The sequence below is a fragment of the Hibiscus syriacus genome, unplaced genomic scaffold (assembly GCF_006381635.1).
Source record: "Hibiscus syriacus cultivar Baekdansim isolate YM2019G1 unplaced genomic scaffold, ASM638163v2 tig00110209_pilon, whole genome shotgun sequence".
NCBI lineage: Eukaryota > Viridiplantae > Streptophyta > Magnoliopsida > Malvales > Malvaceae > Hibiscus > Hibiscus syriacus.
Window position 1 is genome coordinate 262,491 of NW_024062628.1, and position 72,089 is coordinate 334,579.

Here is a 72,089-nt window from a genome sequence, read left to right on the forward strand (position 1 = left end):
CCAAGAATGCCCAAATATTCATATTATTGTGAGCCTTCAAAATGCCCCAATTTTCTATTTCTGGTTGAAATGGGCCCTCAAGATGTCCCTCTAGATCTGTCTGATTCACTCTCAATGTCTGTTTGACTGAAATGTCATGATCCCCACAAGGTCCAATTTTGACAATGAACTGTTGTATGTACTTGTAGCTTATTCATACCTCGAATCTGTTTATCTTGAATACTCTCATTATGGTGTCACTAAACAGCAGTATTGTCAAGTAACTGGAGGAATTCTCTTCACGTTGTCACAGACTTAAGAAGTACTCAATCATTCTGACAGAAACGTCTGAGATATATGTCTTCTGAATGAGGTGACCATTTTCTGTATCTGGAGGGATTTAGTCAGACAGAGCAGTAAAAATAGCTTGGTAATCCATTCCAGGCTGACACAGTGGCTTATCATCTTCAGTGAAGGCCATCTCTGAAATATACTTTTCTGTGGGAGAGAAACCAATTTATATAAACAGTAATCTGATGCACTGGCAAGACTACATATACAATGGTACATGCTCTTGAAAAATCCACACCCATGCAACATGTTGATTCTGATAACAACTCATCTGATTATGAAGCGATCTTTCAGGATGATTTCACATATATTGATAGTTCTTTCTGATACCGAGGAAATCCTGAATTCTGATTCCGTTGAGGAGAATAAACTGTAATACTTGACGAAAATGGGGTACTCAGAGGCTGAGGCTTCAATAACCATGGAGAGATGTGGTCCAGATTCATCAATTGCAGAATTGACAGATTTTATATGTGTTGATCAAATGGCTAAAGTTGTTGACGCATTTCTTCCAGTAGAAGGTAGGAATTCATTATGCAATGACCCCAATTACAAGCAAAGGCGAAACTTGGGCTATGATTTTTGAAAAGGAAGAAACAGAGAGGAAGCTTGAAAAGAAGCTTCTTAATGAAGACGATCATGCAGTTCATATTTCAATTCCAATGATTGGTTATGGGGTTCCTACCGAACCAGATCAGATAACTCAAAGAACACTTCCAGAAGATGCTATTGGGCCTCCTTATTTCTACTATGAGAACGTGGCGCTTGATCCAGTTGGTGTTTGGACCAAAATGTCACGGTACTTATACGATGTAGAGCCAGACTTTGTAGGTTCGAAGTATTTTCATGCTGCTACACTGAAAAGGGGCTATGTTGATAATCTGTCAATTGAGAACAGATTTCCTTTTATTCTGCTTTCTCATTGCGCCATACATGATGCTTTTTTATTGACACAAAATGGTGGCCTTCCTGGGCTCCAAGAACAAATTTGAACTGTTTACAAACATGTACAGGAAGTGTCAAATTGACAGAAATGATCTGTAAGGCTCTTGAAGCTTATGAAGATGAGTCACCTTCGAGTGTTCAAAAGTATGTTCTTGATGAGTGACGAACATGGAATCTGGTATGGATTGGAAGGAATAAAGTTGTTCCACTTGAACCTGATGAGGTGGAAATGCTTCTAGGTTTCCCTAGAAACCATATACGAGGAGCTGCTAGAGACATGTTCTCCGGTGATATCCATGTCCTGTCTTTTTTCTAGGATCAGTGATGCAAAGGTCGCCTTCTACTGTCTTGGCATATCTTTGAAAACAGATGTGCAAGAACTGAATGATGATCGGTTGGAGCAATTGATGAGTAGATTTGTCGAATTCGACCTTGTTGTCAGTGGCATCCAGCGTAACAATCTTACTGGAAGAAATAAACATCATCATGATGAACTAAAAGATTTTTGTTGGTGCATTTTCTTGCAATGACTGCTACGACAGTTGTCTCTTCTGCTGCTCCAATATATCCCACTCTTTTCAAATCATGGAACGGTTTAGTTGACAGTAAAACTGGTCATCTTCAACTTTTGGAATCCTGTAACCAATGTTACCCTATATAAAAGGCATATAAGGGTAGATTCTGTTCCAATGTCTTATTCTGTGCCATAAGTCCTCAAATTCAAATTCAGCAATCTTCTTAAGGACATAATGGATATCATCTTGACAAAGAAAATGATCGGTATAGAAGAAGTAGCAATGATGTATCAAGACTTGAGCCAACATCACGGTATAACCAGAGTGCAGGTAGTGACTTGTTCATGGCTCTATGATGTAATCTTCTAGAGAACATGAATTGATGGTTGGGGAAAATAATCTGTCTGGTGATGCTTATCGACCTCAGCATGAGATAAACGATAATCTTTCTTGATGAGCTACTAATAATATCATAGGAGAGTGTCACAAGTTCAATTCTCCAGACTTTCTGGCTTCTTGGACCACTTGCTTTCAAGGAAGTGAAATGCTTTATCATTCTGGTCTCGTTCATTCTTTTTCTACAACAGAGGTAGAATAAGCAATAATTTCTTCAAGGACCTTCCTCATTTGAGACTGTCCTATTTGAAAATGTTTTTTCTCCTCTTTTTTTATTGAAGAATGAAAGAATTTTGTAAAGTATTATCCTTTACAGGTTCACAATAGAATGAAATCATAAGACATGAAATTAATAAATATCAAATAAATCAACTACTTTTTTAACTCATTCAAAAATCATAGTCCTATGGCAAGTGTCAAAACTATTGACTGATTTAAGGTGTAGGTGGATTCTGGTAAAGTAGGTTCTTTTAAGTTGGTTCAGTATGTCGCTTCGGGCTTCCACTAACTTGAAGAAATGGTTGTTATGCTCATCTTATAGAGATACTTCTTGATTCTAGAATCTTAGGAACGTTTTTTGGGATGTGCAGTTCTTCATTTAAGAGCTTAAAATCATCTCTTATGTCGTTTGTTGCACCATTCAATATTCGAGCCACCTTTTTAGGTTTTCAACTCGAATCCTCCTTTGGTTTCAAGATGTTATTTAAAAATTTACATCTTAAACCCTCTTTATCATTTTTCATATCATGCATTAAAGATTTTAAAAACCAATTTTTGAAAATAAGAATCAATCTTGAGAGGCGGAATGAAATATGAAGATATTCTCTTTAGATGCCTTCAATCTTGCTTTCTTGACTTGGATCTGCCTTGCTGGGGATTTTTCCATCATCTGGATCCCTCTAGACTGCCAAATTTTGGATTCATTTCCATTTTTTCATATCTTCATCATTTCTTGCTCTTCTTGTTGAATATGAATATCTGAATTAATTGTACTTGATCCATCTTGTAACTTGAGGCTCCCTGGAGTCACCCATCTTGATTCAATTTCTCCCCTTTTTCTTTTTCCCTTTTTTTCCTTTTTTCTCATTTTTCTTTTTTTCATCTTTTTTCTTTTTTCCTTTTTTCTCATTTTTCTTTTTTCATCTTTTTTCTTTTTTCTTTCTTTGCTGGATGAGTATAAGACTTTAATTGCTTTGAATACCTCTTTTTCCTTTTTGTCCTTTTTTCTTCTTCAAGTATAATATTTCTTGACAGAATCTGAGTTTATTTGGTTTCTCAGAACTTTCCCTTCCGTTTTTGCCAAGATCGACGCTTCTCGGGAAAAGGCCTCTTTTTTTACAACATAGGTCCCTTCTCAATTAGACCTTCATTTCCTACAGAAATCTTTATGTATAAGCAATATTAGATCACACTCTTAGAACTCTCTCGGATGTACTTTCTGTTCGTGACCTTTCATCATCCATTTCTGATACATCTGCCCATGGAAAATAGCTTTCAATTGGTTCTCATCAATAAGGTTGATCAAATCGAAATTGGATACATTCAGTCTTCTCCAATTTTTCCTCCTTTAGGATACAAAATAATGGGATCTCAACTTCAATTGATAATATTGCTTCCATCCCATAGACTAAACAATAAGGTGTTTCCCCAGTAAATGTTCGCACGGTAATTCAATATGCATATAAGGCAAAAGGTAGCTTCTCGTGCCAATCTTTGTAAGCTTCAGTGGTCTTTGTAATGATCCTCTTAAGGTTTTTATTTGCTACTACAAATGCCCCATTCATCTTTGGGTGATATGACACTGAGTTGGCGTGCTTGATCTGTGCGCGAAGTTTAGTCATCTCATACATAGAAGTCCTTGTAAAAAGAGATATCTCCAGGGGGTGAATATTCAAGATTAATTTTACTTACATGAAAAATGTAATTAATGCATGATATATTTATTTCAATTAATCACTTTTTCCTTCTTCTTTGAGTATGCCCTAATCACTCGAAATCATCTTCAATAAGTTGGTCCATGATGCCTTATCTCGTCTCTTCTTGCAGTAAGATTCCCGGATAATTGAAAGTTTGGTTCTTTTAAGGTTTTTTTGGTTTATGATGGTTTTGTGTTTGGAATGACAAATGTATGACTTATGAAGTCATGTATATGGTGGAATGTAGTGTCATCAATCAATTCTACCCGAGAAGATAAACATCTAGAGTGAGTGTCTCAAAAACAGGTAGAGACATTTCTTCAGAGTCTCAGATAATTGTAATGTTAGAATTTGGTTTTAGTAAGGATCAAGTAATTGGCATTTGATGGAAGGTATAGTTTTATCACTTGCCAAAGATATATAATTCTTGAAAAATTAAAAGAATATTTAATCTACTTGATACTCAATAATCTCAAGATTAAAATTTTATTCCTTGCTCATAACCATAAAAGCAACACACATTTATTTATTGCACAAAAGGTGGAGAAAGGAACAAAAAAAAACAAGTTCAAACAAGATGCTGAAAATAGAAAGTACTACAGTGGTATATAACACTTCCACTTGTTTATGCATCATGCCTCATTATTCCTATAATGTTGGGTATGTAATAGGATCAGGGTTCTTTTCTTTATTTTCCCCCCATTTCTTGATCATTTCTTGTGTCAAAACCCCTTTGTCAACAAGCATCTCAATTTCTTTTAACAGTGGCCTACAATTGCCTGTAGAATGCCCCTTTACCCCCAAGTGGAAATTACAAACATTATCTTGATCATAGCTATGAGCAGAAGGGTTTGATGTCACTTTAGTTGGTCTTGGTGTAATGTATTAATCTTTAACCAAATGAGGATACAAGTCTAAAATGGAAGTTTGGAATACTTCCAAAGTTTTTCTTGATCGCATGACTTTCTTTGGTCGATCCGAACAACTATTTGCTCTTTTTCTTTTGCAGTTGCGGGGATTTTGGATGCGACATACATTCACATCACCAGATTTTGTTTTCTGATCAGTCGGGCTCTTGGATGTGACTTTTGAATTTTCTTCACTGATTACATTCTCAATTAAATCTCCACTTGTCACAAGATTCTCGAATTCCTTTATCGGATTTGCCTGCATTAACTCGAAGAAAGGCGCTGGAAGGGAATCACGAAACATACGTGATATTTCTTCTTCTAATATGAGAGGTTGAACTTGTGCTGCCACTCCTCTCCATCTTAAGGAATATTCTTGAAATCTTTCATTGGTTTTCTTCTTTACTCTTCGAAGATCCATATGTGTTGGAGCTAAGCCTTTAACATACAAATATTGTCCCAAAAATGCTTTAGCTAAATCAACCCATCTCTTGATCTGTTATTGGGTCAACTGATTATACCAGACTACTGATGGGCCAACAAGGCTATCATGGAAAGAGTGAATTAACAGATCATCAGAACTTAAATATCCTTCCATTTTTCTGCAAAACATTCTCAAATGGATTAAGGGACAACTGATGCCATCATATTTCTCAAAATCAGGCATTTTGAAATCATGGGGAATAACCAAATCTGGAACCAAGCTGAGCTCTCGTGCTTCTAATTCTTTGTGGTGGGCACTAACATCTTTCATGTTTCTGATTGCTTTCTCCATCTTCTTGAATCTCTCCTCTCATATTGTGAATAATTAATGAGGCTATTCTTTGGGTCCAATTGGGATGCCCCATAGGGTTTTACCATTTTTGACTCTTCAATATGACAGCATGGTTGCTTTTTATCAATTATCTCTTCTTTATCAGATGCCATACACTGAATAATTTGATTTGATCTATCTGGTACTGAATATGATGTTTCTTTCCTTATATCCTGATGTAACCCTGTCAATTATTCTGGCCATTGATCTTGTAGTCCCTCATAAGATTGCTCCATTATTTTCATGATGATGGTAAAGTAATATGAATGAATGATCTTGGTTTTACTGTTACAAAACCTTTTATAGATTATTAACATGTTTTTATAATTAATGTATACAACAATACTAAAAAATGTAATGTAAATGCGAAAATGCATAAATGCAAAAATAAGAATGCAAACTGTGTAATGCAAAGATGTAAAAAGTAAGAATACAAAATGGAAATGCACAGATACAAAATGTAAATGCATGTATGAAAAGGTGTTACTTAAGAGTGATCATCTTAGAACAGATTTCATTGAACACAAAAGTTTCGGTACATCAAACAAAACTTTTACATGTAAGGGACAGCTTTTACTCCTAACTTCTCTATTTCCCTTAAAAGCCAAACTAACTTCCACTCATACTCAAGTGTGGAGTTATCAATCTACCTTAACTCTCTCGTGAAACCAGCTAAGTCCACCAGGTTATGAGCCACATTGTTTGCTTGAGCAGTGGCTTCCTTCATGATATTGTCTTTTTCCTTCATCTTTTGCATTAACTCTCGAAGTTGTAAACAATATTGTTCATTTTTTTTGTGAGAGAATCTTTATGTTCAAGAAGTTCTCGTACAAGATCTCCATAATCATCTACACATTTCTTCAATGTTTTGTTCTTGGCCATAGTGGCTTTTAATTCAGTATCGATCTCAAGCTGATGAATCTGATATAAAACTTCCATGTTGGTCATAGCACTATTCAAAATTTGATTTTTGACTTGACATCTTTTCAATTCACTAACAGACGTATTGCATCTTTCTTCTGCAACTCGTGAATTATGATAAAACTTCTTGGCTCGTCCTTCATGTATATTGCAATTCTTTTTCAGTTTGGTGACCCCTGTTATCCACTCTTTTGGGGTGTTTCCTATGCCAACATTTTGAAAGGCTTGATTGGGCTTCTGGAAATCTTCATATATGGTTTCCATTTTGGTGCTCAATTTATCGTTTTCAATCTTCAAATGACGTATTTGAGCTTCAAACCTCAGCAAATCTTCTTCTCTCTGGGCACCCCTACTGATACTCTTACCTTTGAAGACTTTTGGTATTAATCTAGCAGGACCTTCGTTACTAAACTAGGTCGATCGTTTACCATAAATTGTAAGGTTCCATGATCCAAAAGACTTTGGACTCGACGTTTGAAGGCAAGACAATTCTCGATGGTATGTCCTTGAGCTCCGGCATGATATTCACAATGAACGTTGATGTCATACCAATTTGGATACGGAGGTTGGAATGGTTTTATGTAATATGGAGATACTTCTCGTGCTTCAAGTAACTTTCATACAACTCTTTATGATATAGGTAGTAAACATGAGAACCACCTTTTGTCTTGGATTGAACCTGAGTTTTAGACGTCGGGAGTAGACTAAACTTTGACGATTTCAAATTGCATGATTTCTTCTCATCTCTAGAAGCTTTTACAGTGGTCATCATTTCTTCGGTATCTCCAGAAGATTTGTGAATACGAATGATGATTGTTTGTAATTTCTTAAACTGGTTAAGATCAGAAGTCCCTTGTGTATCTGACATTGCAGAGTTAGGTTCATTGAGCTCTCTCTCTTTCTGTGCAGGGGTTTCTTTTTCTTTGTCCAAAACATATATTCTATCCATCATCTTGGTCATATGCTCTCTTATTTCTCGTATCTCCTCTTGCTCCTTAATGGACACATGATCTCTAGGTGCATAGCTCTCTTCTATCCTCGGAGTTCCCTCGGGATACGATTCCTTGGCCGCGTCATCTTTTGTTTAATCATAAAACTTTTTGTCTATTTACGATTTCTTTCCAATTTGATGAACAGTCTTTCAAGTCAACACCTTTTGATTATGCCATGATCGTGCAATGCAAACAAAAGAAATTATAAACAAGTTTAGAGCAATGTAACATGCATGAAAAAATAAAAAAACTAATGAAAAATATATATATATATATATATATATATATATATATATCAAGGTATAAATCTTAACCTCATGCTTTCTAGTTCCATGCTTTGTTTAGAAAATTTAACCTAACCGCATGATTTCTAGTTCGCATGCATTTATTAAAAGACAAAAAATTAGAACTTATTTCTCCTTTGTGTACACCTATGAACAGAGGTTCAGTACTGTCTTAGATCAGGTGAATTTCTAGGGTTTTATTATATGCAGAGTTTCAGTTCTAGGAGTAAAGGTACTCAAATTGTCCTTGTTGACGCCCCCTTGGACTGTCAAACCCTCAATCCTAGTCCATTACAGACTTAAGCGGATCGAGTTCAATTCGAGGGGACACATTTCTCTATGCCTGACACGGAGAATAAATTATCACAAAGACATAGAGCATATGAACCCCGAAAGTTACTTGCTAGGTCTGACACGGAGAATAAATTCTCACGAAGACGTCACTTTCACTCCCACTTAAAAGGGACAAGCTTGATTAGAAAGCTTATGTTATGCAATGCAAGTGTTGTGTGTGAGGAGAAATGTTCAAACCTCTAACAGACAAATAAAATAATTAATACCTGAATAAAATATTAATAAAAAATATAAAAAAATAATAAGTAATAAAAATTTGAAAGAAAATAATTAAAAATTAAATATATGAATTTTTAATTTCCAACTGATAGAGACAATTTACAATTGATTTTAAAGTTTGACGGTCCCCAGCGGAGTCGCCAAGCTGCCGTAACCGTTTTTCGCCCGGGCACGAATTTTTAACTTGGTGGGAATAAATAATGTGAATAGATGGTTTTGAAAATAATTTGGGAGTCGCCATCGGCCTTTTGGGTCAGGTAGGTCGAATACCTAAAAATCATCCTTTAAAAGAGTTTTTAAGAAAACATCAGTCAAAAGATAAACTGGTCTGCGTTTTAACCAAAAATTCATTTTTTTTAATAATAAAAAGGGATTCGTGGTCGGTTACGTTTAGGGAAGGATTAGCACCCCTACAACGCCCAAAATTTGTACTTTTTAATTATAAATTGTCTCTATTATTAGAAATTTAAAAATTCAAATATATTTAATTTATAATCCTATTATTTCAAAATTATAATTATGAAAAAAACATTAAATATATATATTTATAAATAAAATTTTATTTATTTAGAAATATCAAAAGGACTTCTAGGTGCATTAAGACAGCTCTTTCTTCGATATTAAAAAAAAATAAATAATTAAAATAATATATATAATTTATAAAATAGGATATTTATTTATTTAAAAATATCAGAAAATGGACATCCAGTTGTTTTAAGACTGCCCTTTCTTAATTGAAAAATAAATAAATATTAAAATAGGATTAAAATAAGTTAAAAGTAATTAAATAAGATTTTAATAAATAAAATAAATATTATTTATTAATAAATATATATTTATGGCTAAATAATAATAATATAGTAATAAAATTAAAAGTAAACATATAATTAACATATAACTAAACAATGAATAAATTAAAACTATATTTAAAATAAATAAAACTTGTAAAAAATAAATAAAAATTGAATTAGTGACTAAATTATAACCTAATAGAATTAATACCTAATTCATAATAATTTATTTAAATTACAGGGATTAAACATGCTATTTATTAATTTATGGACTAAAATAAAATTATATTAAATTCAAATAAATTAAAACAAATTAAAACATGCTGTTTGTGATTAAAATAATAATTACTAAACTATAAGGGACTAAATTCAGTATTCACCCTAAATATATATACTGGACATGACTGAAATAAAATAAATAAACTTCGAAGACTAAATTATAATAGGCAAAAATTACTTTCAGTGACTAAATTGCAAGGTATACAAACTTGGAGCACTGCGGATGGGGTTTACCCTTTATGAAATTATAGAAACACCCTCCCCCAAAACGACGTCGTTTGGGAGAGGGTATTTAAATACCCTAAACGGCTGGCCCTTCGGGCCAGCATCCTCATTTCTTCTTTCTCTCTTCTCTCTCTAACTGAGAGAGTTTAACATTCTCTCTCGCCTCTCTCTTCAAATCCCTCATCGGAGGGATTAGAGTTCCGCCGGCAACCGTGCTCCGGTGCCGACCACCGCCTCCGGTGGCCGGAAAAGAAAAAACCCCTTAAAAAGATAGATCGGTACTATCTAAAACCGATTTAGACCTCTGTTTCCTTTAAATAGTCTCGGATTTACGTAGATCTTAAAAAACTACCTTCGATTTTTGATTTTTCGACGACGTTTAGAGTTCTGCTCGGTGGTAAGTCTCTCGGTTTTTTTCTTTTCTCTCGGTTTGTATTTGCTCTCGGGTTTTTGCTTGCTTTCTGTCTGTTGATTGTTGTATGCTTGCTGGGTTGCTGTCCTTCTCTTTGTTGCTGCGTTGGTTGTTCTCTCTGTCTCCTCTCTTTCTGTTTCCTCTCTGTTGGTTTTTTTTTTGTTCTCACAATATCGATGGCTTTTATAGCCACCATGGGACTCCCTTCGGTCTGGGTAAAAATGGCGTCTTTCGGTGAGTCACCAAACTAGGGTGGTGACTCACCCTAGAGTATTGACGTGGGCGGCCATCTGGTGCTTCTGGAGACTTCGTCGGAGGCGGTGGCGCCATGGTTGAAACACCTGGCATTGGAGGTGTCAGCAGCGTCGATTGGAGCATTTGGCATCAAAGGCTGAGGCGTCTGGAAGCTTGGAGCGGCGGCTGGTTGCTGAGATCATCAGAGGCGGCTGGAGTGCTAGGGTTTAGAAACCCTAACTGAAACCCCAAATGTTTAGGGTTTTATTTTGGTCTGGGCCAACTGTGAACGGGCCTTGTAAATGGGTTTAGGGTTTTGTAATATTTAATTTAATAATATTAATAATATATATTATAATAATAATAATAATAATTTTAAAAATAATAATTTAAATAATTTAAGTAAAATGAAAAACTAGTGTTTACGACCACAGCAACCGAAGGCTGCACACCACAATGACCAGTACACGAACACCTCATTTGTGCCATATTATTCTTTACTGAGCTAACATTCATCGAGTTAGCATATCCCAAACTATTAAAGGACACACAAGCATTCCTAGCAGTGACCCCAGGGAAGGTTTTATCAAACTTATACCAGCAACTATCCACTAGATGCCCAACTTTGCCACATAACTGACATTGCAGCTTAGTGCAACCACGTCCGCGGCCTCCAGAATTCACCGAAGAACGATCATTCTGAACCCCCGATCCATCATCAGAACCACCAAGATGAGAACTCCCAAGAGCAACACATTGACACTAGCAACAAAGGCATCATCATGATCAAAACTTTTCAACTGCGTTTCGACATCAATAAGAACAGGAACAAAAGCATCCAGAGTATACGGTTCCCTATTCATCGTGATAACAGTAATAAATGGCCTGTATTCCGATGGTAGACCGCCCAAGATCGTCATCACTCGCTCATTTTCCGATACCGGACTTTCACACAGCCAACGCATCACATATCTCCTTAACATGAGAAATGTAGGTTCGCATGCTCATGTCACCCTTATTTACGCATCACATCTTCGTTTTCGACCACATTACCATTATCAAGAGTCACCGTGGCTGGAGGCGGCGCGACAGCACCAATCAACAGTTTCTCCAGACGATGACTGCGGACGGCCAAGAGAATCTGCTGCTTCCAAAGGAGAAAGTTGAGTTCATCTAAAACAATACTGATTCGTTTGTTGGTGAAGACTTTCTCAGATCGGAGACTGCACCAACCTCTGCCACAGCGTCAGGATTGGAGTCGTGCCACGGCATTGACAAGAACAACACAACTAACCAGAAAGAACCAATCACCAAACGAAGGCACGAAGTATGCAAAACGCACCTGATACCATGTTGAGTATACAACAATCATATGAAATAATTATTGTTTTATTATTCCCAAAAAAACCCACTTTACAAGCTAGCTGTGCACAGGTATTTATCCTATTAGTGCATGCAGTTACACACTGAATCTAACTGCCTAACAACTCTAACAACCTCTATACAATAACCTCCTTCTAGAAGGCTTTTTGGAAATATCCTCACCTAGGGATGGGTATGGGTCGGGTCGGGTCGGGTTTTTGATTCATCCGATCCGACCCGAAATCAAGAAATCCTTCATCCGAGACCCGATTCGATCCGACCAAAACAAGATTTCATCCGACACTATATATAACTTAAAAACTCGACTTTGTAACACTCATTTTTCGTATACGTTTTCATACACAAGTCATAAGTGTCACGTAACTTATAAAAACATTCACTCATTTGTAAAACCAATAAAATTTTATTTCGAAATTTAAACCAAACATTTTAATACAATAATAAAACATTCATTGATATATATTATTAAAATTTATTACTTTAAATCTATTACAAAACATTTTTCTTAAATTCGATTTCATGCCAGTTAAGTTTCCAAATAAACATGATTGTCCTACTGGTACTAACGAGTCAACATTAAATTGATGATAGTTGTGGTTGTTGCACCCCTTACTTGACTAATCTTTGATTTTACCTACACGTAAAATCAACACAAATTAAATATTTACTTAGTGAGACATAATATTGTAAATGAACTACAATTTATTCATAAGCATGTCATGACTATCAAAATCCGAGATAATTCGTATACTTCATGAGAATCCTTTACAATCTTTTTAGTTAAACTAATAAGTGACACATTTTATGAGCAAAATGCACTGTTTTTCATGTAACTTGCATTAGTGGCACCTTTATGCCAAAATGCATTGTTAGGCATTTAACTTTTCATCTAACTTGCATTAGTGACACCTTTATACCAAAATGCACCGTTAGACATTTAACTTTCATTTTAGAACATTTTATACTCTAAAAATTATTCATAATATCAATTTCATATACATTATAAACATATATGAAATACGATAAAACATACATTAAATCAAAATATTAGAGGTTGACTCTTTGTGAGTTTCCCTCATCCCATATAATTACAATAGATGCACTCACCTTATATACCTCCCTAATATCCTGAATGGCGTCCAACTACTCTGCAACTTTATCCTTGTCCTTTTTCTTGCTTGACTCAGGAGTTTGGTTATGATCTTTGGCTACGGAGGAGAGCATGTGAACACGGGAAGAAGAAGAGTAGATAACTAGCTTAATTTTCAACTTTTCCCTTTTTTCCCTCATAAATACCCTAATTAAAATGAATTTTAAATTCATTTCACTCTAAAGGACCAAAATGCCCTTTAATTCTTCCGTTATTACCAATTGGTCTTACTTGAATCACTTCTTATACTTTACCATTTATTCAAATTAATCCTCCAAAATTTAAATCCTTTCAAAATAGTCACTGACCTACTATTTGGGGTATTACAGACCCGACCCGAAATGATAAAAATATTATTTTTATTCAACAAAAACAGTGACTTAGGGGATGTTTGTTTATTTCAGAATGATTCAGCGCTGAATGATTCAGATGCTTTGTATGAATTAGCTCTGAATGTGACATGTTGTTTGATAATGGCTCTGAATCATTCAGAATGTACTTCTGTGTTGAATCATTCAGTATTGTTTTGCTGAATCAGTCAGCACTGAATCATTCAAAGGTGCGAAACAAACGCGCTGAATGCTGAATGCTGAATGGTTCCATTAAGAGGCAAACAAACAACCCCTTAATTAAAAAAAATAATATATAGAAGGGTGTTATTATAATTATTCCTAAATATATAAATTATAAATTTTTTCAGGTTGTGTAGGGTCGGATATTTTTCATTTTAAACTCGAACCCGATCTAAATATCATATTTAAAAAACACAACCCGAATATAATTTTTTTTAAAATAACTCGACGATCGGGATCGGATTCCATGCCCATCCTCACCGTACTACAATAGTATATGTGTGGTTACTTGTAATACGCGTCGTAATTGCATGATTGCTGCTTTGTCAAACCATTGATATCAATGCTTTGGATTAGACTTAGAATGGTTTCTCAAGTCCATGGGCTGATTTTTATCATTTTCCACAATCAAATCTTCGGTTGTGGCCTACTCTATCCCAAAACAAACACCTGTGAACCACCCAAATGTGATTTTTCATTTAGGTAAAATACACATTACAAGAAAATAACCTTTAGTGGCAGTGTAAATAGTCACTAAAAGCACTAAATTTAGACATTAAAATATATAGTGACAAAATTTTCAAGTCGTCATTTGTCATCATTAATAATCTTGTTACTATTATTTTAGTGATAATTATTTTAAAAAATGCCACAATTGTTTTTTTTTGTAACCATCTATTCGACACAATTATTAATATAAATTGTGATAAATTTTTTGACACTAAAAATATATTTTGTGACAATCAATATTGTCACACTAACAATTTTTTAGTGCTCAATGTTCGATAATATTATCAATAGAAACTATGGTAAATTTATTTGATATTGAAAATATATTTTGTGACCACATTTTTTGACACAGAAATATTAATAACAATGACAAAAATTTAGACACTAATAACATACTTATTAGTTACAAATATTTTATCACAACTACATAATTAAATGAATCAAAAAATTTATTATGCAGTCATTTATAGTAGATATTACATTTTTAGTTGTATCCATCCTTTTTAAGAACTTGCATTGCTATTATTTTCATCGGTTAGTTATTTTTTGTTAACGATAGATGATGCGACATCTCCACATAATTTTTTTTTGTATAACCACCAGTATATAATTTCAAACCGCGTATTACATAAGCAATGATATAACATGTTATTTTTTGATAAATTAATACAATACATGCTTTTAAGATGATCAAACCTCGGGCCTTCAAGAAAATAGTGCAACCCCTAGTCATTATGCTGAGAAAGAAATATATGTTGTTGAAAACAAATAATATTCATGTTAAAATTTTGTTTGAATTAATTTTATTTATTTTAATATATATAATATTAATTATTATTGTAATAATTAATTGAACTTTCTATGATTTCTCATATGAAATACGTTCTTGGAAGATAAATATAAAAAATAATTAGGTTTATTTTAAAATATAATCATGTAAATATTAATAGTTAAATCTAAAATAATGCCAAGTGTTCTTAAATTATATTTAAAAAATAAAATAAAAATATTTGACAATGTATTAACCTCTTATAGTGAAAGTCCTAAATTAAAAAAGAAAGCACTAATAATTTACTATTGTTTGCAAAATTCATATATATATCACCATAAAGATCATAAATAACATATAAAAATTAATCAATTATTTTGAAGAAAAAAACTAATTATAATTGAAGATTAAATGACACTATCAAAGCTTATAGTATTGTCGATCATTTATTTCATTAATAAAAAATTCATAATAATATAAAACAAAATATTTAAAAGGTTAAGGTAATTTTATTAGTCATATAGTCATTCTAAAATTTGGATGGTTATTGAAATTTAAAATTTTAAAATATATACAGACTAAAATTGATCAAATTAGAGCATAAGATTAATAACAAAATTTTACCGTTTGACAAACTAATTTATCTTAATAAAATTTTTAATTATTATTGATGTCAATATTTATCACAAAAAAGTAAAATTTTAAGTGACAAGCAACATTATTGTCACAATAAATATCAAATAATAGTTATCACTTTATATATTATCACTATCATATCATTTTTCGCCAAGAAAATAATTGTGTCAATTTGCGTATTTTAATAGTGTCAAAAATTTTGTGATGGTAAAGTTTATATCATAATTATATACATATAGTGAGAATTTAATTATGAGAAAAATATAATCATCATAGTTATACTATAATAGTGACGAAATAAAAATATATCACATTTATTTTTATTAATAGCGTCATACAAAATTTTATTCATAAAAAATTTGATATTTTTGACAAAATTACTAATAGTCGTCAATTTGTCATCAAAAACATTTATTTTATAGTGATACTTGTGATGTAATTTAAGACCGTCACAAGTATACCATTATAAAATGAAAAACTTACTAGTGAAAAATGTTATTGTCACAAATATGAATAATGATGGAGACCACTTAATATGTTATAACTATTATATCATTTCTTGTTGAAAAAAGGTGATGCCAATTCAAATATTTTATTAGTGACTAAATACAAGTAGGACACAACTATTCACTTCAATAGTGATAAAAAATATTGTCGTCACAAATCACCAACTAAGACTAGAGACAAAATATTTTCATCACAATAATGAATAATAATAGTGATTGCGTAAAATATTGTCATTATTATAATTTTCCTGTGAAAAATAAGTTGGTGTCAATTCGATCATTCTATTAGTGACCAACTGATAACAACAACTTGCTTTGGTCACAATAAAATATTATTAGTGACTAATTACTTGTGATGAACTTCAAAGTTGTCACAATTATTATTTAAAGAGCGACAAAGAAAAAAATAAGTCACAATTACTCATTTCAAAAGTGACAAAAGTAATTTTAGTCACAAATAACATACTTTTTGTGACGAAAATATTTAATGTCATGATTAAATGGTCACTAAAAATCTTAATTCTTGTAGTGTCAACCTTAACTAATTAATTTTATACTTCATATCATAGTTATTTAAAGTGAATCCCTTAACATTTTATTGATATGTTGATGCGATAATTAATATAATTATACATCTAATCCTCGTTACTTATAAACTCTATCAATTTGATTTTCAAAAAATTTAAATTCTACAATTAATTGGTGACATTTGTCACTGGACCAAGAATATATATTTAATTAGAATTTAGTTAAAAATATAAAAATATTAAACTGATTTTTAGTTAGCAATAAAGTTGACTGACCCAGCTCTCAATTTGATAGCTAAAGAATAAAGTTGCGTGTCAAGTTCAAGACAATAGCTATAGTGAGTCACCATCCAAAACACGTCTCTTTGAACACTACCAAACCAAACAAGATAATTTAAAGAAGCCAAGCTTCAGTCGGACATTTTGGAAAACACATTCACAGCCGTCCAGTTTGTGAGAGCTGTGGCAACATAAATATCAGGCGAAACCCAATCTTGACATAGAGGATTTGGCCATGAATTGGTGGCTTTGACCGAGAACATGAATTTGTTGGGATGCTACGAGGATATATCAATTATCTGAAGAACTAAGTCCCAACCAATTGCATTACAAATTGAGTGCTACAAACTATTTATTAATGCATCAGTACAACATCAACATGATTGCTCTCCATTTCTTACTACCAAGCATCAATGATGCAGGGGATCCGAGACAGATGATGTTGAGCTGTCAGATTGTACCTTGATGGCACTGAGATACCATGAATTGACAGATCAGCGCAAAGGCGGGAATTGATTGTGACATGTTCCTCATTGGGGTCGTTTTGAGTATGTTTCAGCCTTTTGGCCATAACTTTAGCTACAGGTGTCAGAATCGCGCATAAGACCCCAATCCGAAAAGCTCTTTTCGACGCGCACGCTCTCCACATTGAGTTACGCTCCATGTGGCCTTTTTTTCAACCTCAAATTCTGCCGTTTCCCCCGAATCACTAGAATTAGATATTTTTACTATTTATGATAATATTCGATTGTCAATAGGAAGTCAATTAAATCCGATTTAGGCCGGATTTTTGGAGATTGCTTATTTTATTTCGAATTTCAATTTAGAGTGATTTTCGGGATTTTGCTATTTTTGGCAAAATTCGAATAAAGACGATTTTTGGCTATAACAGTCTGGCTTGTGGACTGATTTTGCCATTGTTTGATTTAATAATATTTTATTAACCCATTTTTTCTCTGGATTTTTTTGGGTGAATTTTCTCATGTGAATCATCTGTTGGAGCGCTTGCAGGATAATCACTATTCTGTCTGACGTCATTTGGTATCAGAGCTTCAACATCTTTCTGGGAAATTTCACCAGTTTCAATGGCTGGAGGTCGTGGGATTTCGAGGATGTGAGGCCTCTGATCACGATACCAATTATGCTTTCGAAAACCCATATCACAATGTGAGATTCGGGATTTTCAGTGGTCGGGAAGAGCGTCATGGAGACCTCGATTTTCAGGTCGTGGATTTATGGTACGTTACAGACCGAGGGATTCGTGGATTGGATTAATGAAGTAGAGCGTATTTTTGAATATAAGGAAGTCCCCGATCGTGTGAAAGTGAAATTGATCGCCATCAAACTCAAGGGCAGAGCATATGCGTAGTGGGAACAGTTGCGACGTTCACGAGAAAGACAGGGCAAGGCCAAGATCATTGATTGGAAGAAGATGAAGAAGAAGATGAAGGGTCACTTCCTTCCTTTCGGCTACACGCAAACCTTGTTTCAACGACTTCATGCATTGAGGCAGGGCGCACGATCAGTCGATGATTACATGGAGGAGATTTACCAATTGGTCGCCCGGAACGATTTATCTGAGACGGATGAGCAAATGGTGGCGCGGTATTTGGGGGGTTTACGCCAGCCCTTACAAGATGTCCTCAGCCTTCATTCACTGTGGAGTGTTTCGGAAGCTTACCAGCGTGCACTTGCTGTTGAAAAACAACAAAACAGGAGACCAGTGATCAGGAACGATCACAACAGTCGACCAGTTCGTCCTCAGGATTCTCGTCCTGCTCAACAACCACCGCAGGGTAATTCTAACCCTACTATTAGATGTTTTCGTTGTGGTGAACAAGGGCATAGGGCGACTGATTGCAAGAAGCCTGCTAGTCAAAAGGGTAAAAATTTGTTGATTGAGGAAAATACGGAAGACGAGACTGAGGAGATTGGCGAACCCGTGTATGACGATGATGAGACTGATGATGTGTTGTATGGAGATGGTCATGAGACTCTGGTCGTTCGCAAGAGTCTACTTACTCCCAAGGGTGATTCAGGGGACGATTGGTTGAGAACCAATATTTTCCACACGACCTACACAGTTGCAGATAAAGTCTGCAAAATGATCATTGACAGCTGCAGTTGTGAGAATGTAGTGTCTGAGGAGGTTGTCCAGAAATTGCAGTTGAAGACGGACCGTCATCCTAAGCCATACAAGCTGTCATGGCTAAATAAAGGCAGTGAGGTGACATTTGATAGGCGATGCCTCGTGTCTTTTTCAATTGGTAGAAAATATTTTGATAATGCATGGTGTGATGTTGTGTCTATGAATACGTGTCATATATTATTGGGTCGACCCTGGCAGTATGATCGCAGTGTCATTCATGATGGACGGAAGAATACATATTCCCTTAGCATCAAGGGAAAAAAGATTGTGTTGGCACCCCGACGGGAAGGACTCACTCCTACCCCAGTAACCCATAATACTACTCTACTTTCTATGTCCAGGTTTTTAGATGAGATTGAGCATGGCGACGTGGTCTGTGCCTTACTACCTTGCGAGAACAATGCAGTAGACGTGGATGCAGATTTACCAGTAGAAGTGCAGCGGCTGCTAGTAGAATTCTCTAACTTGATGCCAGAGGATCTTCCTCCTGGGCTACCACCTATGAGGGATATTCAGCATCAAATTGACCTTGTTCCTGGGTCAAGTTTGCCAAATCGACCAGCATATCACCTCAGTCCCAAGGAGGCTGAAGAGTTGTAGCGACAGGTGGAAGAGTTGTTGGAGAGGGGCTATATCCGAGAGAGTATGAGCCCATGTGCAGTCCCTGCTCTGCTAGTGCCAAAGAAAGATGGTTCTTGGCGTATGTGTGTTGACAGTCGAGCGATCAACAGAATTACAGTTAAGTACCGGTTTCCAATTCCCCGTCTAGATGATATGTTGGATCAACTATCTGGTTCTAAGGTCTTCTCAAAAATTGACCTTAAGAGCGGTTACCACCAAATCAGAATAAGAAATGGAGATGAGTGGAAGACGGCGTTTAAAACGCCACAAGGGTTGTATGAGTGGATGGTCATGCCTTTCGGGCTATCCAATGCGCCCAGTACGTTCAAGAGATTTATGCATCAAGTCTTGCGGCCTTTTATGGGGAAATTTATTGTAGTTTACTTCGATGATATCCTCGTTTATAGTCCGACATGGACTTCACACTTCACACTTCGATCACCTCTGTGACTTTTCTTGGTTTTGTTGTGTCTACTGATGGTGTTCATGGAGATCAGTCAAAGATAGATGCAGTCTTGGAGTGGCCCAAACTAAAGACCTTACATGACATCCGAAGTTTCCATGGCTTGGCGTCTTTTTACCACCGATTCATTAGAAATTTCAGTACTCTGATCGCCCCTATCACAGAGTGCCTCAAGGGGTGTGATTTCCAGTGGTCTGAGGAGGCAGAGGCCAGTTTTCAACTGGTCAAGCAGAAGATGACCGAGGCTCCAGTTTTGGCACTTCCAGATTTTGACAAAGTGTTCGAGGTAAATTGTGATGCATCTGGCGTTGGCATTGGTGGTGTTCTGAGTCAGGCAGGTCGTCCGATTGCTTTTTTCAGTGAAAAACTATCGGGATCAAAGAAAAATTATTCCACTTATGATCTGGAGTTCTATGCCATAGTTCAATCCCTAAAGCATTGGCGTCACTACCTAGTACAGAAGGAGTTTATTATGTTTACCGATCATGAGGCCTTGAAGTACATCAATGGACAACACAAGCTGAGTAGACGTCATGCCAAGTGGGTGGCATACTTGCAATAATTCACTTTTACGCTGAGGCACCAAGCAGGGAGTTTGAACAGCGTCGCAGATGCCCTGAGCCGTCGTACCTTACTTCTCACCACCATGAGTACTAAAGTTGCAGGCTTTGATACGTTCACAGATATCTATGCAGCTGATCCTTCCTTTGGAATGATATTTCAGGAGGTAACTGAGGGTCACCGTCATGATTTTGTTTTGCATAATGGGTATCTGTTTCGTGGATTACAGTTGTGCATTCCAGATTGTTCATTGAGGCAGCAACTTATAAGTGAACTCCATAATGAGGGACACTTTGGCCGAGATAAGACCTTGGCCCTTATCTCTTCTGACTTTTATTAGCCCAAGTTGACTAGTGATGTGGCCCATTATGTGAACCGTTGTTATGTGTGCCAGCGGTCTAAGGGAGTTCTCACCAATGCGGGCTTGTACACTCCCTTACCTGTTCCTGAAGCTCCTTGGTTCGATGTCAGCATGGATTTTGTACTAGGCTTACCCCGCACCCAAAGGGCCTCGGATTCTATCTTTGTTGTGGTTGACAGGTTTTCCAAGATGGCTCATTTTGTAGCTTGCAGAAAGACTATGGATGCTGACCGGATTGCCCATCTCTATTTCAAGGAGATTGTGCGTTTACATGGTGTTCCTCGATCCATCACTTCAGATCGTGATACTAAGTTCATAAGTCATTCCTAGAAGTGCCTGTGGGGGAAACTGGGAACGCAGTTAAATTTCAGTAGCGCCTACCACCCCCAGACGGATGGCCAGACCGAGGTGGTGAACCGAAGTTTGGGAAACCTCTTGAGGTGTTTGGCAGGAACGAAGCCGAAGCATTGGGATTTGGCATTGCCTCAGGCAGAATTTGCCTACAACAGATCAAAAAACAGAACCACAGGTTTAAGCCCATTTGAGATTGTCTATGGTCAGAACCCATCCGGGGTGCTGGACTTAGCCCCTATTCCACGTATAGGTCGTTTCAGTCCTAAAGCAGATGAGATGGCAAAGTATCTTCGGGGTATCCATGAGCAGGTGAAACAAACCATTCATGAGAGCAATACCAAGTACAAGACTCGGGTCGACAATCATCGTCGTCAGGTACTTTTTGATGTTGGTGATTTTTGTTTGGGTTGTATTAACTCGTGATCGTTTTCCTGTTGGTGAGTATAATAAGCTTAAGGATCGGAAGATTGGACCTTGTGAGGTCGTGCAGAAGATCAATGATAATGCTTACAGGTTGCGCCTTCCCAGCCACTTGAAGACTTCTGATGTCTTTAATGTGAAGCACCTGAGTCATTGTTTTGTGGATTCTGATGACACTACTATGAACTCGAGGATGAGTTCTTTTTAACTCGGGGTGACTGATGCAGGGGGATCCGAGACAGATGATGCTGAGCTGTCAGATTGCACCTTTATGACGCTGAGATACCATGAATTGGCAGATCAGCGCAAAGGCGGGAATTGATTGTGACATGTTCATCATTGGAGTCGTTTTAAGTATGTTTCAGTCTTTTTGGCCATAACTTTTGCTACAGGTGTCAGAATCGTGCATAAGACCCCAATCCGGAAAGCTCTTTTTGACGCGCACGCTCTCCACATTGAGTTACGCTCCATGTGGCCTTTTTTCAACCTCAAATTCTGTTGTTTTCCCCTCCGAATCACTAGAATTAGATATTTTTTACTATTTATGATAATATTTCGATTGTCAATTAGGAAGTCAATTTAAATCCTATTTAGGCCGGAATTTTTGGAGATTGCTTATTTTATTTCGAATTTCAATTTAGAGTGATTTTCGGGATTTTACTATTTTTGGCAAAATTCGAATAAAGACGATTTTTGGCTATAACAGTCCGGCTTGTGGACTGATTTTTGCATTTTTTGATTTGATAATATTTTATTAAACCCTAGAGACTTTTTTCTCTGGATTTTTTTTGGACGAATTTTCTCTTGTGAATCATCTGTTGGAGCGCTTGCAGGATAAACACTATTCTGTCTAGCGTCAATCAATCAGTGCATCACGTCACCACCTCTTTCATTTAACTGTGTTAGTATCACAAACAAATACGTTCAAGCTGGCCTGCAACCGCGTATTAGCAGTTCTGCCACATTTTGAAAACTTATTGCAAGGAATAGCTAGGCTAAGCTGCCACCGCTCTACTAATTTTCAACTTCAGTAAGACCGACATAAGCTCAACCGACAAAGTCCTGAATCATTTGGCCGCCGCCAAATTGCAGGCGTAGCTGATCCTCTTGCGGTTGATATTGCTGCGGATGCTGTTGGAGTACTTGTGCATTTTCTACGCCATGCCTGAGTCCCAAGGTAAGTGACACAGCTCCATGCCCCCCCATCTCGAGCCTACTTTGCTCACACGGTGCAAAACTCATCATCGCACCATCCATGCATGTTGGGATTCGAAAATCCATACTAGAACGTTTCTCGTGATACCAGCGTTCAATATCATGTGCATCTCCCGTGATCCCAACAGCAGCCATATCTGAGCAAGCCAATTGCTTGCCCGAAGTTGCATTTATACATGAGCTGTTGATGGATAGGTCTTCGTTGGGTCGAATGGTACTTGTAGATTTTGCGTCAGTTTTGCTAGAGCTCTGATTGCTTTCTGCCAATCCTTTGCTCTCAAGCATGTGTATTTCTTCGACCATCGGTTTCCAAATACGAACTCGTGCATTTATGAACCAGTTAGAAACCTGCATTCAGAAATCAAATTGTTGACACCATGAAAACAAGTCAATCAATCAAACTCTTAACCGTGCTACATTCCGATTCAATCACCCAATATTATTATACCAAATGATTAAGACCAGAAACGGGAAGCAGTGAGCCCACCTGGTTTCGAGAAAGACCAGTTTGAGTGGACAGCATGTGCTTATCCGTGTCTGTGGGGTACCTATAAGAAAAGCAGATACATATTCACCCCAAATTACATATTTGAGAGGACATACGAAATTGAAAAGAAAGAACAATCGACTTACGGATGAAGAAAATGCTCGAAGAGCCAAGCTCTAAGGATTGCCACCGCACATTCCGGTAGGCATCTTTGGGGCCTCAAGCCTTGTTGTTGTGGTTCATGGAAGCCCAGGTTAACCCCACCAGATTTCTGAAGCCCGTACTTCAGCCCGGATATATTCATGTCACCTTTGCTAATGCTAGCACCGGTAGTTGGGGACAAGAAATCCTCCCCCAGGGCTCTCGATAAGTGCTTGACACAGTCCGAGATAGATTTCCGTAGGCACCGAAAGTTCATTTCTACGGTCTTGAGAGCCAAGGAAACATAGGGAGAGGCAGCACTAAGAACAGCTATGGATTCGAAAGAAGAAACCACCATTTGAATCTGCTGATAGTATAGCATGTATCGTCTGCAAACCTTTCAATGGCACAACATATGCAAGTCCTCATTAGAGTTAATCCTTGAGCTAGCATTACTTAACAGTAAAATGATAAAACAAATAACACAATCAATTGTTTCGACGAATAATGACTCTATTTGGATTAGGTTCAAAATAAATAATGGAAGAACAGCAATTTCACTGGCCAAATTAGGAATAGGAACACCAACAGCAATGCAGATATGCATAGTCAATTATTTCAACATACAATGGGGCCTTCGGCCAAGGCAAGAGGACAACATATTGGGGTTGAAACTTTAAAATAAAGTAGCTTTGAATGTGTGGCCGATCCGTAACAACGAAAACATTTACAGATGAAAAGCACACAGGATGTAATTCTTCAGTGGCATATATACATGCATTACAATCGATACATAAATACAAATATGCAAGGCCCTAATTTCATTAATAAACAAGTGTGATAGTTCCCTTCATAAATGTTCATTAATAAAGATGCAGATGATAATTGAATGAAAGACAACATATAAATGCGAAAAGAAAATTGATAACCAACCTCCTCCTGCAGATATAAAAGCTTTGCCTTCTTCTGTTGATAGTCAGGCCTACAAGAGCCGCTCCCAATGCTAACATCAGCAGTACTAATTTCATTTGAGCTGCAAAGACTGGAGACAGAAGCCAGCGATATATTTCCCTTAATAGCTCCATCAGCAATATCAATTGCATCGGCAGCATCAACCGAGGCTGAATCCCCAACGCCATCGGAGACACCCTCCGATGTCACACAAACTTTACCGAGCTTTGAATTGGTCATATGGCAGTATTGATCCAACAGTTCTTGTGCTGGCTTAAGAAACCTTGAATTCTTAAGAATAGTTGCATATCCGGTGAATGGGCCGAGAGGTTGTACGCAAGTCAAATTTCCACTACCTTTACTGATTATAGACGGCTTCGGAAACGAATTAAAGGCATGAAAACCACACTGATCCTCTGTGAATTGAGCCGAACCACGAATTTTTGATTCGGGGTCGATGAAAGAGTTAGAGATAGCCCTTGGGTAGTATAAGTAGCATCACCCCACTGTGGACAATGCTCTAAGAGGGACCTATTCGTCCAAGCACCAGCGTTATCAAAATGCAAAGCACTCGCTTGATGTGCTATAGAAGCCATTTGTGGTCCCTGAGTACCCACAGACGGTGTATTAACAACGTCATAAAGTGAAGATGAAACGAACTGCAATTCCCCACAATGCCTTTTGCTATCATGGCTGCAAATTTCAGTCACGGGATACTGCATAGCTGCACATATGTTGCTTTCCCTTGCACTATTTGGCAACACTTCCCCACCAAACATAGGGTTTTGATCGTTTTCTCTACCGGCTAATCCACTTGCATAACCCACCATCAAATCGCCACAACTTCGTAGGTCACCAGAGACTTTAGAACATGGACGAGCATGGATGATACCTGAAGAAACAACACTTGGGTCGTAAAGCCAATTAGCGTTTCTATCGTTACGAACTTGAATAAGATCTGGGTTCGGCCCCGAATGGACCGAGGAACCTTGCTCCAAACTGTTGGGGAAATACTCAAAATGGTGAACCCTCAACTTATCAATTCGGCTTTGTTGTGCTATATGCGGTTCGGGTTTGAACTTGCTCGTATCCATAACCAAACGCATGCAAGGCTAGATTTAAAGAAGTGAAACGAAGTTCAACGATCAGAAGGGTATAAATATAAGACAAAACAAAAAACAATGAATATAAAACAGAAGAAAAAAACAAAGCAAACGCAGAGATCAGACTGAAAGGAAAGAGAGAGAGAGAGAGAGAGAAAGCACAGTGGTGAAATAAAGTTACAGTGGTTTTCTTTTCTAAAGAGAAATCAGCTAACGCCTAGACTGCTAAAAGTACAAGTAAATGACAATCATAAGCTTCACGTCAACCTGTGGAATATGAACCCTAATTTCTCAGAGCCAACGAAACTCAGGGTTATTATCAGTTGCAAGCTCTACTGAAAAACACCCAACTTTTTTAAAGCTTAGATCTAATAAAACAACACCAATACTAGAGAATCTTCTGCTTATATTTTCAGCGTACGTCTTATATGTATGCAGAAAATGCTTTAACAAGAAGCAATAAAATAAGAAGAAGAAGAAGAAAGACTAAACTCAACATCCGCCAACCCAGAAAATGATCCAGCAGCTAGCCTAACTTCACAGCAATGGTGTAATAGTTAATTTTTAAATAAAGCAAAACAAGACATTTTTTCAATGAAAGGTTACCTCTTTCAAGACATCATTCTTGTTGTTAAGCTGTTAGATCTCAAACACATGAACGTAAAAAAAATCTTGTCAAGGTGGTGAATTTTCCAGCAAGAAAAAATTGATTAGAAAAGAGGAAAAAAACTTTAAGAAGAACAATAATTGTGGAAAAAGAAGGATAAATTTGTGTTTTGAATTGAAAGGTGGTGAATCTTCAAGAATTGAATTCTTATGTCCGTTGGTAGGGTCCCATTTGAACCTAATTTTTCATGCTTAAAAGTTAAAGCTAAACTACGTGGGGGAGGGCTTTAGATGAACCAGCCTTCGTTAGGTTAATTACCAAAAGTAATCATTCTTTTTAGATCAAGATTTTCTACCTTTAATAATGCAACCTTTAACAGCTCTCTTTTTTATTTAATTTTTCTTAATAAAATTCTTTTTTTCAAATAAAAAAACTTTTGTTTAATAACAGTAAAATTCAAATAAGTATAACATCAAAATTATTAATATAACCCTAAATTTAAAAATAATATTAATAAAAGAATAATAAAATCCCTACTTCATTAAAGGAAAAAAACATACATTTGATATGCACGGATTAATTTATTTTATTTGCTAAGCCATTGTATATATAATATTTATTTTTAATTGTGTTTGCATTTATAAAATCTGTCAGCCTATAATAATAATTTAATTTTTTTTAAAATTTTATTATCTTAATCTAAATCACTAATATTATTAAAACTTCTAATAATCAACTGATATGGAATTTGAGAACTTGGTGTTCAAATTTCAAAAATACATTAATCGATTAACGATTTTCTTAATGATATTACTATTTTTAGTTAAGACATATAATTTTAGTGTTTAATTATACAAAATAAAAGAAAAATTATTAAATTATCAAGTTAAATATAATATGATTAATTAAATAACGATTACGTAATATGAATTATAATATTTATGGTCTTGATTATTTTTAAAAATAAAAATAAATAATTTTGACAATAAAAAAATACTCTATTCATCTCATTAGATGTATTTTTTTAGTTTGTAAATATCTATATTCTAATAAAAAAAAGTTAACAAACAATCATACTTATATTTTTTTCTTATGTTTATATGTCTCACTCTTTCATATATCAAATGAATAAGTTAAATGCATCAATAATTTTTTAATTAATAATTTTATTATTTATCTTAATTAAATATATCTATTAAAATTATAGGTATGGTCAATATAAAACATATATTATGAGATAAAATTACATGTATAATTAACATAAAACATAAATTATGAGATAGAAACTAATGAGTGTTAATACAAATGGTTAAAATTAAGAAATTTAAGTTTGTAAGGTCAAGCTCGAATTCTACCACCGTCACTTTTAGTAGATAATATATAAATTCTTATGTAATTTCTAATTGAATCTTAGTTATCCCTGACTTGAATTGAGGAGCCACAACTTACTTAATTTTTTTATATAAAAAATAAAGGGTTAACTACATGAAAAATCACTTATGTTTATGTTTTGTCTGCTTTTGGTCACTGATTTCAAAAAACATAAGATATGATCACTTTCGTTTTTATTAATTAAGATGTTGTCACATCGAGTTAACTTCCATTAATGGTAGTTAAATATTTTGATATAATCATACATTTGGTCCCTGTTATTTACATATTTTCTCAATTTATCCTACTTTTAATAAATTAAAATAAATTTAATCCTATTTTACAACTCGAAGTTGACTTAGAATTTTTTCGAGTCGAGTCGAGTTAAATTTTCGAGCTTCTATCTAAATTTAATTATAAATATTTATAATATTATGATATTATATGATTCCAATTTAAATGATCTTTTATAACCATATACAATACATGTGTATATCTTCATATTTTTTCATTTGTGATAAATATTTATGGTACAAAGTCGAGAGACTCAACTCAAACTTGAAAATCAATCCATTAATTACTAAAATTTTTGAGTTATTCAAGTTGTATTTTACAACTCATTTTAAACTTGAAATGTTTTTTAGACGAGTCGGGTTTATGAAATTACAACTCGAAGTTTATTCAAGTCAAGTTTTCAAGAGTCGAGTCGAAAAAATCGATTCTTCAAGTCAAGTCGTGTCGAATTTCGCTCACCCCTAATGCCACATGTCACCGTTCGTTTGAAGGATTAACTTTCATAAACCCGTCTCGACTCGAAAAAATTTCAAGTTCAAACCGAGTTGTAAAATACAACTCGAATAACTCAAAAATTTTAGTAATTAGTGGATTGATTTTCAAGTTTGAGTTGAGTCTCTTGACTTTGTATCATAAATGTATATCACATATGAAGAAATACACATGTATTGTATGTAACATCATAAATTCCTAGTCTAGAAAAAATACACTAAATTGCCTAAGATAAAATTTAATTAAGAATTAAATCAATTAAATTAAATAAAGGCCTGATCTAAAGATTAGGAAGAATGGTGATCAAATTAAAGTGACCTAATTAAAATAAATAACAAACATTAAGTTTGCATGCTAAATATCATTATTCCTACATTACCCTTTGATGATTAATTGAATTAAAATTTAAGTGATGGCTAAAATGGACATTTCCATGCTCACTAACAATTAGAGTTGATATCATCTTCCTTCATTCACCTCCATTGTCGAAAATGAGAGAGAAACTTGAGAGAAAAATCTCTAGAGAGTAAGATGAGGAAATCAATCATGGAAGATTGGAATCAAGCTTAAATTAACTAGAAAAAAGAAAGAAAGAAATCATCTAGCATCAATGTAAGCTTCTTATCATCTTCTTCTATTTAAATTACTAATAATTTAATTGAATAAATTCTCAAAAATTTGATTAGTGTTAATTGTTGGATCAATTCATGATTATTAGTTTGCATGTTGTTAGAAATGCATACTAATCATGTTGGGTTAAGTTTGAATGACTAAGGATTTGATGAAAATGAACAAACTATGGGTTATTAATTCAAAAGTAATAATCGAGAGAATCATAATTGTGCAACTAAATAAATTGTAAAAAATCTTAAAGATGGGGATTAAATTGCAAAAATATATGTAGGATAAAGTTTATGAAAATTGAAATTTACTGAAGATTTAAGTTTTAAACAAGAGCAAATGCTGTAAAATTTTAAGAATTTGGTCTTAGATTGAAACTAGTCACAATTGTTGTTATAGATCGATTAAGAATTGTTTTGAACAAGTTAAGTAAATTAGGGATCAAATTGGACAAAATTAAAGATTGAAAATGCTAGCTAAAAATAGGGTAGGAACTAAAAAGAATGTAAAATAAATTGTAAGGCTTAATTTAGAGAGGAATTGGTAGATTGTGAGTGATACATTAGTAAAATTGGATTGTTCCGAAAAATGTGTTAATTTGAAGACTTAATTGGAATATTAAATAGGGATGGGCATGGGTCGAGTTTCTGCCAACCCGACCTAACCCAAAAATTTTACATCCTTCACCCGACCCGAAAAATATATACCCTCCACCGACTCGAATCTGACCTGATTTTTTGAGATAAAATCTGAACCCGATCCGACCTGACCTGAAATAATAAAAAAATATTTGTATTCAATAAAAACAACAATTTAATTAAAAATAATAATATATAAAGGGTATTATTGTAATTATTCTTAAATATATAATGTTAAAAAAAATTGGGGGCTTGGGTCAGGTTTTTTTCACCTTAACCTGAATCCAACCCGACACGAACATCACCTTTAAAAACTCAACCCAACCTGAACCTGAAATGTTTTTAAAAAAACTGACCCGATCGGATCGGGTCGAGTTCGGGTCCATGCCCATACCTAATATTAAAGGTAAAGTTGATATGAAAATACAGAGGAAAGAAAACTTAAACAATGGTAAGAAGAGCTAAAACAAATTGATAAAGATTCTAGGTGAATTAGTTCACCAAAGTGCATTGAATTACAAGAGTGACAGATTGGTCACTGGAACATCGTCTAACTTCAAATTCAAAACTATAATTGTGTATAAGAAATTAAAATACAATATATACATGGTTGAAAAGACAATTTAATTAGATTTCTAAGGGTATAATGAAATTGAAAATCTGATGAGTAAATTAAAAGTTATGATCATTTTACTACAAGGTGTACAATCTATCGGAACATCATATGTTTAGTGTCAAATAGTTTAAGTGAGCTTGAATTACTATTGTATTGATTCTAATAACTTCCCTATGTTGTGTATAAATTGATAGAGCAAGGAATTGAGGAAGTGTCTGAAGGAACTAAAGGAGGATCCACCAAAGATAAGTAAAAAGGAATAATAATTCAATGATAGATTGGAGTATTGTGAGTGTAACTATGCTAGGGTTGGGAATTAGGTCCCAACCACCCTTTATTTTATTGTTATGTTCAATTGCCCATGAAATCAGTATGATAATATTGAAATTAAGTCATATCGAAACTTAAATGAAGGGAAAGAAAGATTAATTAAAGACTTTAAAAACTATTGAGTGTCATGATTGAATTAAGTAGAATTGTGAATCATTGCATGCTTCCATGATTGAATTAAGTTGAATTGTGAATTATTGCATGTTTCCATGCTTGAATTGAATCGAATTGTGAATTATTGCATGTGTCCATGATTGAATTGAATCGAATTATGAATTATTGCATGCTAATCGAATTGAGCCGAATGGTGAATTATTGCATGTTGCCATGATTGAACTGAAACGAATTTTTAATTAGTGCATGTTGCCAAGATCGAACTCGATTGAATTGAAATCTTGAGTGAACAAATTGTTGCTTCCTGCCATGATCAATTTAGAATTGAATGTATAATCTTGGCATGGAAGATTCCTTGATGGCTATGTAATGGAAAAAATGATTTATTGGCAAATAAAATTCAAGTAGTCTAAGATATAAGGGCATGCCTTGGAGTCTAAAGCCCAATTATGTATGGGGGACTACGACCCAACATTACGGTGGTTGTTGATGACAGACGGAGGGTACATTATGTTGTCTTTGGCAAAAATAAGAGGGTTGACCAGCACTACAGTGCAATTAAAATGTATGATGACAGTTGGTTAGAGACTTGATTATCTAGACTGAACTAGACACCAAAGCTTAAATTAAATGACAAGATTAAATCAGAAGAATGCATGTATATGCATGAATTGTTCAAACCGAATTGTTATATCGATTGAATTGCTTAATTTAAAATGTTGTGTAGATTGTGTGTTGCATATATGGTGAATTATGTCTTGTTCGAATGGAAAAATGATTGAAATGTTTAATTGGTTGGTTGAATTGGTTGTTAATTTGAATATGTATGGTTGTGATCTTTTCCTTGTTCAAGATTGAAGCAAATTAAATTGTAATTGTAACTGATTGTAAAGATAATTACATGGTAAAAGTTAATATGGTTTAATGTTACCTCACTAAGTATTTTAAGTACTTATCACTCTTGTTTGTTTCTTTCTCAAACTACAAATTCTAAAGTATTTTGAAGCTCAACTTTCCTAGTTGTTCAAACTAAAGGAAGATTACAAGCATAGCTTGTTTTGTTATCTTTATACTCCTAGTCGGTGGCCTAGCTTTGAGTATAGTGGTTCAAATCTCATGCATATGGTGGGTAATTAAATTGTTTATGAAATGTACATAAGAACTTAATGAAATAGTATAGTCTATGGAGTAAATAGACTCGTAATGTATATATCGTCAATGGCACTTTTAGAATGTATATAACTTACTAATATGTCATTTGGTATAAGCCATTAAGGGTCTCTTTTGTAATGCAAATATATAAGTTAGTTATGAAATGATGTTATAACATGTTAAGTTCATTAAATTCCTGAGATATGCATGTGGTTTTATATTAGTAATCAGCCTAATGAATTACATATTGAAATTAAATGAAACTACTTTAGCTAAATTAGGATTCATTGTAACATCCTCAATACCGAGTTAGTGACTAAATTATAAAACTTCAGAATTTGGTGACTAAAGTAGATAATTTGAATAGTTTAGGGAATTATATTGTAAATTTGGTATAGGATTGAATTGCAAAGAATGAGGAATAGAGGGACAAAATGGTCATTGGTAAGGAAATAATTAAATTTTGTTATGGTTATATTAAACCCACGTGGATGGAAAGGAGGCAATGATCAAAGTTTCCAGAGTTCTCTTCTTCTTCTTCATTCTTCATACGTGAAAGCCAAAGCAAAGGTGAGTCTTCTTGTTAGCTGATTATTAGTTGAAGTTGAGCATGGGTTTTGATCATTAGATGATACTTAAGCTTAAGTTATCTTAAAATCAAAAGATAAGGGAGTTAGGAAGGATTAAAGAAAAGAGGGGAATAAGTGAAATCTTGGAAGAGGGTTAGTAAATAAAGTTTGAGACTGGAATTGACTTGTCATCAACCTAATTAAGAGATATGAAGTGATAAAATTGAAATTAGAACATGTGGAAAATTTGATATGATTCTTGAATTCCATATAAATGATAGAACTTTGAAGGTAAAGATGTGTTAGATGAGTACAAATGGATTTAAGTATGTATATTTGAGTTAAGGATATGAATGGAGTTAAGACATTAAGTATTTAAGTTGTTAGGAGTGAATTTTCGGGCTTAAAATATAAAAATATGGGCTTGGGTATTGGTATTGCTTCATCCAATACCGATACTTCAATAGTAAAATAGGGACTTTTGGTATAGGGGTATCGATACTGGTTGAACAGTATCGATACCATAAGTCTAAAATTTGATAAAGACATTCAAGAGGTATTGATACCAATGTAGAGGTATCGGTACCGTATTATAGTAGTATTGATACCAGGTTAAGGGTATCGATACCAGAAAACATCGAAGCTAATTTTGGTATCGATATCAAGATGGGGTATCGATACCCTATAATAGAAGTATCGGTACTGGCCTTGTAGTACCGATACTACTTATATTATGAGGTTGATATTAGTATTTTGGTTAGTTTAAATTAATATGAATCATTTTCGAATATTTCAAATTTCGATATTCATTAGATTATATTCGTGTAGATATAATTGAAGAATTAGAATGGTCAAGAGAGAGATAAAGTTCTAGAATTGATTCGAATCAAGTAAGGTTAAGGTTAGTGTATATTATAGTTAAAATCGATATTGTTTTGTGGAAATAAGACTTGTGATAAGTCTATTTCCTATAGTTGAGTTCATGATTTCATATTTATGTATATGCACACGTTATGATTAGAATGAGTATGTGTATAATTCATATATGCTTAGATATGATATAATATGTGATAAATGCAACTATAAGAGAGTAATTCCAGGTTATGTATGAAGAGATAAATGATCATATATGTACATGTGGTTTACTTATACGAGAAGTGATGTGAAAATGTAACAGATATTGTGTTTAAGCCCATGGTATGTGATATGAGAGCTATAGGTATAATTGGCATGCCAAGAGTCGAGGGATTATAAGTGGTTTTTTGGGATATAGTGGTTTTTCGGGATATAGTGTTCCTTCGGGACAAAGTGGTCCTTCGGGACAAATTTAAATGTCCCTAGTGGGAATTTATTCGAGCTGTGGTGACAACATTTGTACAGAACCTCAGTGTACTCATGTACCTTCTGTTCTCAATAATGTACATGGGCATCTAAAGATAAATTGAATTGAAACTCTCATAAGAAGTTAGGTTTCATATGAGCATGTTATGATCATATATGTTATAGTTTATTAGATACATGCAAATTGACATGTCATGACGTAATGATAGTAGTGTATATTTCATGAATTCATGGTTACATATTCTATTATGCCTCACTAAGTTTGTGACTTAGCGTGTAAGTGGTTTACACGTAGGTACCAATAAATATGAGGATCAAAATTAGGAGTTGCAGGGATAGAATACATCTACTAGCAGATCAGATCAGAAGTATTTTGCAAAGTATGTATTTTGTTGTATTAAGAGTGTTGGCATGTAAACAAGTTGTGAATTTCCCATGCTCTGATTGATTTTGTACTATTTTGGTCCAACTTATGTAAATTAACGAATTTTATTTTAATGAAGTTTAGATTTTCATGATTTTTATACGAGTCAAGTTTTGAAAAGTCAAATGTGACACCTCATATTTGTATCCTGGTCGTATACGGGTTGGGGGTATTACATTCATGGTCTATCGAATTAACTGATAAGTAAATTGATTAAGATTTGATTAATCTTGTATTCGAAAAAATGGCTCTTCAATTGTAATGTCCATTGCGTATATTTGATTCAACGTTTATTAATCTCAAACTTGCATAATGGTCTCGGTAATATTCCTAACCCTCGATTTGAGTTGGGGTGTTACATTGTATATGGTTATAAAAGATCATTTAAATTGGAATCAAATAATATCATAATATTATAAATATTTCTAATTAAATTTAAACATAAACTATAAAATTTGACTAAACTCAACTCGAAAAATTCTAAGTCAACTCTGAGTTGTAAAATATGACTCATCAACTCGAATAACTCGAAATTTGTTGACTCGGCTCGATCAAACGCTCACCCCTACATGGCATGACATGTGACATCATTCGATTTGAAGATTAAATTTATTTTAATTTATTAAAATTATAACTAAATTGAGAAAATATATAAATAAAATGGACCAAATATATCAAAATATTTAATTGTTATTAACGGTTGTTAATTCGGGGTGACCACATCTTAATTAAATAAAAATGAAGGTCATTATATCTTAATTAAATAAAAACGAAAGTGACTATATCTTGTATTTTTTTGAAATCAGTGACCAAAAGTAGATAAAAAATAAACGTAAGTGATTTTCTATGTAGTTAACCCAAAAATAAATTATGAGATAGAAAGAATAATATATTATTATTTTGGAGAAAAAATAAAGTCTGAGATGGAAGGCAATAATTCGATACGAATTCATAGAACAGAGTTCCGGAACTGTACGGGCAACTGGAGAGTATGAGGTCAGCAGTAACCCAGTTTCTCCTATGAACTATCGCCCAAATTCCAAGCCGACCGCCACGCAATTCCTTTTCTTTTTTAAGCTCGCCTTCGATTTCCAATAAAATCCCAGCAAGAGAGATAAAGAAAAAGCCGGCCACCGCATCACCCCAGTCTTGTACGGCAAGAACAACCCATCTTATACATTTGCATATATCACACTTATATCATGTAGGCTTTATTTATTCTCCGTTCAATATGGGATGGTGATGATAGATAAGACAGTGTGTACCACCAGTGGTTTATCCCATCTAATTAAGGCTCATTCATCTATTCATGAACCAAATATAATTTAAAATATTAAAGCTAAGGGAAAAAGGCTGGTAATTTTATATTAAAAATCTTAAATAAATAATTATTTAAATAATAGAGTCCTCTAGAAATTATTTAAAAAATAACCCTCAAATCGTTCATATCGGATGATTTTACGGTCTATAAATTGCGTGTTAAATACTCGCACCCTCTAACATGCGAGATACATTCGACGTGAGTGTATTTTTCAGGTAAGTCAATAAAATAATTGGATAAAATGACCTCATGTATTGCGAAGCGCGAGATAACCTTTATGATCCAAAATATCGCAATATTTATGGGGACCTCGTTGCCTGTAAAGCGTGAGGTACTGGGAACAAAATAAATTCCGCATGTTTGCGTGAGTTGCGTGAATTGCATTTAAAATCGCACTTCCTCGGGGGTGCGAGAAGGGCTATAAGTAAGGCCCTTCAATCATATTCATCATCGCACTCATCCATTTTATATATTCAAAGATTTCATTTCATTGCGGTGAGTCTATTAATATATGATCGAAGTCACGTGTTCGATTATTGGAGGCAAAATGATGAGATAAATTAATTAATATTATTTTGTATTTTTACTATTTATTTATTTTTTAGTTTATTTTTTTGTATTTAAATAATTTTTAATATTTATATTTCGTAAGGATATGAATGTGTGTTAGAGTGTCATATAATCGTGTGACACCGCCCGATGTGGATATTATTGACTATTTATATTTAGCGGGTTTCAGATATATCATTAGTATAACTGGTGACGGTGTGAAGTTGCATCTTCCAGTTATAAATGCGTTGGTGGAAAGATTAAGACTGAAGACTTACACGTTTCATTTATCATGTGGGAGACAACTATTACCTTGCAAGATGTTGTATTTCATCCAAGATTGCCTATTGATAGAGTAGCTATTACTGGTGTTATCGGGGCCCCAAGAAACGTTTATGAGGTATTGCTCGGAATTGATTCGCTTGATGATGCACGCGATGGTGGAAAAATAAAAATTAAATTTTTGGATGAAAATTTTACGAACCTACCCCAGAATGCGAAGCATGAAGTGGAGGAGGTAAATATAAATGTTTTTATATATTAATATTTCAATTTATTCAAAGTAGTTATATTATTTTATTAATTTTTTGAAGCAATTTGCTGGTGCGCATATACTACGAGTTATTGGGGAGATTTTAATGCGAGACGAATCCCGAAATAAGGTACATCTGATGTTGTTAAATCATTTGAAAATTTAAGTGATTCAAGAAATATAAGTTGAGGTTGGTAATTTTGGCATTTTTATTCCGACAGCTTTATAGATCCGTAGATCCGATGAAAAATGTCATTGGATGGTGTTTAATGTTGTTGCAGTCATGAGTCTGGATTCAAATGCCATTTTTATGCCCGATCCTTAAAACATATGTTACATATGAATTTCCATTACTTAAGAGGTAAAAAATTAATTTTTATATATTTTTTATAATATTACTAATAAATAATACAATTTTATTGCATTAAAGATAGATGGACTGATGAAACCTCTCACGCCCACTTACCAGCACATCAATGAGACCTTAGATTCTTGATTGATAGTTTGGACATCAATAAAATATTTTCCTTCGACTTTTATCTTACAATTTTAGAATAATTTAATTTATTTGAGGTTTTTAGCTAACAAAGTTATGTAATTTTAATTTTATAGTTCATGTGGACACATTACTATGATGCTTCTATTGCCGATTGTATATCGCATGAGATTCGGGTGGCTAATACGCCCGTGTACATCGTGTCAGTCCCGTTGATCTCGTATGAGATAGTCAGTGTCATCCTATTGAGCCCGTCATTCGACAATTTAACTCTGTCCAATCGATTCTGCCACATCCACCTTAATTGGATAAGTTACATCGGTTGAAGCGACAAGTGAAGACGAAAATTAATTAGGCAGACCATAACACAATGTATCTGAACGCGTGAGTCTGAAGATTCGAGAGGACGCATATGACTCAACTCATCTTCGACCACAGCGTGACATACGATTATATGCAGTGGTACCAAGAATATGAGATGCTACATATATTAACCTATGAGGAGTGAGCATGAGAATTATATGTTCCTCCACAGAGTCACCCACGGACGGGGAGATAACGTGGGGGCAGCCAAGGCAGAGAATAAGAATACAACAAGGTGCATCGTCCTCATCGACAACAACACAGTGATCTCCTCAGACACCGCTGACACAACATGACCCTGTCTTCACCCACTTAACTCAATCATCATTTCAGCAAATAGGGTATTTCTAGGAAGGTTTCCTCATCGACGACTTTGACCAATTGAATTCACTACCGACACAATTGGTAGCTAACTCTGGTTCTGGTATTGTTGAGCAGACGCTATCGCAGAGCATATTCTACACCTATCCCGGTTTCAATGCTATTGGTGGATCGATTCCATATACAATTGTTGATCCTAATGATGATGATATTGCTGAAGAGAAAGAGGAAAAGGAATCACAATTACATCCGCGTCGGACTCGTCGTTATCTACGATGCAGTGGATATATACATTATTAGTTGTTATTTATTTCATTCTTCAAAACTGAAATATTTGTACTAAACTATTTTATTTTGAGTTAATCAAAATATTTTCAGTGAAAATCGCACCTTGCATCCCGCGATATCTATAGTACGTTAACAGAACCACACATCTTGCAAAACGCGAGATACTAGGATCTCGTACCTTGCATCCCGCACTATTTGGAAATCTCATCTTGCAACCCGCAAGGTTCTTGAACACTAATAAAACAACCACAATTCAGTATTATCGGGCAACAAGTCAACTAAAATGTCAATGAGATAAAGCTTTACTGCTTTTGTATATTATGATGGAAAAATAATTAATGATATATCTCTCGGTGTCGTGTTTCAGTCTGCACACATTGTGAAAATAACACTACCTATGAAGTTAACATATAACAAGTTGATGAAAGAAGTGAAGAAAAATGTCCTACATGCTCGCGGTACAAAATTGTTACCCTTGAAGTATTGACTATCGACATCGTTAGAACTATTAACGTACACAATATACATCGTTGAGAACAATGTTTATGTGCATATGATGGTTGACACTCACTTGCAATATTCATTTGGAGGGACGATGTAGTTGTATGCATTATTTTCTGATGATGATGATGATACCAATGTGCCAAGTTGGAGATGAATGGAGTTCAACTTTTATCCAACTGTTGACAGTCTTATGGAAAATTTGAGAAATGACTTCAATTTGTTAAGCACACACGGTACAAATAACGATTTGGGTACATCATCATCTTCGATAGCAAAGCTTTATTACGTTGTTAGATTTGAGTTTGACTTGAACATGCCACCAACGAACAATCCACGTTTAACCCGTTTGATGATTTCTCATCTGGATGATATTCAATGTATATCCCTTATGTGGAAAACATTTCAACACATATGGGGGACATTCATTTACTGGTGTGCGTGATATTAATCTTGGGGAATCGGTTCGTGAGCGATCTCGTGATCGACAAACAAATGCAGCTGTGACTAAATTTGATTTAAATGATGTTGAACTATTTTCCTTTGAAGGGGATAATTCTGACGAATAACCAATAAGGGAGCCCGACCCCGATGGTGATGAGTTAGACCCCTTCTATGAAGAACCAGAAGACCTTGACATGCCACCAGAAGCAAAAGACAACGAAGAATATGTCGCGACTACAACAGTTCCACATCCTACAATGCATATTTCTTATTAGCAACCATCATTGCACTTTACAACAATTGATATGTAAGCATTTAACGCTCCAGAATTTTCCCAACTCCCACACATTGAGCAATACAATTAACGTAGTGATGGTGATCTCTATGTTGGAATGGTTTTCAGGTTAATATAATATTTTAATTTTTCATTATTTATTGGTAAATTGGCAATTTTATTTACTCTTTTTACGAATGAGTTTTAGGATAAAAGAACAAGTTGTGGCTGCAATCAAGAACTACATCATATGTCACTCCGTCACTTCAACTGTGAAAAAAGTGATGCGGATAAGTACATCACTAAATGTCTCCACAAGAAGCAGGGATGTAATTGGGAGGTTCGTGTATCACGATTGAAGACAATGAACAACCTTTGCAAACTCACAAAATACGTCTAACTACATACATGCACCGCTTACATCCTGAATCAAGATCATCATAGCTTGGATGTGCACTTGCTTTCTGAAGCCTTTATTCCGCTGCTTAAATCAAATTTACGTGTTACGATTACGACCTGTATTGCTTCAACAAAAATTGTTCGGCCAATGAGAGGAATCATACAATGAATTACATCAATGGCTTAAACGGATGCAAAAACACATTTTGGGAACAATTGTGAAATTGTAAACAGTCTCGACGTACGAAAATGATCGTTTGTACAAGGTGTTTGCCAATTATACATGCTCTTTCGAACTTTTTCGCAATGCATTATTGCATTCCGACACTGCAAGCCGATTGGTCAAATTGACGAAACTTAATTATATGGTCAATACACTCAAATAATGTTATTGATGGTTGCACAAGACGTCAACATAAAAACTATTTCCATCGCCTTCGCAATTGTCAAAAAGAAAGATATCGACTATTGAGAATTATTCCTTAAGAACTTACGAACATATATTCTATCACATATAATGCAGGATAAATATGATGTGATTTATCTTATTTCTGACAGAGGCACTGATATCAAATACACACTCTAGCGTACGAGTCCATCTTGCCAACCCCCAACATTTATCACAGGTACTGTTTACAACATATTATCGCAAATTATTTACAGAAATTCAAGAATCAAGATGAGTTTCTAACTGTGTTTCGAATGAGTACGTCTTTCACCCTTTATGGTTTATTATATCTTTACAAAAGTTATTTCAAAATTAATTGTTTCACTTTTCATTGATAGGTTACACACAGTCCGTATGCGAGTTTGATGACCAAATGCAAAAACTATGACACATAATTTCTGAGGGCTTCAACTATTTTGCTAGAATCTCAAAAGAGAAATAACTTTGATCATTTGATGAGATAGACAATATGATCACATGACAATAAACTTAACTAAAATAATAAATTTACCTTTAAAAAGAGTGCGCTATTTACATATCACGTCCATTATCAAAGCGACGTATTATTAGCTGATAACTCTTTTCACAATTTTAGAAAGACAAACAATTGATTGGATGACTGATTTAAAATTACCAAAAAAAAAAAAAAAAGTCAGTTGCAAAAGGAACAATCGGTGGGTAGGTTAAAGATAGGGCTAGAGCCTAGAACTGTGACATCAACCTGCCCGCCCTATATGAGATGTAGCAGAGAAAACTGTGGGTGGGGGTTTTAAATTTAGGGTCCCCTAGCCCCTAGGGTTTTCATATTTTTCTCTCTTCATTTACGGGGGTACGTCACATCCTTCTGAATGCCCTACTCCTACTTTTCTTTTCATCTTTGGGGAAGCTGTCCTTTGCCTGTTTCTTCTGTTGCCCACTACGTGCCTCTAATGCTTCAAATCATTTCAAAAAGAAAGAAGCATTATGTTTCGCATCTGAATTATTAAAACTCAATCCAATGAAAGGGATAGAGCATTTTGTTTGTGAGTTTTGCAATCCACGAACAAGTAACGGCCCCAATATCCATTCCCACCTATTGAATTTCTTCTTCCCAATACAATTTATATCATCTTTGTGCTCCGATTCAAAACCGACTTCTAACAATTATTTATAGTATGAAATATAAATTATCATGTTCAAAATCATATTTAATTCTTAATTTAGATAATTCAGTTTATTATATTTTAATTTTTATAAGAAATTACGTATATCAAACTAAGTTACAATATTTAAATGATTTCAAAACCCAAAATTTGATTCATAACGTTAACAGATCCTAATTTTATCATTTTATTCGTGAACTTGTCCAACAACTACATTTAATTTTTACTATTTCTTGTACCAACGCCAAGTTTCATTTCTAACTTCCTTAAAAGTGCAATGTAGGTTCTGAAAATAGCGTGCAAAATTTTTCATTAGGAAACAAGTAAACGGAAGCGAAAGCACGTGGAGTTGAAAGATATTTAAAATTTTATGGCTTAATTCTACAATTACGTCCCTAAATTATACCCCTATGCAGGGTCGATTCTGACTTTTTCTTAACCCGGGATAAAATTTAAAAAAATGGTCCTAATTTAAAGGAATATTAAAAAATATGCAATGTAAAATTTTAATTAATTTTTTATTAAATTAAATAATTATTAATTCATTACAATATCAAAAATGTCAAAAACATATTTAAGCATATAAATACTTATAAAAAATATTGTCTTCGAGCATTTCTTGATGCAAAATCATTGATGATATTTTTCTCAATATATAACATAACTAGCTCATTCAATCTTTCTTGTGATATTGTTGACCTCAAGTAACTCTTCAATAATTTCAGCTTTGAAAAACTTTTTTCCGCGGATGCTACCGTTACCGGCATTGTTAATAAGATTCGATAAGCAATTGAAACATGAGGATAACAATCTCTAGCTTTAACAAACTCAAGAACTTTAAGCGCTGACATGAATACATTTGGCAAAGTCAATTGCAACACTTTCATTTCAGGAAAAAAAATCATCTTCATCAACATCCGACAAATTATTATGAGAAAAAATAATCTTAAAATTATTACAACATTCTTTTAATTTATTGTCATCCAATGACTTCAACCTTGTAGAATCAATTAAAAATCCAAAATAATTTTCAAAAATCTTTAACTGCTCAAATCAATCTTTCAAAGAAGCAACCGCCATATCAACATCAACAAAATAATTAACTTTAAAAGACTCCTCTGCTGATTGCATTTCTTCATCATGGTCATTCTCATCAAATTGTTTTTTTTTTCTAAAAATACGACGCTTAGTCGAAAAAATTGGCTCTATGTTCATATCTAATGCAAGACTTTTAGCAATATCTATACTAGCTTCGAATCCCTTATTTCTATAGTTTTCAAAATTGACATAACGTTATGATGAGAACAATAAGTCAATAAGAAATAAGTTTATGGGCTCTGCTTCTAATTTAGTTTATTAATATTTATGGGTCTTGCTTTTAATTTAATATATTAATATAATTTTTAACATTATGATGAAAAAAATAAATCAATAAAAAATAAATTTACGGGCCCTCTTGCATTAATTAAGAAAATAATATATTAATATTTATAGATCATATTTTTAATTTAGTTTATTAAAATATAATAAATTAATATAAATTAAAATTATAGGCCCTGGACCCCTCTTGCCCTGCCCAGAGCCGGCCCTGCCCCTACGTTTACATTGGTCATGAAACTCTAGATATTTTGATTAAAATTTTAAAATATCAATATATTTTAAATTGTATTTTACATACATAGATCAGTTTCAAGCATATATATGTATGGATAATGATTCAAGGTTGATTCTTAATTTAGGATTTTATATATATTTAAAATTTAATCCACGCTTGAGATAAGTTAGTATTTAACATCCAATTTAAAAGTTAATTTAACGGAGAAATCTTTTACTTATTTTAAAATAATAATTATAATATATATTTTTTATGAATAGTTAATTATCATATAAACATAAAATGCAATTAAAAGGAGTTTTAAATTGGGTTCTTTTTAATTTTTAGGGACTCGTCAATGATGAATAAGTTGATTAATTTTTATAATTTCCATATGAATTGGGATGAACAATCATAATGGGCATCTGCCATGCTTGATTTTATGAAAGCATCAAACATTGAAGATGACGGATAGCTAATTTACCTGTACTTAAATAGTAAAATGAATGATTAAATCATGGGTCGACCTAACCATGAATAAGCTTAATAGCTATGTAGGGTAAAATACTTATGAAGGGGAAGACAAAAAAATGAAGGTGGTGGTTTGCGGGTCATGGGATTGGGTGGCCAAGCGTGAACTCAAATAGGATCTCATCATAATTCATTGCTAGAGAATTATTATGTGCCCCTAATGGGAAATTTTAATACAAAATTAGAAAAGGGTTGAAAGGAGGTAATTAATCGTATGAATTTGTACTTCATTTTTTTGGATTGGATAAAGTGAACATAAATTAGAGTTTCAATAATGCTTGTAATTTTTCCTTCTTTGATCAAATCATGTATGAACAATTAAGAGTACCGGAATGTGTTAATTGATTGTGTTGTTGGACCCTCCCAAAAAATAGGTTTTAAGTTGTGGAAGTAATGGCCAAAAAGTAAGATAATTTAAATCTCTGGTGACTTAATAGTAACATAAATGTACATATATCAACATGAAGCTTACCTATCGAATATCAACTAAACATGTTAAATCATTGCACATACATGCCATGATTACCAAATTATATACATTCAACTCTCAAACATAGGGTATAAGCATTAAACACTAAGTCAACATATCAAAATATTATATATACAATTAAAATATATCAAGTATTAGTTACATAAATTTTCCCTAGTTTTTTTTCTTGAGCCGCTCACCCTTTTATATTTTTACTTGACGGGTGGAAATATTTGTTTTAGTGTTGGTTGTAAACTATTAGTGCTTTTTATTTTTTTTGTTTATTTTTATATTATTATTACGAAAACAATCTAAACAAAGCAGTAAGAAAAATATAAAGAAGAAAGATATAGGAATAAAGGGAGAGAATTATATTATTATCTTAATATAATCTGTGTACAATATTTTCTCTTCATTATTGTATAAAGAAGAAAGATATAGGAATAAAGGGAGAGAATTATATTATTATCTTAATATAATCTGTATACAATATTTTCTCTTCATTATTGTATAAAGAATAAAGATATAGGAATAAAGGGAGAGAATTATATTATTATCTTAATATAATATATATAATCTAAACAAAGCTTACTATTGTCGACAACTTTTCTATTTTGGTTCCATTCTTTTCTCATAATGACATAAATTATCGAGATCTCTTCATTATTTTTATTTTTTTCAGGTACCTGAAACTCTTCTAGAGTTGTATTACTAGTTATGCCTTGGGTCTCTTCAAGAGTACCCGCCTCCGCTATATGATTATCTTATACTACTTTTTATTTACGAGAATTTTAAACGTTGGAACTAATTCAACTATCATGCTTCGGGCATAGTTTACATTCATTTGATCTAACATGTTATCCTTCTAAGATTTCAAATCAATTTTAGAGTATCTCAGTTGGTATATGAAACTTGATTAATCTCATTAGGTCAATAATTTTTTTTCTGACAGTTAACTTGTAATGAATTATCTTATGAACTTCTTGTTCTCATCACTATGTATGGTTATCAAAGTAAAATGATAATTTACATATCTTTTTCATCCACCTGTGTATTCTCTACCCCTGATGAAATAAAATGATCGACAATTCAAGTCATTGAATCTCAAAACATTCAATAAATGAGACTCGTAGTCATTTCATAGTTTAGCTATAAAAAGGAGGCAATACAAAGTTTTGCTAAACTGTTTATTCATAAACAATATGCTTTGTAACAATTATTTTAACTGATATACAATATACTCTTTAAAAGCCTGGAATATAAACTTACTAAGTTTAGCAAGACAAATAGTCTTGATTGCATAATCTGAAACTTTTCATTTTCTATTCGAGTAAACAACCTCACAAACTACAGGTTGTGAGTTGTTAACATATATGTGATATTTCTCATAAATGCATCCACTGAAATCATATAAAAATTTTCCACTTTAGGGATAAATGTGCCCATATTTCATTTAGATATGTAATACATTCAATCTCAACTTTATCTAGTGAAGTTCTAAATTTCTTTTGAGAACAAACAACACATGAACTTTAGGTTCTTTAAATTTATACAAATCTCAATAATTTTTGTATCATTATTGATTGGAATGGTCTAACCAATCATGTCAACTAATTAAAAAAAATAAACTTGTAAACTTCTAGTTTACCATAACATGTGATTAAATTTCATTTAAAATTTGTAAACTTCTGATTTACTGTAACATATGTTAAACAAAAGAAGTTAGACAATTTTTAGATACAAGTTTCCTCAAAACTTGAAAGTACATTATCCGCCATAAAATTATTCACTCGAATAAAAATTACATTTAACTCTTCTAGAGCTTTTAAAAAATTTTGTATTACAAGTATTAGTATCAATTGGGTAGTTCTGATGTGCGGCAACCTTAATATACGACTAAAAAAATGTCCTACCGAAAATGTTAATATTTTTTTAACATTTCCGGTAAAGTGCTACCTAAAACACTATTTTTTTACCAGAAATATTATTTTCGCTAACTAAATTCCTGTAGAATCTAACATTAACATTTCCGGTAGAAAAAATAATGTCTTAGGTAGCGCTTTACCGAAAATGTTAAACATTTTAGGTAGCGTCCAAAATTAATATTTTCGGTGGAAAAATAATGTTTTAGGTAGCGCTTTACCGGAATTGTTAAAAAAATATTAACATTTCCGGTAGCAACTTTTCTTAGCCGTATATTAAAACGTCGTACCTGAGACATCCCCGTATCAATTTAATATGAGAAACAAGATAAATAAAAGTAAATCATGGTAGGTGTACCTCTAGGTTGTTAACAATGACATCATCATGGTTATTCTCACATAGACTATAATAAACATTAAAACAACATTCCTTTCACGGTAAAATTATAACCAGAAATAAAATATCAAATCTATTAAGTAATTAATATAAAAATACCATTGAATGGTTAATCTTTACAATTTATCTTTTGTTATTTATCTTAAGAACGATCATAAAAATTAAATATAAACATATTCACTCTCATTCTTGCTATACTCTTTTAGGATGTATTAGTTCAGAGGTAAAATACCTTTAGACGAGTAAACAAAATCTTACAAAAGGAATCAATATTAAACCTGTTTATCGCAATTTAGAATCTGTAATCTACAATGAACATTATTATTGCATCCATCATATCAAGGTATAACTTAATAGGTTCTAGCAGTATTGTTTACATGCGTACTTGTACGCACCTAAACGTTATGAAACAAAGCCATACTTTCTTTAATTTTGTCTCTAATATGTAATGAACATATTATTATGCAGTAATGGCATAAGATACATATGAATGATAAAATATTTTTTAAAATATAAATATGGAATAATTATAGCATGTCACTATTGTCACCATCAATGTAAATAAATAGCATAGGTAAACAACTTTCGTATTTGATAATGATCAGAGGTTCGATGGCCAAAACTTAATCCAAATAAAATCAATGTAAGTAAATAACATGAAAAAATATTACAACTTTATGCTATATATCTTCTTGCCAATATCATTAGTTCAATTAGCATAGTTCATAACTAAATTTATCTAGCTATCAATTCATATACAACCCAAATGTTGGTTAATAAATCACTAAAAGATATTTTCTCAATATAAGTTATATACAATGTCTTCCCTAACTCCATATACATATAGAACTCTAACTCTAATGGATATTAAAATCCTAATAATAAAGTACATCAAAAACCCTATCTTATACATAGGATAAAAGATAGAAATAGACGTCCACATAAATAAATATTCAATAACAATTATATTTTTTCTTTTTTTCTTTTTAGTTTTTAATGATTTTGTCTTTATGGCACGTTTTCGATCGTTTAGTCGTTCTTTTTTGTTTTTTAATCTTTTTTTCAGGGTTGATTTAACAGCACTTCGACTCATCAAGATGACGCTTATTTATTATTTTGATAATTTTTCCTGCGTTGGACCCTCGGATTGAATTGAGATATGTGGTTGCATTCGTGGATAGTTTCACCTTAAATTGATCATTAAACTTGATAAATTTGGTCAAATTATTAACAAATCTAGTCAAGTTATCCCAAACTTTGAAAACATAACAACCTTTGAAAATGGAAATATGGGCAAATTTGACCAAACTTAACAAGTTTGTCGGACGATTTCATGGGGAAAAAGCCAGGGGACAATTTCACTGAAGCTGTCGCGTTCAAAGGGTGATTTATGTTTTAAGCCAAATATTAATCCTACAAAAACTAATAATATTGCACTAGTGTGAGTCTGTTTCTTGTATTAAATTTATTCGAAAAATAAATGGGGATAGATCTGTATCCAAGAATTTTACAATCTCAAGTGGAGCATTGAAGCAAGCAAAGATGATGTCTCCGACCTTGCTTTCTATCCACTAAATCAACATGAAATAAAACACCATTGGTAGAAAATAAGTGGTAAAGCAGATTAGCTTTCTTGCCAAAGCAACAAAGCTCAATTGATTCATCGATATTCATCGCCCGATTCTAAATGCTTGTTCCGCAACATTCGCCACCTTTTCTTCTTAGTCCCAAATGCAGGCACATCTGAATATGAAAGATAACAATATAAACCAAGTATTATAATATGATCAACAATATACAGATATAAGAAATGACTAATCCACAAGTTCCATTATTTCATTTCTTAAATGCCCCTTCCCGTCTACAGCCCATGGTTAAAAGCACATATGCTTCGACTCGAAGTCATACACTAGGTAAGCTTTCCATCAAATACTGATTTGTTGACTCAATCCCGCCACTAAATGAGATTAACTTGACCAATAACTGAAGCAGTTTTAGAATTTGGAGGGCCAGTGCACTTCGAATATTCACCAGCTAGAATGCATATATAACAAGTAATTTTCAAGGGAGGTATTTACCTCCAAAAGGATATATTGAGTTGTAGTGCACCTCTGCCCAAAAGCTCAAAAAAATAACTGCAGAAATTGGACCAAACTGATTAATTCGAGATAAGATTTCCACCAACCATCACAATGGTTGGTTATAGTGTATCTTCCTTTTCCAGAAAACCACTACGCAACAAGGATAGAGAAACTACATAGAAGATCAGATCAAGTAACCGTCATCATAAAGACATAAACTAAATGGTTATACTATACCATAAAACAACAGCTTGCACCTATAAGTCTTACTATTGAGATACAACAAGAGATGCTCAAATGCTACGAAGAAAACTTAAAACGGCATTCAATATATTAAATGCAATCAGAATTGTGGTGATAAACAACAAAAATAACTTATTCAGGGATTTATATAAATGAAACTCAGAAGCAAAAGAAACTATACCTCGTTTTGACCTTCGGGCATTTGGAAGAATCTCAATGTAACAAGTGTCCTTGAAAGATGTTATGACAAATATTTTAACACCATACTGCAACAAGAAATTAGCATGGATTAGACAGTCAATGTTAGCATCTTTTAACAAAACTGCAATAACCAATTCATTCTTCTTCCTATATTGTAAACTACAAACCAGCACACAGGAATTGGCATCAACTAATCTTGTCAATGTCTATAGATCCATAAGGAGACAAGATAGATGGATGATTGACTAGGGAAAATTGAGATGCGAGTTCAACCAAATGAGCGATATAAAAGATTTTAAGGGATTGAGAGGAAGGAAATGTGGAATCTATCACACACACAAAAAAAAACATAGGAAATACCGAATCTGCAGCAGCCTGCAAAGTGACATGATCACCCCATTCACCACTCCTATAAGCATCAATATGATGAAGCAAAAGTCAAGAAAAATAAAATAAAAAGGAATAACGGTTAAGTCACAGAGGACCAGAAAAATACTTGGACATCTTCTCCAGATAATCACCATATGCCATGGGAACATAGCCCTCATATATATCTGGATAAGACTCAAGCTGATTGTGCAAGATACAGCAAGAAAAGAAAAGTTAAACATCAAAATTTACATGCAATGCACAATGATTTCAACAAAAGAATATAGCCACAGAAAGGCCAAACTTTGTTATTGTATGTCAAAAGCGAACCTGATTTACAACTTGCTGTCTCACAAACTCATGATGCTCAGGAGTTCGATAAAATTGATCAGATAGAGCACGGAACTGGCAATATCATGAAACTAATGAGACATCAGGTATATAATTTACATTAAGTGCTGCAGTAACAATTAGTGAGCTTCCACAACCACCGGAAAGAATGTCATGGGGCAAAATTAATCACAAGTTCAAGATCTAAAAGCATCATGGAGGGATGAGATTTTGTCATTAGCAGCATTTAAAAGTTTTACCAGCAAGGGTGTCAAGAACTTGGAAATTAATGTTAGAAAGGAACCAATATCAACGGACACTCGTGCTTTTATATGGATACATGAGATTTGCGTTTGCATAATGACAGTCTAGACAACTTCAATTATGCTGATGCTATATGCTAGAAAACACTAAAATGGATGCTAGCTTTATTGATGTCAATATCCACGCTTGTAGCATTAAAGCTAACCTGACAGTTACCATCTCCTTCAACTTTAAGCTCCACTAAATTATAGACTTCCAATCTGTTGTAGCATAAGAATTTCCAGAACCATATATTCAACAAATAGGTCAAAGGGGAAAACGAGAAAAGAAAACGCAAACCTTTCTAGTAGCCTTTGATGATCTAAAATTGCTTCATCAATCGAGGGTATTTCACCATTGATTCTTGGAACATGCTAAACAAGACGAGATATATATATAAAAGCATAGCTACAGCAGTACTTTATATCACATAATCAAGAATATAAACCATATCCACACTTACAGGAACAGGAACCATTGGATTCAGCCTTTTCCCCACTTCGCCATCAAGAGTAAACTCATCTGTTAGCACCAATGGGTATGACCTATCCTCCTCATATAACAATTTCTCTTCAGGGCTAGAACACGAACTAGAAATAGCAGTATCATCTTGCTCTTTCTCACTATAGCCTTGCCCTACAAATCACAAAACATAAACACGGAAATGTGACGCATTAAAAGCCATAAACAACTTCAAACATTGAACTGGAAATTCAGAAATTTGCTTATACCAGAACCAAAGTCCGCAACAGACTGATTGACACAATCTTGAGGATAACCAGACACTTGCAATTGCAATTGCAATTCTTCTTCCTCCCCATGGCTTGGAGATCCCACAACAGCAAGTTTGGACAGTTCTTGAAGTTGAAGCGTATGAGCAATAGCCTCATCATTTTCCACATTGCAACATTCTCCCGAATCGTAATGATCCTCCTTTAAACTATTTCCAGGGTAATATTCTCCATCTTCCTGAGTTAGCTCGCCACAATATCCACAATTAGCATAGGGATCACTGTTGAATAGTTGCAAACCCCATTTAACGAAATCATGTTCTTGCTCAGATGTAACCATTTTCTGAAACGTAGATAAATCTCTTAAGCCCAAACTGTGCTTCCTGCTGTCATGAACAAAATATAGAATACAGAACAGACAATAGAGTTTAGTTATTTAGCAACAAAACGCAATACCCATTTTATTAGAACTTATATATTTCAACATTTTGTAAGTCTGAGTTTTAACTGACAGATTTGCAACCCATAAGTCAAATAGATTAGTAAGATGTATATACACCCACAAAAACAAATAAAATTAAGCAATGAATTAGCAGCAAAATGGTCAGATTAGAAAACCCAATATTTCCCTTAAACAATGGCATAATAGAAAAATAGCAAGAAGCAAGAATACAAGGAAAACAGCAAACACATTCATTTAAAAAAGAAGAAGAGAAATTCCAACATACCAGAGGAGCTGAATAAAATAAGGAGGAGATTAATTACGATAATTTATCCATGAAAATAAAGCATTGAGAAAGAAACGCGGGGTCGAGAAAGCGCAGAGAGGAGAAGAGCGGAGTGTTGTGGGAAACACATTGAAATGGAAAACGTAATAATTGGATATAGAGACGTCGACTCACGAGGTATGTACACTGCTCTCCTTTTGCTTCCGTCAGTTGATAGTGAGACTTGGGAGAAAGAGACTAACAGTCACCGTTAATTGACGGCTATGGCATCTTCATTCTACTTGGTTATTGCTGGAAGCTATTCATCATTCATCAAATTATTCATTTTCCCCCCACTTCAACTAACAATTTCTTTTATGTATTTTTATTAAAAAAATATTTTTATTTCTTAAATTTTATAAATTCATCTCTTTAATATAAAATCATCCGTTTCATCTGTGATAATCCGAGACGAGTGAGAAAGGTGATGGTGATGGTTATTTTATTATCAATCATCACCTCAAATCATCATATATAATATTCAAAATATAGTTCATCTCATCAGTATAATCTTTTATTGCTGTGAAGTAAATTTCTATACCACTACATAAAAATAAATAAATATAAATTTAACTAATCAAGTTGGATATTTATATTATATTATAAAATTTAATTCTCAATATTTATACTATATTATAATTTGGTCATATTCTAAAAAAATTCTAATATTTTAAAATTACGTCAATTTAATCCCTCTTTAAACTCATTTTCAATTTCTTTCCCTTTGTAACTTCTAAATGCCTTAAAATTTTACTTGCGTTCGCTATCCGTTACAAATTTCATAAATGAAACTATAACTCTCCATCATCCCAAATCTTATCTTGCAATTAAGATTTTATAAAAAGCCCTTTACTCCAATACTGCTTAAACGTTTACCCCTATGATATTTGTGATTAGTTTATTTGGGTAAACTACTTATTTAGTATCTAAACTATCAATTTTGATCTGTTTCAGTACCTAAACTTTCAATTTTTTTCAAAATCATACCTAATGTTTAGTTTTTTGTTTCATTTTACTACCCACTGTTAAAAACTTAACACGTTTAGTACCTAAACTATCAATTTTTGTCCATTTTAGTACCTAAACTTTCAAAAAAAATCAAAACTTCATGTTAAATTTTGCACATGGGGTACTAAAATGAAACAAAAAACAAACTTTAGATATGGTTTTGCAAAATTAAAAGTTTAGGTACTTAAACAGACTAAAACTAATAGTTTAGGTACTAAACTCATAATTTACTCTTGTCCATCTTGTTTATTGGTTAGGGTTACAAAGGCTGCCCCCAACACCTCAGCAGGATTAGACAGAGAAGTAATTTCATACTTGGCTTTTCCCTTTAGTTCACGAGTAATTAGCATTGAAGAAAAAGCATGGATCTTTTTAGCTGATTAATTTGCATTTTTGTTTTACTGCATTTGGGCCTTTTAAATAATTTTAGAAATTGTTTCGCCGTATCTCATTAACTAATGGAAAATGTTTTTAGTTGTTGAACCTTTTGGGCTATCCCTCGCTGTTGAAGATAACCTTCATTATTAAGAGAGAGAAACAATCACACAAAATGCTTCAATATGTAAAACAAAACATATTCTGCTCTCAAAATCAGAAAGAAGTTGAGCTCTGCAATGTGCTAGTAACTGGCCATATGACTCAGCTTGACTTTAAATAATTAATGGTCAACACCCTTGATCACTCCTTTTCTGTACTTATTTGTAAAATGGTTTTAGGCTGATTTTTTAAATAAACTTTAATGGGTGGTTTTTTGGAAAGAAATTTGAGTTAATAATTTAATTTTCATTAGTATTAATTTTATCTTTAAAATTACTTAATTGTATTCATTTCATGTTTTAACTATCCATGCGATATTGACATGATAGTTAATAATATTAATATAATAACTAATATTCTTTAAAGTATACATTCATAAAAAGTACGTTTGGTAACGAAAATTTATGTGTCTAGGTGATTATAGGCGGTTCATCTCTTTTAACTTGTATTATGAAGAGTTACAATTAATTGTTTATGATGGAATTTGAAGATGTTAAAGTAGTATGATTTTTATGAAGTTTAAAGAGGAAAAATAGTTGAAGAACAAAAAAAATTATTTCCTTCTCAGTATTGGTTAAGGAATTTTGTAGTGATGTTTAGTGCAAGTGTCAAGTGTAGAGTTATGGTGACTACTGACAAGTTGACAAACAAAATAAATTTGATTGTCAAGTGGTAGACTTGACTATGAGATCATGTAAGCATATCAATGATCACGTCAAGGGGTTGTTAATTACCTGAAGAACGAAGAATACTAGAGGCTTCGAAGAACTCTAAGAGATGTGAATCTTCAAAGGATATAGAGCTCCAGAGGAGTTAGAATTTCAGAAGCTTTGAGAAACTCTAGAAATCTTAATACTCGACAGATGGAGGAATGGTTGTGGGGTGTTGCTTCTAGGGGAGACCCTAATAAGATATACCACTTGTCCCTATTGGTTGAGGGAATGTTATAAAGTGATTTGACTCGATACTTACAAAAGATGTTTATCGTATTAGAGGAATCATTTCTTGAGAATCAATATGATGACTTATTTCAAGCAGTCAGATGCATAATAAAACATTCTCAATATTGTATTGAGAAGATGAGAGAATTGAAGGAAATACATCTTCAGGTTAAATATACTGTAAAAGATCTCGACATTGTCGATGAGACAATGGAGAAAACAACATCTTGACGCATGGTATGATAATGAATAAATTATTGTAATCATAGTAGATATATCTCAATTCTTTTTAACCAATTTCAGGAAGATAGTGGAGAAATCATTTTAACCAGATATGAGCATATGTTTCTTAATGCTCTCGACCAGAGAGAAAATGATTCAACTCTCTCAAAAGAGTCTGGTCGGTGGACAGATGATTTAACGTGCAAATTTTAGGAATATATTATTTCAATATCTATTTCTATATTTTGTGAAGGATTCTCGTGGCTTTGACAATATATTAATGCTTCACTAGGATTAAAGATAAACTATAGCGGGAACATCTTGATTGTTTCAATTAGAGCATAGTCTTTTTTACGTTCTTGGTCAGGAAAAAGAAGAGTCCAATTGACAAGCGGAGAATTAAGTGGGCACTTCTTTATATTCTTATCTGTTTTTCATTGCTTTTTGTTAATAATTTTTTTAATTAAAAGAGGCAGCTAAGAAATTACAAAACAAATCTTAAAGGGGGAGGGCCATGAGAGCTCGATCTAGTAGTGATAACAAAGGAGGGGCTGTTTCATACACCATTATAGAGAAAATATTCTTATCCGTCATCTTTGCCATTGGATCCGCAACAGCGTTTACTTCTCTGTGTCCACTGAACAGTGGTTTCCAAGTCATCAGCTCGTAGCCTGTGAATTTCTCGGACAAGTGATAAAGGATATGAATGAGCATCAAGAACTGAAAGCGACTTAACAACATGGAGGGAATCTGACCGAGTTTGTAATTTACGAATGCCTCTTGCCCAAGCTATCTGAATGCCAATGAGAATGCTCCATAATTCAGCTTGGAGAACATAGGCATGACCAAGGAATTTGCTGAAGCCAAGTCTTTAAGTGCCTATACTGTCGCAGATTACTCTTGTAACACCCTGTACCTGGTCACGAGAAATAACTCGGATACCTGAACGTACATTAGAACCCGAACTTTGTCGGGTATAACAGAAACCCTAAACACACATACTATGCAAAAGCATACAAATTTAAATCATATATCATGCAACACATGGCAGCGCATAAACAAACAACACTTTAATAGCAATTAGATAATTGACGCATTGCAAGCATTGCAAGATGCACGTTATTAGCTAAGTAGGGATAATTCGGTAAATTAACATCATCAAATAATTAAAACTAGAAATATTAAAAAAAGTTCACCAATATTAATTATTATTCCTTAATTAGTGGCATCCAAAATTCCAGATTAATCGGACATCGTTTGGGACCTAATTGAACATGCTCAATTTAGGGATTAAAATGTAAAATTTTAAAAACATGAAAATAAACTAAAAATATGAAATTGAAGGTTTTACGAAATTATTATCATTATAGAGTAATAGAACAAATTTCAATAAAAATCCGAGTTAAAACCAAGTTTTAATTGCAAAATCATGTTTCTAGACCAAATTGAATACATTTTAAAGTTCATGAACCACCCAAGGACTTAAGGAACACTTTAGGTCTTTAATGAATTCAATTTTACCAATTTTCATCAAGCAATCAACGAAGGGATCGATCCCTTTTCACGAGGGTTCGATCCTTTGCAAAACAGTATGTTTGGGATCGATCCTTTAAGGGAAGGATAGATCCTTTGCCTAATGAGATCGATCCTTTTGAGAAAGGGATCGATCATTTTTCCGTGAAAATGTAGAAATTGCACACTAATATGCATGAACATGCATCTAATTGGTCATGTAGTCGATCCCAGGGTCTACGAACATGTTTGGACACCTTTAAACCACCTAGAACATGTCATAATACATATGCAACACACTTCATAACATCATTTAACATATCATACAAATATTTAGCATCCAAAGTCAAATTTTGCATAGAAAGTCAACTTAAAAACAATTTACCTAACCATTTTGTGCATTATTGGTTGTTTCATGCATCTTAAGGGCCTAACATGTTATGTTCACTTAATGTCACTTGTTTAAATAGTCAAAGAACTTACTTAAGGCATATAACGACATTTGGTCACTTAACGAATACTTGAAAATATTTTATAACATGTATTTCAACATCAATAATCATCATTTTAGTACTTACTCAAGAATCGAAATACAATATAGGTCATTAGAGGTAAATTATACATTAGCAAGTGTGACAAGAACAAATCAACTTTAAGCTCAATTAAGGATCTCATATTGCCTCAAAATAAAACTAAGGTTCAAAATAACTTTACAAAATCTCTCTTGCTTTGATCACCACCAAGTGCCTTTCCCCTCAAGCTCTCGAATCAACAAATAAATATCTAAAAAATATTAAACAACGAGTGTGAGCTATAAAGCTCAGTGAATGACTAAACATTCAAATATGATGTACATGCCAAGGCTAAAAGAAAGTATTCCTAAATGACATGAAACCTTACTTGTTCTTACCTCAATGATCATACCATAATTTCATGTTTCAATGTTCATTTAATGCATCATAAATACACACAAAATCTAGATTATAAACATGCTTTACATCATCATATACCTTGCAACAAGTCACATGCACGCATGCACAATTACCTTTTTGACAAAGTCACATGAAACACATATATTGTTTCCTTTTAAGATCAATGGTCTTTTGTTCATAACACAACTCACTCATTGGATAAACAGACTTCATATGACTCTATTTTATTTGTGGTCTCACTTAGGTCAAAAACCACGACTTTTGGAGTTAAGCTCAACGAGCCAACCTTACCCCATAATCTTCTCGAAGCATTGCTCAACACACAAACCTTGCCTCATATAACCCGACATCACATAAACTTATACAAAACACATAGAGTACTCTTTCCTAGGCATGCCTTTCATATCTAAAGTGTCGTAACAGTCCTTCAGGTGGTCCTAGGTTCACGCTTCGACTTAAAATCGTGGAGTCGCCACCGATCGCTTTTGAAATAGGTGGATCAAACACCTCAAACCTACCATTTATCTGATTTGCGTCTTACCAAAGAATTATCAGATTTAGGGGTCGATTATAATTGGGGAATGATGAGTACCCCCAAATTTCTCTTTCGGTATCAACATGATTACCAGGTTATCTTAATTGAGAAAATTAAAATTTAAATATTTGATTTGAATTACTTACCCTCAATTTGATTTTGAAATTTGAGATAAAATCTCTTAAAAAATAAAATTAGTAATTTTCAAATAAGTAAATAAATAAATGAACAATTAAATAATGTTGCGAACACAAAAAAATATTAATATACCAAATTGAAAATTAAATAAATAAATTTAAGAGTGTAAAATTAAAATGTTTATTAAGGACATAATCGCATTCGAATTAAAAATCGGAACCAAAATTACAAGAAATTCAAAATTAATAAAAAATGACTAAAATGAATTACGCTTCAAAAGTATAGTGACTGCGAAAATAATTCAAGTATTTCATATTTTCAACATGCTCCTCTTATATAAAGCCCTAACCTTTATTTTTTTTATTTCATTTAGGCCTGTAAATGAACTGAACGTTCAGCGAACCGTTCATGAACCGTGCGGCGAGAAGTTCGTTTATGTGTGTTTATTTATTAAATGAACGAACATGAACAAGATTTTTTGTTCGTTTAATTAAATGAACGAACATGAACATAGGTCTCGTTCGTTCATTTACGTTCGTGAACGTTCGGTTATGTTCGTTTATATGCGTTTAGTTATGTTCGTTTATGTGCGTTCGTTTATGTTTAACCTAATATTCTTAAATCAATTTTGGTGACCAATTTGTATGTATCTTAAAAATATTAATTAATATGATATTTTGATGACCAACTTCATAATTAACCCAATTTTACAGCTTGATTAAGCGGTAATACAAAAAACCCTAAATCTAAAAACAATATTTTCTCAACTCTTCTCCAACCCGTCATTCAGCTGTTCTTGATTCTCAACTCTCCCCACCCTCCACAATTTTCATTTCTGCAACGATTCGACGGAGCTTCAAGTCTTCAACTGCAACGATTCGACAGAGCTTCATCTCTTTCCCTTCTTGAACGTGATTTCATAAGGTAAATAATTTGAATATTTTTTGGTCTGTTAATTTTGTGGTGTGAATTTGGGGATTTTTTGTGGCATCTTGAACGATGTGGAACCCCTTGTACGCCGCTATGAACGGTGCATTCGACCAGTCGGTCTTCTTCAGCCCACCCCTCGTTGCCCAGTCATCCGCTTAGAGTTGCCCTTAGGGAGTCCCAGTCAGATTTGCGCTTATATCCTCTAGTGGGGGAAGAAAGTGGCGTGGTCAGTGGAGCGCTGCTGGATATGGCTACAATGTTGCGGAGGAATGGAAGGAGGTGAGTTGAGGTATTTGAATTGAAACGAGTCAGACTCGGGCATAAGGAAGATGAGGGACTCACATGATAGGAAGTTTCGGGGCTTGGGAAAGATGAAGACTGTGGACTGGGATGGTGGAAGGAGAACAATATTAAATTTAACATTTTGTCAAAAATGACTGCTGACATATTGGCAATTCCGGTCACTACTGTTGCTTCTGAATCTGCTTTCAGTGCTGGTGGGAGGGTTATTGATCTGCATCGATCCTCTTTAGGAACTAAGATGGTAGACATGCTTGTTTGTGGAGTTGATTGGTATCGTCAATACTATAGGTTGGAGAAAAATAAAAACAAGGTATTTTTATGTTTTAAGTTTTATTGAATTTGGTTTTACAATGACTAATATATTTTTTGTTTTTTGATTTGTTGTAGCAAAACGAAGATATCATACATGTTGAGATTCCTTGAAAATAAGGATGAATGAATTGGTATAACCTCGCTAATTTAGTATATTTTTCATCTTTTGTTATAACTCCTTTAATTTAATATAATTTTATTTGTTTGATTTTGATCAGGATGAATGATGAATTAACGACTGATTATGAATGCAAGTTGAATATGTTACGAATATTATTGAAGTTGTTTGGATTTCAAGAAGATTGTTTTGTTGAACAAATTAACTTTAAGACTTTATTATATTCATATAGCTTACTTATGATTTATGTATGTTTTTGTCGTGTTCGAACAAATTAACTCTAAAGTTGTGTGAATCATTTAATATCTTTAAAAGATTGATCGAAATATCTGATATCTTCAAACATTTCATCACTGCTAATCAGCTCTTACGCTATTATCACTGTAGATTTGGTTGATTTACATTGTCGACTATTTTTCATGAAAGAACAATGGAAGGTAGGGTCTCCAACGTTTATGTTCGTTTATGTTCGTGTTCATTTATGTTCGTGTTTGTTTATGTTTGTGTTCATTTATGTTCGTTTATTTATTAAATGAACGAACATGAACAAGCTATATTCCTTAATGAACAAACATGAACAAAATTTTTTTTGTTCGTTTATGTTCGTGTTCGTTTATGTTCGCTTATTTATTAAATGAACGAACATGAACATACATCCGTTCGTGTGCGTTCGGTTCGTTTACAGGCCTAATTTCATTTTCACAACTCTCACAAAAAAGAACTCTCTCCCCAAGCACTCTAACCTTATCGCCTATAACCTACAACATGACCACCTTCTCCGACTGGCCACCACCTCTTCGTCAATTGACTGTCGCTCCAGCCACCACCCACAGTGTCAAAAAATTAAACCTTACCTTTTTCGAAAGCTTTTTTTTTACCCTGATCCTAAATCTAACCATCAAACCACCATCCAACGAGCTCCATGGCATAGATGTAAGAGGAAAGGTATCCACTTTTACGTTTCTCGGTGACCTTTCAACTCTTTTCATGATCGTTCCTCTTTTCAACGACAAACACAAAGCCAAGTCTTTCTCTTTGCTTCATCTTCTCTTAGTTTTGATATTTTAGTATTTTTTTCAATCAAATCTCATATCCCCTCCCTTAACTATCATTCTTGTAGGGTTTTATAGCCTTCAAAGAGGGTTTATTTCTTTCGATATCGAAGGGATTAACATCTCTTAATCGATGGGATCTGGTCATTGATAGGGAAATTATTTTTCGATTTTCTTTTTGCTTCGGTTAACTATGGGGTTATTCCAATTTCATTCGATTTATTTTCTTACATGTTTAATTGGCTTGATTTATTCCCATTTTTCGTTAAAATATGTTGATTTGATTGTGTTGGTTCTAATTGTTGATTTGGTTCTGATTGTTGTTAAGTTATGCCAAATTGCAGTTAGTTCTGGATGTGTTTCTAGATCAAGTATTATTTGCTGTAAAGTTGAAAGTTGAACTTGAAGATCTTAACTGGAGACTAGTCCTCGTTGCTAGATTGCAATTGATCTTGAAAAATTTAATTGAAATATAGTTCCTCGTTGTCATCATACAGTCTGTACGCTCTTGAGTTGAGTATCATTCATCGTGAAGTCGAAACTGAACTCGAAAGCTTTAGCTGACAAATAACTCTTCGATACTTAAGTTATGCTGTGAGTGACCCCTCTGTCGTGATTTTGGTCTGGTTTGATTTAAGCTCGAGATCTTTCACCGCAAAGTTGAAATCCTTGCTTAAAATCTAGATTGAGAAGTTTTTTTTTCTTTCTAAATCGTAGTCAACCTTGGGTCTTCTTCTAGACGTAAAGACCCTATTTTGAATTTTGACCAAAATAGTAGTTCCTCATTGCTACCATACGGTCAATGTGATCTCGAGTTGAGTATCATTCATTGTGAAGGTGAAATTGAACTTGAAAGCTTTGGTCGACAGATAGTTTTTCTCAACTTAAGCTATGTCGAAATCTAGGTTGTGAAGTAGTTTATTGTTGCTAAATTGTAGCTAATTTGGGGTCTCTTATAGTCTTAAAGACCTTGGTTTGAATTTTGACTGGAAGATTGTTCCTCACTACTATCATACGGTCAATGCAATCTCAAGTTGAGTATCCTTCATCGTGAAATTGAAACTAAACTTGAAAGCTTTGGTTAACAGATAGCTCTTCTAGACTTAAGTTGTGTTGTTAATGATTCCTCCAAGTGAAGGATTATTTGGATGGCCCCCCTTTGCGGGTTTAAGCCAAACAAGATTACTCCCCTTCACGATTTAAGCTAGTCTTAATTCTTTGGATGACTCCCCTTTACGGGTCTAATTCAAATAAGAATACTCCCCATCATTGTTTAAGTCAGTCTTGGTACTTCAGATGACTCTCATTCATGGGTTTAAGCCATGTGAAATGTTCTCCGGATGACTTAAGCCATGTTCATTGGATGACTTTCCCTTCACGGGTCTAAGTCATATGACGTGATTCTTCAAGTGACTTCATTCACAGGTTTAAGTCAGGTTCTTTAGATAACTCCCCTCCACAGGTCTAAATCAAATGAGACGTCGAGCTTGATATCCTTCGTCGTGAAGTTGAAATCTTGCTTGAAATATAGGTTAAGAATTAGCTCCTTGTTGTTGAGTTAAGCTAAATTGTAGTCAATTTAGGGTATTCTTTTAGACTTGAAGACCTTGGTTAGAAAATAGCCCCTCGTCATTGAGCTCAGCCTTGATGTGGATGACTCCTCCATCGTGAGTGAAGTCGATCCTAAGTGCTTCGAGTGCTATATCCTTTGTCGTGAAGTTTAAATTGACTCAAACAATCTATAAAATTGTATATGTATATGTGATGTCATGAATTTATCCTAAAATATACCTAAAATGAAAATGTATTATTTTTTGGCATTTTCATTTTCAAAGAAAAGTCTCAATCTCCTTCGATCAATATTGATATTCTCTCAAGTTTCTCAAAGTTGATCTTGCCCTAATACTGACAGCTTTATGGAAAATATCCAATCTTTTTACATTTGTTCACTCAATCCAGTGATCTTATTCTTATTATTGTATGGATTAACTTTAGTCTGGAGATTCTTAAATGCTCTTTTGGCCCTGGTTTAGTCAAGGGAGTAAGTCTCTCTTGTATTTTGATTTATGATTAACTATTAGATTTAGTTGAATCATTAATATTTAGCGAAAGGTCTCCTTATAAAGTTCGAGACCTCGAATGAAAATATATATAGCAATGGATACCCCATCCAATTTCTGTAAAATTATTCTGATTGTCATGGAAGAAGGACTGCTTATTATGAGTTCACAGACTTAAAAATTATATCAAGCACCCTTATTGCTTCTTATGAGTTCGTAGGCTCCTGTACGTAGAGTACTTTTGAATTGCTTGCATATGAATCTTAGCGGCAAAGCTTATCTTGAATTTGGACATCTTTGAATTATAAGATTGTCTTTCTTCATTTCGTACTCATTTAGGTGACCCTTACCTTCAGGACTTGCATTCCTATTATTCTTGTTTGATATAAAATCCTCAATTACAACAATAAACTCATGCTTGTTACTCGAAAGGGATCCGATAGTAAACAAAAATTTTCTCACCATCATTGTTGTTAGTCTCCCGCACCTTACTAGGAGACCATCTTCATAGTAAAATGACATTTTTTTATTCAGGCTTGGCTTCGATTTGGAAGTACATTGGGAGGCACAAGTGATAGGGAGGAAGGAGATTATGAAGATGCCTTACTTTATCTCACGTTTTTTTTGAGTAAATCTTTGAGAAAATGTGTATTATTTGAGAGATGTTTTTTTCTTAAAAAGCAAAATGAAGCAAAATATCAATTCACTAAATATCAAATAAACAAATTACAAGTTTTGTTTTCAAAAAATTATAGTTTTTTACACATGTCAATATTGATGGGTTGATTTAGGAAGACAATGTAATATGGTTTGGTTTTGTCTCATCTTTTCTTGGTTTTTATGATAGGATGTGAACATAATAGCACAACTGGGACACTCCACTGCTAGATCTTTTAGAGAGTATTTTTGTTTCAGTTTTCAAGAATCTTGCGTTTGTTCAAGATTCGTAGACTCCTTAAGCAATATAGTGAAGAAATATCAATCTAAAAATAAAACTCCTAAGTGTTTTTGTGTAGTCGACTATAACAGATGTTTATTAACTCCCTTAGTTCACATTTCATCGAAACTCGTTCTCAATTCATATTTATTTTAGGCCATACCGCCTTTCTTTAAATTATACTTTGTTAGGTTTGATGCCCTCATTTTTGCTAAGAGATTCATCTCGACATACAGAGACTGGTGTCATTATCTAAATGTAATCCTATGCAAAAAGTTAGGGCTCTTGGCATGGCCCATTACTTTAGCGAAATACCCCTAATTAGAGGATTCAAGTGTCAGAAAGTCTTGGACTTAACAAATCGAACGTAACTCACTTCATAAAGCTCGGACATTACCTTCATAGTTTCTTCAGACATTACCTCCGAAGATTGACAAGTAACTACTTTCAACGGAGTGCTCCCAACAAAATTATCTCATTAGTATTACATTATTCCTTGAGTTTTCTTATTTCAAGATTTCTTATGTTCATCAAGAAGAATATGTTATAGTCTAAGTGTCTGTGAAAGTCAGGAAATTTCATCATTAGAGCTTAATTTCCAAGCAACTAACCTAAGCCACATTCATTTATTCCACAATTCCATTTGTGAAAATTATATATCATCACCGAATGTCCTAAATAGTTATACAAACTAATAGGTCTTGCAATGTCATATACCAAAAATACCCTACCTTATCTGCCTTCTAAGTATTTAATGGCTTCATTGTGTGGAGAAAATATTACCCTTTTTTGTTTTTTTAGTGAAAGGTATGAGCATGATGATGAGTAAGTAAATTTATTTTTAGGGGTTTTGATCTTGTTATATGTCAAAAGGCTATAACCACGATTCCTAAATGTTTGTTATATTTGATATTCATTGAATTTCAAAGATATGCTTTATTGCTCTCATTTATTTAATGATGAAGACGTTCATATAAAAAAGTAAATTCAAACAAGAAATTATTTTCTAGGCATCATAACTCTATGGTAATGGACGAATTTCAGACCTATCAAATTCTTCTACATCATCCTTCATTATCTTTCGCTTCCTCATGATTAGAACACTACACCACATTCTAGTCTTTGAACCGTTGAAGTGGATATGATATCTGTCTCACAACCTTTGGATGATTTTCTTAAAAGCGGGATATTTTTCGATAAAATGCCCAAGACATCAATTAATTTATCAATCTTATTTTCAAGGGAAACAATATTTATCTCGTGAACCCGTCAAATGGGTTCACTTGCAGAGCCAAACTGTTGTGAGTTGGCTGCCATCGTAGAAAGGAATTCCCTTATTGCGTTCGAGATTATACTGACAAGCTCCTTCGCTAACAACATCGACCATCTTCATTTCTAAGGGAAACATCCCTTCGTAGAAGTATTGGAGAAGTGTTTGCTCGATAATATGTATATATTATTGATACTTTTTAATACATAATATTAGTCATAACAAATTTGAAAAAAATATAATATATATTCGGATCGGATTTTCGGATATCCGACAATTTTGAATCGGATTCGGATCGCTATTTTTATATTCAAAATTTTGAATATCTAAAATTTTGGATTCAGATGGCTATTTCGGATCGGATCGAATCCGATATTCGAATTTGCACACCCCTAATGCACACATGGAGGAATTTATGTTCGGTGAGAACCTGATTTGGGCCTTCTAGTAATATTTTTTATTGATATTGTTTGATAATGATCTCTGTTAGTGTTTTTGATTAATTAATTTGATACTTAAATCTTAATACTTGAAGAAGCTCAAATAGGGGTGCAAATGAATCAAGCTTGCACGAACAAGATAATGTTCGTGTTCGTTTATCTATTTTTGAAGGTGTTCTTGATCGATTCATGTTCATTTAAATTTTTAATATCGTGTTCATGTTCGTTTATTTATTTTTGAATGTGTTCGTTTAATTATTGTTCACGAACATGTTCATTTAATGTTCGTGAACATGTTCGTTTATATGTTCACAAACGTGTTCATGAACCGTTTGTTTAATGTTCGCGAACATGTTCGTTTATATGTTCACGAACATGTTTGTTTAAATTTTATTTAGTGTTCGTTTAGCGTTTGTTTATCATTTATTTAAATATTCGATTTTTAATTTCATTTCCAAGCTAAAGAAAAATGATAAAATTACGTCACTGGTGCTTAAACTTCTTAAAATTCATAGTTTAAAATGCAATTTTTTCACGTGTTCTATCTAACCCTTATCTTCACCAATATTTAAACTGTTAAAAAATAAATGGAAAAGGAAAATTGGGTTAACGAGTCTGTTCATGAACATAAATGAACGAGTTGATAAACGAGATCAACGAGCTCATAAACTAGCTTATAAATGAGATTGTTCATGAACATAAACGAACCGAACACACCTATGTTCGTGTTTGTTCGTTTATTAAATGAACATAATTTTTTTTGTTAATGTTCATTTATGTAGCTTAACAAACGAACGTTATACGAACAGTTCACGGACAGTTCATTGAACGCTCTGTTCATTTACCTTAAATGTTTTTTCAATTTATATTAATAAAGTTTTTTCTTCAAAATATTAAACTAAATTTTATATTTTAAAATTTTCACATATTTTAAAAATTACCTTAAATGTTTAAAATTTAAAATGTTATACAAATTTTTAATATGTTTTTAAATTTAATATAATAATTAAAATTTTATTAATCTATGATGTCATTAATTTAATGAAAGTTAATGTGACGTAAATTCAGTGAACCAGTAGTTGGAGTTTGCAGGGATAATTATGCCCTAAGACAGTCTTAATATAAATTAAGGAAAGCGTTATTGAAAATGTTAATATTTTTTTAATATTTCTAGTAAAGCGCTACTTAAAGCATTATTTTTTACCATAAATGTTAATTTCGCTACCTAATTTTCGGTAGAAAAAATAATATTTTAGGTTGCGCCCAATATTAACATTTTCGGTAAAAAAAACAATATTTTAGACAGTACTTTACCGGAAATGTTCAACATTTTATGTAGCGCCTAATATAAACATTTCCAGTAGAAAAACAAAATTTAAGTAATGTTTTACCGAAATTATTAAAAAAATATTAATATTTTCGATAACATATTTTTTTAACAGTATATTAAGAGTGTTGTACATTAAACATCCTAGTTTGCAGGCAAAAATTAAAAAAACAAACAAACAAATGTTGCGAGCAAGACAAGAGAAATGTGTCCGATAGTGAGGGAGGGATGAAGGTTTATGTCTCCGAGTATATCTTACATTATCATTACATTTTGTTTCGGTACAAGGTTGTCCTCTGCTTTTGTTAGATTAGACCAGTCGGTTACGGGAAAATTAAAAAAATATATATATTTTTAAAATATTTAAAATAATTATAATTAATCTTTCTAAAAAAATCAAATGTCACACTTTAGTTAAATATTCGAGAACCTCATTGATTTTATTAATAGAAATAATTGAGATTATCAATTGTTGGGAGTTTATCTTTCTTAATTTTCGTTAGGAATTGTGCCTGATGAAAAGTAATCAACTATAGTGTTTCATTAAGACAACTTTTCCCCTAAAACAGTGAAATTATTTCATTAAGGCAACTTAAAAGTCAATTATGTAATTAAATAAATAAATGAGAATATAACCTCAGTGACAAAAAATCCCATATAATATACGATTTTAACCAACTTTTTCCGGATTTGCCAAAATGACCAACAAAATCGCAATGCGATCGCTAATTCGCAACGCGATCTCCATTATCGCAAATTCGTGTTGCATTTTCGCAATGCGATAGTTGAAAATCGCGTTGCGATGGTCTACAGTATCGTTGCGATTTTCCCAATTCGCAATGCGAATAAGTAAATCGCAACGCGAATTGGGAAATTCGCAATGCGAATAAGTAAATCGCAACGCGAATTGGGAAAATCGCAATGCGATACTGACTATCGCAATGCGATAATAAAAAATCGCAACGAGATACTTACTTTCGCAACGCGATACTGACTTTCGCAACGCGATAATACATAATCGCAATGCGATTTTCAAAGCGACATTAGTATCCTGGCCAAGTATTTTATTTTTAAATTCCAAACATGAATATAACTATATTGGAACACTGAACTGTCCACAGTATATCCCGTAATCGCAACTCATAACCTAAAACCTAAAATCACAACTCAGTCCCATCTCCATCTCTCACTCTCTCACCCATCTCCGACGAAATTCGTCCCCATCTCCGGCGAAATCCGTCTATCTAAATCTCTCAGAGCCACCCTCACAATCAGAAATGGAAAATCAACCAAATCAACCAACGAGGGTTAGTTTTTTTAATTATTTTCTTTTTGAAATTTTTGCATTATTATTAGGTTTTTCATATTGAAATTGATGATAAGTTTACTGGTAATTTCAATAATAGATTAACCATTTCACTTAGATTGCTTATTAAATCAACCAAGAATCGCAACGCGAAATGCAAATCGCAACGCGATTTTAGTTTCGCGTTGCGATTCTCTCGTTGCGATAGTCATTTTCGTGTTGCGATTTTCATTTTCAGAAACTATTCTTCTTCTGCAAATTGAAACTTGAATGAATTGCATTACTTCAACCAAAAAACAAAGACAAATACGAAATTCACAGTGTTGCATATTTAAGTTTGAAGAATAAACTACTACTATTTATGTTTATTATTGTTTTTGGTATATCTTCACAGTGTAGTTTTTGGTATATCTAATTTAGTATGTTTATTGTTTTTGTAGAACTTTTATTCGGCTCAATTGACCTTGAGAAATAAAGTCAGCCTGGCCAAAACAATTGCGTCGAAGCTTTCACCTGCACAAAGAAAAATGTTTGAGGATACATGCTTCGGGCCATGGCTGAAAGTACAACATCCCGGTGGAGATGCGATGTTGACACACCTGTTTCTTCAAACCATGACTAGAGATCTACCAGAGACTATACAACGTCGTGATGAAGAGATATGGTTTGATTTTCCACCAGCGTATACGTGTTTTGGGCGGGAGGAGTTTTGCTTAATCACCGGTCTACGCTTCGGACACGATGATGTAGGTCGGTACACTAGACACATTACCCGCCCATCATGGCTATCCCGGGTTTTTCCTGAGCTGGAGAGGCCGAGTCTACACGTAGAAGACCTGACAAGATTTTTGAATAATAAAGATGGTTTTACTCGGATAGATGACGTCGACGTTGTCCGAGTATGCCTTCTAATTCTTTTGCATGCCGGCTTTTTAGGCAGAGAGGCCAGACAACCTATTCCAAATGATCTAATCAAATTGGTAGAAGACCTAAATGCGTGGAACCTGTTTCCGTGGGGCTCGTATTTATGGAAAGCTACATGGAATAAGTTATCGTCTGCCTTGGATGATCGAAAAAGTTTGCATGGCGATGGTTCCAAATACACTTTGACAGGCTTTATTTGGGCCTTTAAGGTAAGAATTTTTATATAATGTTTCCAAAATTATAAGTAATTATTTAACAATTACTAATGTTTGTTATTATATTGTTTGTAGATTTGGATATTTGAGGCCTTTCCCGCCATGAAGACATATGCAATAAAAACTTCAAATAATATTCCCAGGGCTATTTCCTGGAAGAGGAAACGAACCTTGCAATGGGAAGATTTACTACGGTATACGACAATAAATAATGTAAGTTAACATAAATACTACCATATGTTTATAAACAAGTTATTACTAGTACACATTTAACTTTGTTTGAGCTTTTATATTGTTAGGAGGCCAACACTCCTCTACAGAGGCTGACACCCACGGAAGCTGAGCTTGCCACTGATTGGTGGCAAGCTAGTAAGCGTTTTTTTGATGGAACGGTTGATGAGCAGCCTCCACTTCGGGAGCCATCACCTCGCCCAGAGCTATCACCTCACCTAGAGCCATCATCTGATCAACCCGGCTAAACACCTCCACAACGACAGCCATCACCTATTCTGTCACATCATCGAGCCTCTTCTCCACCATCACCGCAAGATAGGCGACCGACAAAGATGCCACGACGTTTATCTCCCTGTTCTCCACCTCCACCTCAACGGGATGAGTTAGGGGAGTTATGTGATGAGGTCAATGCCTTGCGTGAGGAGGTCGGTACTTTACGCAAAGACGATGGTGCATGGCGTGTTGAGGTGTCTACATTACGCGGTGAGGTAGCCGCTCTACGTGAGATGGTAGTATCGTTGCAAAATGAGGTTCATACTCTACGCAACGAGGTAAGTTTAAGATTTTTCATACTCGTAATTCATTCGGTTGCTGCCAATCTGTTTTTGTTAGTATTTGTTTTTGGTTTTGTTTTTGTCTTTTGGTTGAAGTAATGCAATCCATTAAAGTTTCAATTTGCAGAAGAAGAATAGTTTACTTTCGCAACACAAAAATGACTATCGCAACGCGGAAATGGCTATCGCAATGCGAAATAAAAATCGCAACGACAAAATCGCAACGCGAAATGAAATCGCAACGACAAAATCGCAACGCGAAATGAAAATCGCAATGCGATTTGTGTTTCGCGTTGCGATTTTGTCGTTGCGATTTCATTTCGCGTTGCGATTTTGTCGTTGCGATTTTCATTTCGCGTTGCGATAGTCATATTCTCAAGCTTGGAGAGCCAAATGTTATGCCTTGGAATTGTTGAGGGGGTCGCCAGAAGCATCGTTTGCCCAACTGCCGGCTTATTGTCACAATTTAAAGCTGAAAAATCCTGGGTCGGTAACTCATATCAAAACAGATAGAGATGGACGCTTTGAGTTGTTGTTTATCGCCATTGGTGCTGCGGTTAGTAAATCAATATAATTCTGTTGACTCATTTATGTTAGTTACATGCATTTAAAATTTAAATGATTATATTTGTTGTGTATATTATTTTGTAGATTCGTTCGTTTATTACTTGCATGCGCCCAGTTATTATAGTTGACGGAGCACATTTGAAAGGTCGATACCTTGGAGTAAACTTATTAGCAGTAGCCATGGATGCTAACAATGGGATATTGCCAATAGCTTACGGGGTTGGCAAATCTGAAACCTCTGATTCATGGACATGGTTTATGGGGCATCTTAGGGATTGCATAGGTCCTATTAGCAATCTGACAATCATATCCGATAGGGCAAACTCAATTGACAACGCTGTTAGAAGGTGTTTCCCAGATGCTTTTCATGGACTTTGTGGTGTTCATTTGTATAGAAATCTAAAATCAAGGTTTGCTGGTATAAAAAAGCACAAATGGACATACTGGAAGGATGTAAAGGCTTATCGGGAAGTGGATTTCAATAAGCATATAAACTGTTTAAGACGTGTTTTGCCTCAGTGTGCTCAAACACTAGAAGATGTCGGGTTTGAAAGATGGTCAAGAGTACATCAACTTGGAGCAAGATATGGTTTCATGACGTCTAATAGTGCAGAATCAATTAACGCTCTAAGTCGTCATTCCCGGAAATTACCCATTACTATGTTAATGGAGTTTTTTCGAGCCTCTATTCAACAGTGGTACTACAAGAAAAGAAACCATGCAGGTATTATTTCTTTGAATTCGTAACTTATCATATATTTTACTAAGTATTATTTATTTAAATTTACAGGAACATTGGAACATCGTGTTACACCATGGACTGAAAAAAAGATAACGAAACGTGTTGTGAAGTCAACGTCATGGAGAGTTGAACCATGTTCAAACACTTTGTTTGAAGTACTGGATAATAACTTAAATGGGCTTGTCGATCTAAATGCAAGGACGTGTAGTTGTATGAAATGGCAAACATCTGGTTATCCATGTGGACATGTTATAAAAGTTGCTCTTCATCTAAACCAAGATGATTCAAGCACATACGCTATGGATTGCTACACTACAGAAGTATATCGACAGACTTATGCCGAGATTGTCTACCCTATTTCACATCCTTCTGAGTGGGACATACCAGATGACTTACAAACAGTTTTGCCACCAACCATGGACAGAAGGCTACCTGGCCGACCAAAAAGTCACGATCGTATACCATCTAAGGGTGAAGAGAAGAAGAGATCGACATGTAGTCGGTGCAAGGAAAGTGGTCATACAAGGTTGACATGTGGATCACCAGTGCCATCACAATCATCTTTTCCTCTACCAAAATATGGATCATCATCAAAATCCAAAGCTCATATGGTGTCAAGAAAAAGGCAATCAAAATCGCAATCATCTTTAAAATCCCAATCACAACTGGCTTCACCTTTTGGGACTGTTAACTTAGGTGATTTTTAAATGCAAACATTGTATTATGTAGATTTTATGTGTGAACTTTTAACATTTTCAGTTAGGCATGTATTAGTAACTTGAGTTTGAAAATTGCTATGATATGTTCCAGTTGTTATCACTTAATATGCAATCATCTTAATGTCCATCGCAACGCGGAAATTACTATCGCAATGCGAAATGAAAATCGCAACGAGAGAATCGTAATGCGAAATGAAAATCGCAACGCTAATTTCGCAATGCGAAATGAAAATCGCAACGAGGGAATCGCAATGCGAAATGAAAATCGCAACGCGAATTTCGCAATGCGAAATGAAAATCGCAACGAGGGAATCGCAATGCGAAATGAAAATCGCAACGCGAATTTAATTTCGCGTTGCGATTTTCATTTTCGCGTTGCAATTCTCTCGTTGCGATTTTCATTTCGCATTGCGATAGTACTTTTTGCCTTCAACATAATGCAGATTGAAATCAACAAAATCAACCATTACATTTCAATCAATTAAACAAGCACAAATAAGAATTATGTTAACATCAATTAAACAAATCAACTTTTACAAATCACCTTTTACAAATCAATTAAACAATCAAAAAATAAGCAATAATTATTAGAGAAAATAACACTTCTACTATTGAATCAACTTTTGCAGCCATACATCATTTTCACGCAGCTCACTTCTGAGATTAACCTGCATAAACCAAACATTTGCTCAAACAACACTTTCTACACATCTAAAACCTACAAACAACAAATTATTGAATTCTAGGTACTTAACCAAACATTTTCAAACCACAAGCCTATAAACATACCAACTGTTTATGGACATTTTTATAACGCGGATGCAGGTAGGCAGCGTCTCGTATATATCGATCTAGCCATATAATGTCGAAACCACAAGCCTACTGCAGCTCTATCTATATCGGTGGGAGGTAGATACTTTATACTTCCTGTGATCAAACGGTCCAACGCCAAGCATACAAGAGGACCACAATCCCC

The 72,089-nt window shown here is 33.9% G+C and overlaps 2 protein-coding genes across 3 annotated transcripts; both read right to left on the reverse strand.

Annotated features, from left to right (window-relative positions):
• Window positions 1–22,713: 22,713 nt before the first annotated feature.
• LOC120113469 (BEL1-like homeodomain protein 2) lies at window positions 22,714–25,684 on the reverse strand. Its single transcript, XM_039134624.1, has 5 exons — window positions 25,138–25,684; window positions 24,573–25,084; window positions 23,645–24,036; window positions 23,499–23,559; window positions 22,714–23,359 (listed from the first exon to the last, which is right to left on the reverse strand). The coding sequence occupies exons 1-5, from the start codon at window positions 25,682–25,684 to the stop codon at window positions 22,844–22,846; spliced, it is 2,028 nt and encodes a 675-aa protein (XP_038990555.1). The 3' UTR covers window positions 22,714–22,843.
• A 22,028-nt stretch (window positions 25,685–47,712) lies between these two features.
• On the reverse strand, window positions 47,713–51,353 carry LOC120113540 (OVARIAN TUMOR DOMAIN-containing deubiquitinating enzyme 12-like). Of its 2 annotated transcripts, none has more exons than XM_039134671.1 (11): window positions 51,240–51,353; window positions 50,512–50,854; window positions 50,244–50,416; window positions 50,081–50,154; window positions 49,947–50,001; window positions 49,478–49,552; window positions 49,275–49,348; window positions 49,139–49,187; window positions 48,759–48,843; window positions 48,332–48,388; window positions 47,713–47,996 (listed from the first exon to the last, which is right to left on the reverse strand). In XM_039134671.1, the coding sequence occupies exons 2-11, from the start codon at window positions 50,849–50,851 to the stop codon at window positions 47,914–47,916; spliced, it is 1,065 nt and encodes a 354-aa protein (XP_038990602.1). In that variant the 5' UTR covers window positions 50,852–50,854; window positions 51,240–51,353; the 3' UTR covers window positions 47,713–47,913. The 2 variants fall into 2 exon arrangements, with proteins under 2 accessions (XP_038990602.1, XP_038990601.1); XM_039134670.1 differs by having other exon boundaries at window positions 50,512–50,897.
• Between the last annotated feature and the right edge of the window lie 20,736 nt (window positions 51,354–72,089).

Bases quoted from the DNA above. Each gene is read 5' to 3' on its own strand.
- LOC120113469 (XM_039134624.1), bottom strand. From the start codon at position 25,684: ATGGATACGAGCAAGTTCAAACCCGAACCGCATATAGCACAACAAAGC. The intron at 23,560-23,644 runs GTAAGTCGATTG...CTTTTCTTATAG, and splicing joins TTCGAGCATTTTCTTCATCC to GTACCCCACAGACACGGATA. The intron at 23,360-23,498 runs GTGGGCTCACTG...TTCTGAATGCAG, and splicing joins CTGGTCTTTCTCGAAACCAG to GTTTCTAACTGGTTCATAAA.
- LOC120113540 (XM_039134671.1), bottom strand. From the start codon at position 50,851: ATGGTTACATCTGAGCAAGAACATGATTTCGTTAAATGGGGTTTGCAA. The intron at 49,553-49,946 runs GTTAGCTTTAAT...TGATATTGCCAG, and splicing joins AAGGAGATGGTAACTGTCAG to TTCCGTGCTCTATCTGATCA. The intron at 48,844-49,138 runs GTATTTCCTATG...TTCTTGTTGCAG, and splicing joins TGCAGGCTGCTGCAGATTCG to TATGGTGTTAAAATATTTGT.